This window comes from Manihot esculenta, chromosome 2, assembly GCF_001659605.2.
Source record: "Manihot esculenta cultivar AM560-2 chromosome 2, M.esculenta_v8, whole genome shotgun sequence".
Lineage (NCBI taxonomy): Eukaryota > Viridiplantae > Streptophyta > Magnoliopsida > Malpighiales > Euphorbiaceae > Manihot > Manihot esculenta.
Genome location: NC_035162.2, coordinates 3169439 through 3236323, shown reverse-complemented (window position 1 = coordinate 3236323; position 66885 = coordinate 3169439). Strand labels below are relative to the sequence as shown.

At 34.2% G+C, this 66885-nt stretch overlaps 7 protein-coding genes across 18 annotated transcripts; 4 read left to right on the top strand and 3 right to left on the bottom strand.

Annotated features, from left to right (window-relative positions):
* Positions 1-4815: 4815 nt before the first annotated feature.
* LOC110609620 (chaperone protein dnaJ 13) lies at positions 4816-17372 on the top strand. 3 transcript variants are annotated; one of them, XM_021749328.2, is made up of 14 exons: positions 4819-5133; positions 5388-5813; positions 7232-7518; positions 7830-8027; positions 8106-8220; positions 8555-8641; positions 9584-9672; positions 10653-10737; positions 11659-11712; positions 14942-15022; positions 16016-16093; positions 16402-16641; positions 16983-17090; positions 17179-17372. In XM_021749328.2, the coding sequence occupies exons 2-14, from the start codon at positions 5670-5672 to the stop codon at positions 17233-17235; spliced, it is 1623 nt and encodes a 540-aa protein (XP_021605020.1). In that variant the 5' UTR covers positions 4819-5133; positions 5388-5669; the 3' UTR covers positions 17236-17372. The 3 variants fall into 3 exon arrangements, with proteins under 3 accessions (XP_043809896.1, XP_021605022.1, XP_021605020.1); XM_043953961.1 differs by lacking the exons at positions 16983-17090; positions 17179-17372 and adding an exon at positions 16779-16958 and having other exon boundaries at positions 4816-5133; XM_021749330.2 differs by lacking the exon at positions 5388-5813 and having other exon boundaries at positions 4818-5133.
* Positions 17373-18169: 797 nt separating this feature from the next.
* LOC110609950 (bifunctional adenosine 5'-phosphosulfate phosphorylase/adenylylsulfatase HINT4) lies at positions 18170-25497 on the top strand. 9 transcript variants are annotated; one of them, XM_043953959.1, is made up of 7 exons: positions 18171-18453; positions 18554-18650; positions 19365-19448; positions 19556-19622; positions 20566-20643; positions 21060-21114; positions 24372-25497. In XM_043953959.1, exons 1-6 carry the CDS (start codon positions 18334-18336, stop codon positions 21073-21075), a joined length of 462 nt encoding a protein of 153 aa, XP_043809894.1. In that variant the 5' UTR covers positions 18171-18333; the 3' UTR covers positions 21076-21114; positions 24372-25497. The 9 variants fall into 9 exon arrangements, with proteins under 9 accessions (XP_043809895.1, XP_043809894.1, XP_043809892.1 ...); XM_043953957.1 differs by having other exon boundaries at positions 24367-25496; XM_043953958.1 differs by having other exon boundaries at positions 24390-25495.
* Positions 25498-28928: 3431 nt separating this feature from the next.
* On the top strand, positions 28929-30875 carry LOC110609801 (probable aspartyl protease At4g16563). Its single transcript, XM_021749617.2, has one exon. It carries the CDS (start codon positions 29159-29161, stop codon positions 30641-30643), a length of 1485 nt encoding a protein of 494 aa, XP_021605309.1. The 5' UTR covers positions 28929-29158; the 3' UTR covers positions 30644-30875.
* An 8892-nt stretch (positions 30876-39767) lies between these two features.
* LOC110610193 (vesicle-associated protein 1-2) lies at positions 39768-44299 on the top strand. The gene is made up of 8 exons (XM_043954236.1): positions 39768-40006; positions 40094-40164; positions 40538-40619; positions 40708-40823; positions 40919-41083; positions 41180-41230; positions 42216-42293; positions 43941-44299. The coding sequence occupies exons 1-8, from the start codon at positions 39955-39957 to the stop codon at positions 44049-44051; spliced, it is 726 nt and encodes a 241-aa protein (XP_043810171.1). The 5' UTR covers positions 39768-39954; the 3' UTR covers positions 44052-44299.
* Positions 44300-47819: 3520 nt separating this feature from the next.
* LOC110603554 lies at positions 47820-50199 on the bottom strand. The gene is made up of 3 exons (XM_021741314.2): positions 48669-50199; positions 48442-48523; positions 47820-48250 (listed from the first exon to the last, which is right to left on the bottom strand). The coding sequence occupies exons 1-3, from the start codon at positions 48723-48725 to the stop codon at positions 48060-48062; spliced, it is 330 nt and encodes a 109-aa protein (XP_021597006.2). The 5' UTR covers positions 48726-50199; the 3' UTR covers positions 47820-48059.
* A 135-nt stretch (positions 50200-50334) lies between these two features.
* On the bottom strand, positions 50335-55497 carry LOC110606783. Of its 2 annotated transcripts, XM_043954368.1 has the most exons (16): positions 55273-55496; positions 54922-55114; positions 54754-54805; positions 54615-54654; positions 54285-54332; positions 53907-54019; positions 53752-53817; positions 53516-53658; positions 53133-53193; positions 52986-53044; positions 52673-52777; positions 51988-52063; positions 51446-51558; positions 51096-51155; positions 50765-51008; positions 50335-50646 (listed from the first exon to the last, which is right to left on the bottom strand). In XM_043954368.1, exons 1-15 carry the CDS (start codon positions 55358-55360, stop codon positions 50900-50902), a joined length of 1326 nt encoding a protein of 441 aa, XP_043810303.1. In that variant the 5' UTR covers positions 55361-55496; the 3' UTR covers positions 50335-50646; positions 50765-50899. The 2 variants fall into 2 exon arrangements, with proteins under 2 accessions (XP_043810303.1, XP_043810304.1); XM_043954369.1 differs by lacking the exon at positions 52673-52777 and having other exon boundaries at positions 55273-55497.
* Positions 55498-61445: 5948 nt separating this feature from the next.
* LOC110608471 lies at positions 61446-61937 on the bottom strand. The gene has a single exon (XM_021747708.2). The coding sequence runs from the start codon at positions 61800-61802 to the stop codon at positions 61629-61631; it is 174 nt and encodes a 57-aa protein (XP_021603400.1). The 5' UTR covers positions 61803-61937; the 3' UTR covers positions 61446-61628.
* Between the last annotated feature and the right edge of the window lie 4948 nt (positions 61938-66885).

Below are 66885 nucleotides of genomic sequence, written 5' to 3'. Positions count from 1 at the left end.
TAGGTGGCCTGGTCGAAGACCTTCGGCAGCCTAATGTGCCCCCTAAACTCATGCATGTTCGGCGGCCGAACTTGACTTTCGGCGGCCGAACCTTGGCTCATTCAAACAAGACTTTCGGAGGCCAAAGGCGCTCCCGAAGCCTTTCCATGTTCGGCGGCCGAACTTCACTTTCGGCGGCCGAACCTGGCACTTGCCTCCTTGGTCTTTTTCCTTTCAAAACTAAATTCATTTCCATTTAAAACCATGAAATCAGTAAAGACTTTTGAGAAAACACATTTTACCCCTTCTAGAGAGATCCAACACCCTAGATTCCGCCGGAAGGCAGGAATCCCGATGCCGGAATCTAGCCGGGTATTACAGTGTGGATCTAACTTGAATGTTGAAAGAATTTTACTAGAACATTCTTGGTATACTTTTAATTTTTTTTCATATTTTATAGACGCATTCCTCAAAATCGAGTATGAAATGACCCATTTGAATTCTTAAAGGTATTCACTGCTCATCGAACCAATAACCGTTCATTAATTTGTCCAATAAATCAAACTACAGATAGATGTTTGCATTTGGTAACCCTACTAGATATCAAACCATAACTCAATATATATCACTCGATAAAATGACATTTTTACCCTTTGAATTTGTTTTTTTAAAAAATGTCCAAAAAATTAGTTAGTTTAACTGATGATATATTGTATTATATTATTATATAATTATTTATACTACTTTAATGTTTATTACTTTTATCTCGTTCGTAAAAATTAATATAATACAAATATGTACATCTTAAATTTTTTAAATTTGATTATATTGGGATTGGGTTGTAGATAATTTTAGTATATATGAAATTACATATAAAAAGGTTATAATTTTAAGTAAATTTGCTGTTAATATATATTTTCAGGCAATCACTTTCAATTTTCATGATTCTATATCATTTTCATAATCATTATAAGGTAAGTAATAAAGGTAGGATGCAACCACTCTTTTAGAATATCTATAGTTCGTACGCACGTAATTAACTCTTAATTAAGTACACTTCAATTTATTATCACCGACCCATATTAGCTCTTAATTAAAATAATAATATTAATATGGATCAACATTATCTCTTTTGCTGTTAAAAAAATACATAATTAAATTCTAATATTTGGAAAGTGACAAACACTCTCTACGAGTTGGTTTATAATAATAAAAAAAAAATCAAAATACAATTAATTATGCATGAATTCAAGTCACAAGCTAAGGATATACGAGCTTGTTCTGAAATCGGCCGGAGCTCGATCGCAAGAGTTGTATAAAATGAAGAGCACGACCTCAGATTTGATATTGTTGATGAGTATAAGTACAAGTGGAAGTATTATTTAAATCCTCGTCGGTTGATGTGAATTAAAAAGGGTTTTGAGAAGGGAGGGTGCATGATAGCATGACTATAATATTAAAGAAAGAAGAACATGAAAGCTACTATTGAGTAAAAAATAATTTGGAACTTTACTCAACTGGGCAGATCTCATGCCATTTGTCCGAAACCATTAGAATTTAGATAGATTTCTTTCTATCTGTGACGTATGCGAACTTGCAGGCTAGTCATATACGAGAAACCACGGATTAATGGTGTTATCTGGGGCTGTAGACAAATAGGACCGTTATTGCCATTTTTATTATTTTTATTATTGCCAATCATCTGAAGCATCATTTATTATTTCTGAATATCCACGTAGATATCAGATATTTATGTAAAATAGTATTAATTATTATTTTTTATATATAATTTTACTAATTTTTAAATAATTTAATATTAATATATAAAAAAAATATTTTAAATAAATTAGATAATAGTGTACTCCGCATAAATGTATTTATTTGGAAGGACGTACATTAAAAATAGATAACCAAAAAGTGAATATATATATATAAATAACTTTAATTTTAAAATTTGGTTGACTTTAATTAATTTAAATGAAAATTTTAATTAATGATATAAATATATATAATAATAAATAAAATTAAAACTTTAATTAAGGAGTATGAGGGAAAGGGGAAGCTTCCTTGAGGAGGTGAAAGTAGTTGTACGAGAGACTACGGCAGGGGAACCTTCACTAGTTGCTTCAATTTTTGTAAGTAGCTGGCCTTATATAAGTAAGACAATATAATTGACTATTCTTAATTTGAGTGCATCTTCTTCTCTCCGTGTGGAGATATAAGCGCGTATATTCCTTTTTCCTTCTTTTCAGCAAAGGAAGAACGCTTCTCACGTTGACTCATCCTTCTGTATTTCTTCAAAGGAATTGGTATTTATCACATCAAGTGGATGCACCTCAAATATCTTCCGCCACTACATTATATAACAATTCAATGTACGATGCGTATTATAAAAATAGGAATAAATATTTTAAATTGAAATTTAAGAGATATTAAATTCAATCTTTTATTTATATAAAAAAATATAGATCATGGTGAAATTATAAAATATAAAAAAAAGTTATGTTTATACAATGATGACTATTGAGTCTTACCTATCCTGAATAAGACCAGATTAAAAATAATAATATAGACTCTAAATTTATGGAACCCTTTTGGCCGATCGATTCAGCATTTTAAATTTAGATTTCGACACACGAGATAGGCCGAGTTGATTGCGAGCCCAAATCCAATGAGAAATAATTCAATCTAGTAATGTGACGTGTGGAAGGATAGCAGGGCCAATCACCTCGCAACTCTGTCCGCATGCGCGCCGAGAGAAATTAAATGGCCGCCGTTATGAAGAGAGACTCCGACATGGCCATATATGCAGTGATAGAAATATGTGGCACTGTAATAGAGAAATCGTTAGAGATCACTAGTAGATAAAAAAAAAAAGAAATAAAAGGGTGAAATATCTTTATCTCCCTCTAAACTTATACTCACTTGAGAAATTTTATTTTTTAAATTTTAAAATATCATATAAAATTATATAATATTATTATATTAAATTTATAATAATTAGATATAGATAAGTTTTTTTTTTTTTTTTTTCGGATTATTTGGAGGTGAAAAAGAAACTGACCTAACAGCCAATTCTGGGTTGGTCGTGCCTCGTGGACCAGCCGAGTAGCTGCCAAAAGTTGGAGCCATTTGCAGGAGAAATTTCTGAAAAGTTCCGCGCTCCTCGCTCTCTGATTTTTTCAGAAGGTAGGTGAATCGTGTGGATGCTTTAATTCAACCCCCAATTATAATCAACCACCTTTTCCTCCATACCATTACCATGCTTGCCATGAATGGCATTGCTTCAGACATCAAGAATTGGTCAAAGGAAATGACACCACTTCATTACTATTATCATTATTATTTAAATTTTGTAATTGAAAAAAAAAAAAGCAGACGTATTATATATAATTATTGGATTTTAACTTTCGCTGTTAGAGTTTTATATTTGCTAAAAATTTAATTTCAACTATGCTGAATTGTTTTCAAATTTATTTTATTTAAAATTTTGAAAAATAATCTAAAATTAAGAAGTCCAATTTATTGATTTTCTTTATTTTAAGTTAAATTTAATTTAAATTGATTCAATTTAAAAAACAAAAATAAATTACATTTAATATACCCAGTAAATACATGTGTTTTTTTTTTTTTAGTTTTCTTTTTCCATCCGATGGAATTAGAAAACAACTGTTCAGGATTTTAAATCTGGTCCAAGGCGAAGATGGATAAGGAAGGATGGATGAGTCAAGTTAGGCTTTAGACAAGTGCAGACGCGGATGCCTTATCCAGCCTAGAGGAAGCGATAGGCCTACCTCCTTGTGTCGTAGCATAGCAGCTTCCAATCCTTCATATAAAGTTTTATTTTTTTGAAACTAATCCTTCATATAAAGTATTAAAACCCATAATTTATTTTTTTAATGAAAAACAATTTAATTTTTAAAATTTAATTGTATTAATAAAATAATTATTTTATTAAAATTTATTATTAAACTATAATAATTTAATATTTCAATTATCACTTTTTTATAATAATTTAATACTTTTAATTTTAATAATTTATAACATTTTGATAATATATTTAAATATTTATAATAATTTAGTTATATATTTTTAATATTTATAACAATTTAATTTTTTAATCATAAATTGTATTTTTTAAATTATGATTGATTAATACAGAATGATTATTTTATTAATAAAATAAAAATTTAATAATTAAATTTTTAATTATTAAAAAAGTTGGGACTGAATCGTAAATTTTGATAAATTTCGGAGATTTTACTGTAAATTATCCTAAAGTATAAACCTGTCGTCTCGATGCTAATGGGCCAATCGGGCTTCCTCTTCAATTGCCCAGGCTTGGCTTACCGGAGGAGTTGCCTCTTCCATCAACTCGGCTAATTGATGCTTGCTGTGGCTTCTCCCACTTTATTAGTATGAATTCTACCCTCCAACCGTTATCTCCCATAAAGAATTTCCCAATTGTTTGATTCAATTATTTTTTTCATTAATTCTCTTATTTATAATGAAAAAATTAAATTTTTTTAACTTAATAAAACATATTTTAGTAATATTAAAATTATATATAATTTTATAAAAATTCATTTAGTGTTTTTAAGTTTAAAATAAAGAGTTTACTTGTGTTTGATTGAGTCCCTAATATGGACTCTTCTGCATGAGGGATTTAGTTTTATGATATATTCTCACGTGGGCTTGGATTTGGGCTTAAGTGTTTATGTATCAAACATTTTGCGTCGGGCTTTCAGCCTTCTAATCAAATGAACATCTACATCCAACAAAATTAGAGAATAAAAAGATCTAATAATCACTTTGTTCGCTTTTCCATGGAGAAAGACGATATAAACAAAACAACCAAAAAAAAGAGAGAAAAGTTTCGTAAATTCATAAGTTCGATTCCTTAACTTCAATGACCTTTACAGAGAAAACATGGAGAGAGCATGGAAGCTATCCTCGTCGGACTGGGTAGCTGCAGGAGACCTTGTTGCCTGAGTTACCCTCTGGCAAACCAACCGCAAAGCTCTTCCCCATCTATGGCCAAATGGCTGGTGTTGGTTACTATCATCGAAGGTGATTTGACCCAGTTGAAAAAGGAAGTGTCTAGATGAATATATCACATCAGAATAAGCTCGGCGAACCAGCCCTAGACTGCAGGTGAGTTTTTTCTTACATGTAATCATTAATGACTAGAACATCCTTATTTATAATTATTATATATAATTTTAAAATATAATTATTTAATATTTATATTTTTAAATAAAAATAGTTAGTTGAATTAAATCACATTTATTGAATAGTAATTTTCTTTTTAATTAAATATTATATTTCTTTGTATAAAACAAAGCTGACCGGAAAATGATCTTCATTCTGGGCCGAGTTATCTATTCTTATAGACTACAATTTCCCAGGCCTAAAATTAGGGTGGAAAAGGAAGCCCAATATTTGTCCTCCAGACAGCATACGACGTGACATCTCAGTATTGGAGAATCAAGACACGAGCGTGTGATTTTAGCTTTGCCCCGGAGAATCGGCGCTCTAAACAATCAAAAACCCCTAAAACCCCTTGTTTTCACTCTCATTTCATAGCTTATTCTCTATCTGCCCAATTTCAGAAAACGAACTTGTCTCACTGAATCAATAGCACCAAAGTAGCAACCACAATCTTTATTATTTAGAATTGGTTTCGAGAGATGAAGGAAGAAGAGGCAGGGCCGCCTAAGAGAGAGCTTTACGCGGTGCTGCAAGTGTCGCCCGAGGCAACCGATGAAGAAATCAGAAAAGCTTATCGTCATTGGGCCCAAGTCTACCATCCTGACAAATACCAAGACCTCCATGTATGCCCCTAATATATTAGATATACATGAAGTCAAGTTTGATGAATTGTAATTTTGATTTTTATGGGTTTTTTAGTTTTATTTATTAGGTGATGTAATTGTTTGTGTTTGTTAGCAGTGATAGAAATGCAGGGTGTAATTAACTTGTGGTATTTGAGTTATTGCAGGTTTAATTTTTTTGCTTAACTTGAATTGAATTTCTGTTGCTTTAAGCTGAGAAGCTTAATTTAAAGCCTGGAAACGCTCATCAAATGCACGAGGTACTTAAAGAACCTCGCAAAATGTAGAGAGAGTTGAAGAGAGTGGAATGTTTCTTTGACCCAATTATTTCTGTACTAATTACTTTGACTTGCCCATCACGGGCTCATGGCTACACCACTGAGTACTCACCTGTAAATTCGCGTGGCTCCTGTGTGATCATTAACAATCAGGTTTATGTGTTTACATGTGCCCATGTATTCAGCATTATTCGATGAAGTCATTTATGGATACATATGATCGTACTGAGATTGGTTAGCCTTAGTCGTATGTAGTCTTTAGGAAATTGCTATAAACATTTTTTTCATGTTTTGGGTTAATTCAAGACGTGCTGTTTGTAGAAAATTTGCCTGTTAGTCCAATGTAGACTTTAGAAAAATGCTCTTTATTTCATTTTTTTTCCCTTCACTGTGCAAGGATTGCATATGTAACCACTATTTCTCTACAATGCAGTATGTGATCTATCTCATTTTCTTTCTAACTTTGTACTTTTAACTGCAAATGCAACTCATACATAGTGCAGGTTCTACTGTTTCATCAAAATTTCTTTAAAAAGCCCTTATAAGTCTGTTTATTTAATATTTATGATACCAAAAATATTAATCTGGTTACATCCAGCTTCAGTTGATTTTCAAATTTTCAAAATAATATCTTATTTGTTCAAGAGAGATCATGGTATTAATGACTACATTCCCTGGTAGCCAATAACAATTACTAGAATAGCCCAGGTGGAAAGAAAAATCTTGTTTCCTTTCCTTCCTTCCATCAATCCAAGCAGTTGATGCCTTCTTAAACATCATTTTTTTCTTATGGTTTAGTAATTGCAGATGTTCTTCTATGCTAATATTTAAGAGACTTGCTTGGAACCAAGTAGTGTACAGTTATTCACATCTCTCCCTATATGTTCCATGGGGCGATTTTGACTTTGTTAAAGTGGTCACTCCTCCCCCCCACCCCCTCTCTCCTAGAAATTGCACCTGTCAATTGACTTTGCAATGAAGTGGTAGAATTATGTTTCTTTCAGACCTGTCCATGTAGCTCTTTGATGTTCCATATTGGTTCCTAAAATGCATTTATGGTTTTCCTTGATTTCTGTTATGGTTCTAAGCCCAAAAATTTGCCTCTTTGTTTGCTTCCTCCTTTTTGGGCACTTGTATCAGATGAAGGAAATAGCTACACAGAACTTTCAACGGATATGTGAAGCATATGAAATATTATCGGATGAGAATAAAAGGCAAATATATGACATATATGGTATGGAAGGATTAACTTCGGGTTTGGAACTCGGTCCAAAACTTAACAAACCAGAGGAGTTAAAGGAAGAACTTGAAAGATTACGACGGAAGAAAGAACAGGAAAAGATGGAAGCACATTTCCAGCCATCTGGTACAATATTGGCCAACTTATCCTTGCCTCAGTTTCTGGATGGTGATGGCATAATGAGAGGGTACCATACTTCTTCCCCCTCTTTTAAGTTAAGCTTCATTTTATCAGAACTTCCTGAATGATTGATGCAGTGATGATTGATATCTCTTTGCAATTTTACACACACTTTCAACATGTGCATAGAACTTGACTGCTTATGACTTATGAGCATGAGATATGAAAATGAAAAGAGTTGATAACCTTTCAATCATCGTGATTTTAGATTCTTAGTTCTTACTTTCCTGAAGGATTTTATTGCATTCATTTTGTTCTGATGTATACTGTTCCTTTTCATTTTTCAAATGAAACTCATCCTTGTCATTTCTATTTCAGAATGGCAATGTCTAGTGAAATCCATTCCCAAATATCAAAACAAAATACTATTGCTATTGGAGGAAATTTGGAAGTTCAAGAAAATTCTGGTGGTTCAGCTGCTAGTGCTGTGCTAAGGCATCAGCTTTCTTCAGTTTCATCTGTAGAATTTATGGCCTCAGCTGGTTTACGAGCACTTATTGGAGTACAAACTACACGGTAGGGCATGTGATTTATAAAGTCACTGTTACTTTCTAGCACATTTATTGTCATATTAATTTGTCCCCTGTTTTCCAGTCACTTGTCTTTACACTCAACAGCAACAATTGCCATTGCGAAGTCTTTGGGAGATGGTTCAATCAATCTTTCCAATACATGGACCCGGCAACTATCTGAAACAGCAAATGGAAATGTATGCCATTTTTATTTTTATTTTTTATTTAAGTGGGTTCATTGTATGTATTTCCCTTTTTTGGTTTTTCTGTTGTTATTTAGCATGTCCATATGATCCATCGTTTACACTTCTGATGAGTAAAAAATTCGTCACTTGATCCCAACTTTTCATGCAAGCAATTCTATTTATGCAGAGTGGCACATTTATTAAATGTAGCATAGCTCTCCCTTGATTAATATGCAAATTCCTGCATAATAAATATTTGAGTTTGTGAACATTTTTTCTAAGTTACTTGTTTGTAACATCTAGCAGCTGTTCATTTGTTGTTTGTTTGTCACCTTCTTTTTCCCAGATACAGCTTTTGTTAGGTCCAGAGTCATCTATAACCGTTGGATGGCAAAAGAAGGATGAAAAGATGTCTGCGGCTGGAGAGTTGAAGGTATACTTTTTCTTTTTCCGAAATTTAAAATTAGGTCTTTATAATCTCTCTTTACTTGTCTCTGCTTCTTCTTTTCAAGGCTGATTTATTATTAATTTGTAAGGAATTTGATTTAATGAAGATGAACGTTGAGTCTTCTTTAGATTCAATTTTTTTTTTGTATGCAATATGATTTTAATGTGGTTCAAGTTGCAATTTGTTAACATCATCTAATTCAATGATGTTTGCTTGGTATTGCATCGATTATCTTCTGCTTGGTGTTGCATTGAGTATCTTCTTCCTAGTGTGAGTACTTTATTCATAGTTAATTTTCTCAGGAGGAAGAAGAGATATGAATTTGAGTTTTTAATAATATCTTATTAGTTTTGTGGGTCCTATTAGAAGAGAATTAAAGGAACCTGTTGAAATCGGTTGAATTAACCAGAACAGAAATTAGAAGAACATATTTGATATAAATTAAATTGTGATTGGCCTATTTGATCCCAAATTTTGTTTAAAGGCTTAAGTGACTATTTGGAAATAGTAAAAGGGCCAAAATATTCTTGTCCCCTATAAGATAATATCTGGACCACCCCAAGTGGGTTTTTGCCTAAGTTTGGAAGCCGTATCTTGCATGCATTAACTAATATTTTAAGTAGGTAAATTTTTTTTGTTTGACAGACTTGAGTACATCCACAAATTTTCATTCTTTCAACTTGATCGGTAAATGAAATATGATTTTATTAGCATTTAAGCTCCATGTTTTCTTGCAGTTGTCCACAGTCAATTGATTGACTTTCTAATTTTTCTTTGGTCTTTCTTTTCTTTAGTAACTGCATATTTCCGTTTATTCACTTCAGGATAGCTATTTTAAATTTTTCTAATTTTTAGAAGCTTTATTTAAAAGATGCTTCTCTACTATTCTCCTTATCCCTCCTCTTTGCATGTCTTTAATTACCACAGATTGGTACAAGTTCTTTCGGAGCATCAGCTCATTACACTCATCGCTTTTCCTCAGTGTCTCATGGTCGTATTGCAGGCAGATTTGGCAGGTATTTGCTGGAAGACTATATGGATAAACGTTCTTTGGAACTAATATTATGGGATGAGTTTCATATGTTGTCCTTATTTTTTGGGGTTGTATGAACATTGTTCTTGAACTTAAAGATGTAGCTTAAAGCCCTTTTCCTTAATAATACCCTCCTGACTTCCAATAGTTGGTCGAAGTAATAATCTGATGTTGATGTTTCAATGTGGCACTAATTCCTCTCTTCTCTATCTCCTCTGACATTGACGTTAATCATACTTTTGCATGTTCTATGTTACATTATGAAGTTTAGGGACAATGTTGTTGCAATCCCTAAAGTTTAAGGACATCATCTGAAATTTATCCAATATTGTTGGCAGATTATCTTATTTCAAATTATTAGTTTGCCACGTTCTCATTTGTTTTATTTTGTAAATACACTTAGTGATATCATGTCTGACATGATGGATTATGAATTAGATATGAACGTATAATGTTGTAAACCATGATAAAAAAAATTGTTAGAAAAGAAGTAACACTTGTACATAAGAGTTAGTTGATAAAGCTTCCTGAGCAATGTATTTAGATGAAATGGCAAGGAAAGATTACTATGGCTTGTGTAATCAGCCATCCAGTATTAACTATTAAAATAAGAAACTGATAAAAAATGCTTTGCTTTAAGCATTTGGCTTTAGCTTGCTTAATCCTCATCTTTTTGTATTTATTTTAAGTTATGTAAATGACTTTAGGTCAAATTGCCTCAGTGCCTTGCATGGATGGCCTTGTATACAATTAGAAAGTAAGAAAAAAGGGGTTCAAATTGGTCTTGACTTGTTCACTTGGTTATGCCATGAAAGCAAATAGTTATTTTCACATCATGAGTTTTTTTTTTTTTTTTTTTTTTTTTTCGTGGGGGGTGGGGGATATGGCTGGTAGCTTTCCTGGAGAAATTCCAATCAAGACTGCCAGAGTTATCTCTTATAATTTTGGATATTGTTGTTGCAGCACTGCTCTGGAGATTGAAGTTGGTGGTGGAAGAAAAATATCCAACTTCGGCACTGTCAGAACGCTGTATACCATTGGAATTCAGGTATCAGGAATGGAATTGCGTATCATGCTTCTACATTATGTAGATATTCCGTTTAATTTGTTAAGTGATGAGGTGGTTTCTTGGCTTCTTGTAAGCTTCTGCTTTTGCAGCTTTTTGAAAAGTGTCTCAAGTACTATAAAGGGCACCATGTTATCAATCATATGTAATTGCTTAGTTTAGGATATACCTTATCCTTGAAGCTGTGATCTTGGATTCTAGGTTCTTTCTTGTTAACTGCCAAATAAAATTAAAAGAAATGGTATTCTGGTTTAAAATTTTGGTTTTTTGAGAAACTTGCATGAACTGTTAAGGACCTGTCTCAACTTTACCCATTCACGTAAATGTGCGTGGTATTGCGTGTTATCATTTCTTTGTAAATGCTTTCTTCTATCCTACTTAGAGAAGATTAGGAATACCAGAGCATGAGTGCTAAGTAATATTTATTTAAATGCTTCAGACTAAAGGTAAGCTTTGATGACACAGACACCATTGACACCAAGTAGGTCAGTGGCATCTTTTGGCAAAATAACTTTAACTTTCAAAGTTTAACAGAATGTTTATTAAAGAAAATATTAATGCTTGAAGTATATGAGGGCCCAAAACAGTCCATAATGCATAACTAATTTGACGATGACTTTTTGCAGTTATGATTCTTAAGGATTGAATACAATGGCCCACATGGTCTCTTGCTTTAGCCTTGTAGAGAAAAAGAGGAAGAATAGTAAAAATGTTCGTAGCATCTGTGAAGTAGCTAAATCATTCCTTGCTTTGCTGAACACTTTCTAGCATCCAACAAATGAATGACCATCTTAAGCATAATCCAAGAAAGTCACGTAGTTAAATTTTATTTTTTTGATTTGACTTTCAGGTTGTTACTGTTCTATATGTATATGAAAATCTTACTCTTTACTTTTGTTGCAGGGTATCTTTTGGAAATTTGAATTTCATCGTGGTAGGCAAAAGTTTATTATTCCTGTGAGCAAATCTTGTCCTTTCTCTTGCTTCAACTTGGTGTATGGAATTTTGCTCGTAATTTTTTTTTCATGGCCTGTGCATTGCCTGCAATACGATTTTTAGATGGGAAGTCTTGCTTGGTAAAACTTTTACAGATTGAAGAAAGGAAATCATCTACTTAGATATGATAATTTAAGCATGGGGGTGGCTGTAGTTAACCAATTACTTGAATTTGGTGGATGGCTCTGCTCCTTCCTGTAATGCAAGTGTAACGATCCGGAAACCGGACCGCTTCCGGCGCTAGGATCCAGATCGGCTTAAGGCCGCCGGGACCCGTAGCAAGCCTAGCATACATCCTATCATCTGGTCAAATCCCATACATGATTAAAACATTAACATAAAAACTTAAACATCTGATGTATATACCGAGCTTGACCTGTATGCTACATAACTGTAAACATAAAAGAACCCCATACTAGAGCCCTCATCAAATGCTCTAACTGGGTCAGCATTACATACATCAAGCTTGGATCATATCCGATGAACTGAAACCTAAACATAAAACCTCCACTAGAGTCCTCATCAAATACTCTAGCGTGGTAAACATCACATGCCACAAGTTTGGTTCAAACTCTACTCAACACTAAAACATAACATACATCATGTACTAAAAATGGATTAACCAAGTCTTAGGGCCAAGCACGATACTAATCCATAACATAACATAACTCTACTTTACGTTACATTATCTTACAATACATTATATCAGTTTACATTACATGTCCACTCTAATATGCTAATTTATTACATAAGCTTAACATTACCCTTGACGTCTTCCTGGACTACCTTGACCTGCAAACCTGGGGGTTAGGGGAAAGGGGTGAGCTAAAAAGCCTAGTGAGCAGAACAGAAAAAACCAATAATAAATCATATGCTTTTATGGAATGCGTCACAACACAAACATTTCACATCACGGATGGACATGACCACCAAAACTCCCTCTGTCTGTAACATATCATGGTGCCCGGCCCTCAAAGGAGCTCCTCAGGACTTCTGTAACATAACATAGTGCCCGGCCCTTCGGGCTCCTCAGGACTTCATTATTGCCCGGCCCTTCGGGCTCCTCAGGACTTCACTAACATAACATATCTAGGGCTATTGGGGTCGCCTTGGTCCATCCACATCAACAGCAAATTATGCAATGCAACATCTTCGTGAAAACTAATGCAACAGCCTAATACATATACATGGTATTTATGATGCGTGAGCATGCTTAAAACATTTGAGTTAGTTCTACTCACCTCTGGCAGACGCTGGACTGACTCTGCAACAGCTAATACTGTTGGCCTCCTCGATCCCTCGGGTCCGATCCTACACAGGTGGACTCGAATGAGGTGCCAAACACACTCTAAACAACTCATAAACTACTCCCCAAAACCCCCCTAAAACATCCCTAAAACATGCATAGAAAACAACCAAGAAAGGGCTGGACAGGGCACTTTCGGCGGCACTTTCGGCGGCCGAATGTCCCTTCCAGAGCCGAAAGCCATGCAGGTTCGGGGGCACTTTCGGCGGCCGAAAGTCCTTCCAGAGCCGAAAGTCTGGCAGGTTCGGCGGCCGAAGCCTCTCACAGATCCGAAAGTCCTGGCCTTCGGGGGCACGTTAGGCGGCCAAAGCTGCCTCCCATGCAAGTTCGGCGGCCGAACCTGGTTCCCTCCGAACAGCAGGTCCGAATCTGTCACAAGCAAAACCAACCTCCAAACCACCCAAAACCTCACATGCTCTCTCCCATGCATACACACTCCCACATGCATAAAGGGGCATAAACTAACTTAAACCCTAACACAAACATCACATAAACATACATTGGGCATAAAACTCACATAAACCTCAACATGCACATCTACCCATACTCAAGCATATAACTTCCTTAAAACTTACTTAAAACTTTATTAAACATAAAGGAAAGCAAGGATCTACACTTACCTCTCGAAGATCGAGGGTTGATGCAATCCCTAACTTGGAGATGGGAGAAAACAACTCCTTGGGTCTCCAAGCTCCCAAAACTTGATTTAAGCTTTAAAACTTCAAAACCCAAAAGGAAACTCATAAAAACGTGAAGGATTTGAAGAAAGAACGTGAAATCTACCAAAGGAGGACATGAACACACCTGAGCTCGAGAATGGGGAGAAAACTCGTCCATTTTCGGTCTGAGGGCCTTTTATAGGTGGCCGGTCAACCACCTTCGGCGGCCTAAGCTGTCTCCACAGCTCCACCACCTTCGGCAGCCTAACGTGCCTCCTAAACTATCCCATGTTCGGCGGCCGAACCTGGTTTCTTCCCTCAAAGCCTTCGGAGGCCTAAAGCGCTCCCGAAACAGCCCCATGTTCGGCGGCCGAACCTGGGTCCTTCCTCCTTGGCCTATTCTTTTCAAAACTCCATTGCTTTTTTCATTAAAACCATAAAATCAAGTGAAAACATTTTAGAAACACATTTTATCCCTTTAGAAGACTCTGGCATCTTCAGAATTCTAGATTCCAACGGAGATTCCGCCGGAAGGTAGGGATTCCGATGCCGGAATCTAGCTGGGTATTACAGCAAGTATCTTAAACAAATTTTCTAAACTTTCTATAACTGAAAAATAATTAGTAAATGGAACTTTGGCAATAGAATCATTGTTTTTGACAATTTTTTGACAGTCCAACATTTGAGAAGGCCTTTGTTGATTATGATAACTCTTTTTTTCTTTTTTTTGGATTCAGATGTTTTTAAGAATAATAAAGATAGAATTTTCACCATTTTTGGGTTTGTGAATTTGCAGATCTTTGTATTTAAGAATTTAGTTCATATTGTTTGGATGTTGCTCATGGAGTAGACTTGTATATTATATATATGCACACTCATAATAATCTATTCCACCTGGCATTGAAATGATAAGGATTTAACTGCAAAGTTCTCCTATATTTGTCGTTCTCACAGCAATGTAGCTTTTTTAATGTTGTCGAATCAAGAAAATTTGTGATGTAGAAATTTTGATTCAACAGTGGACATGATGTTATGAATAATTTTCCCTCTGTTGAAGATTTTCATGTTTTCTCCTCTCTGCTGTAAATTTTGAACCCTTGCTATTTTTCTTTCTTGGGAGAAGATAAGATAGGACAATCTCTCTTAGTATCACTTTATTCGTGCTATCTATTTCATTTGTTTATGCCTTTCCCATTTTTATTTGCTGACGAATTGTTATGTGCAGATATTGCTTTCAACGCATTTGAATTTGTCTTTTGCAACGGGAGCATTCCTAATTCCTACGTCACTTTACTTTTTACTCAAGGTTATTACTCATGCTGCACCCCTTTTGTTCACTTGTATGCTAGGGGACTTAGTTGTCTGATTGGTGTTTTAACTTCAACTCCATTTCGAAGAACCTTAATACTGTTGCAAGGGTCCATTCCATCTGAATTTGATATGCTTATATGGCTGTTCGCCTGGTGTAATAAAGCCTTAAAGTTCATACATACTAAGTTGAGCCCTGGGTTTCTCTTTTTACTTTCACCTTTCTTTCTTCCCAATTCATCAGGAGCCCTGTAGGATTTGTTTGAGCAACATCCATATTGTGTAACCCTTCTACCTCTCATTCAATCTTTGCTTTAAATCTAGGATCCCTAGTTCAGTTTTCCAAGTTTAAACCATTCAAGTGTCCTGGGGGAGAATACCCTGGTTCTTTTGAACTTCATATTATATACTTAAATTCAACACTTGAATGAAAAGATTTCCTTTTTGTTGTCCATTTTCCTTATTTGGTGTTATTGTATTAACTGAATTTATGCTCAAGTTCTCTATTGCACACTTGATATAATTCCTGGCTTAACAAGCATCATCTACATATTCAGTATAATTAATCATGGCGTTTGGATATAGTAGGCACTTACTGTGACAGGAAGATGTCATTTTCAAGGTACTTGGGTTGCACCTTTTCACATATTAATGTATTATGAAAATATTGTACCATATGGTGGGAAGCTAGATGGACTCAATTTGCATTCAAGTGGCCAAAATTTTATCTTGGCAATTTAGTGTTCATTTAACACTACGTTTCCATACCAGTGAATGGTGATTTTTAGGTCTCATTATAATGGGATTCATGTTTCTAAATCATCTATTTTCTTTTTATGCTTTTGCAAATTTCTGCTGGAGGTCCTGGTCGTCATCTGACTAACAAACCCAACTGTGGGCATGTTTGGTGAAATAGTTGTTCGAGCACTGTTTTGAGTTGTAGAACTTTTGTCTGCATTGTTAATTGTATATCCTTTTGGCATGCATGCAGAAATTTGTTGTCAAACCTTATTACCTTCAAAGGGAAAAGAAGGCGGCTTTAGAGAATAAGGAGAAAACTTCTGCCCAGGTATTGATTACGTATCTTCCCAAAAAATGTTGGTTTATGTTTGCTCCGTTGCAAGACCTGATAACTAATACAATATGCCATCACCAGCTATCTCATTGATTCTTGGAATGTCAGCAATGTGATTATTATTTAATTTTGTCAGAGAAGTAGAATCAATATGCTAGCTGGGCAGGATTTCCAATCTTCACCAAAACGGAGCATTTTAAGTCAAATGTTTTTTGCTGTGTCATATAATTGGGAAGGGTCCTTGCATAAAATTAGCTGGGTTCAATTCAATACTTCCAAAATTCATCTTAATCCTTGTGTAGGTTCGAGAGGCAAGGGCAGCAGCAGAAAAAGCTCAACAGTTATTACAAAATGTGGCCAGTAGGAAAAGAACTAGGCAAGTGGAAAGAAATGGACTTGTTATTACGAAAGCAGTGTATGGAAGTGGCAAAGCTTTGAAGAAAGGGGAAGGATTAAGAGAAGTAAATGATGAATCAGCTTCTGAAGTCATTGATGTTACCGTACCCCTAAATTTCCTGGTTAATGATGTGGGACAATTGAAGGTATGTTTCTTTCAATTCACGTTTTCCTTCTTGTGGCTCTAAACTACGAAGTCGGTCAATCCTGATCAACTTCAAATCAGCTATATACGGATCTCTTATTTTTCTTAATTCTACTTGGTTTACTGCTATATTTATAGAAAAGCCTAATTTTGATGAAGCCGCCTTCATGACTCCATGTAAAAGTTTCAAAATGTCTTTTCCTTTGGGTAGTGTGCAATGTGACTTCTTTTAGTTGATGTAACTGGCGATAAAATTCTATCAGTGATCTTGTTGAAACCGAGTTTGAATAATACCTAATGGAAACATTTATTCGAGTTTTGGGTTTCAACATGTTGATGCAGCTTCACGAGGGCGTAAAGAAGTCGGGCATAATGGGATTCTGTGATCCTTGTCCTGGAGAACCAAAGCAGTTATATGTGGAATACACTTGTGATGGCCAAACATTCGAGGTACTGGAAAACTCTGATCTTTCCCTTTGTGGTTAGAAAGCCTTTAATTAATAGCTTTCTTCATCTTTAATCGGTCAATTTGAAACAGGTGGTGGTCGACGATTATGCAGAGTTGTTAATACCCCAAGGGTCCCATAGAGTCTGAATCTGAGTCATGTTTCTTAGTTACCTCATGCAATTTTTTGGCATGCCTCTTGAGGTCACGTGTCACAAATAAGGGCATCAATGCGACATTATTTTTTCGGGTGTAGCGTATCCTAATAAAGTTTTACTTTTGTTTTACCATAGCACCTCTTGTGATTGATTTTTTTTTTTTCATGAATTTATGTTGACCCAGCTACATTCACCTTTTGCTGGTCGTGGCATGATTTGATTTTTTTTTTTATTCCAATTTTTTAATTTTTTTTATTTTTTTTTTAAAAACTATCAAGTATCAACTAAAACAAAATACAACTGAAACAAAATACATCGTGAAATAGTTATTTCACCTCATCCGTCAAAGAACAAGCAGCTCTAATCAATACACATGTTAGGTCGTTAGTAGATGAGTAATATAATGAACATTAATTTTATTCATGATTTTTAATTAATATTAATCACTTAAAAAAATTATCGCATATGTATAATTTAATAAGCATTTAAATATAATTAAAATTTTACAAGTTCTTAAAAATAATTTATAATTATCAAGCTATTTAATTTTTAACATATTAATAATATAATTTTAAAAAATTGTGGTTGCAAGTTAATTACTAATATTTATTTTAGTTAATTATAAATGTTTTATTTTATATTAAGGGAGTTGGTCTCTAGAATATAAATTAATCAGATTAATCAAAATAATAATAGATATATTATATGATTTAATTGAATTTCATAAAAAATTTGTGAAAAATGAAAAACTTTATTCATAAATAATTATTAATTAATTTTATCATATAGCATGTTAGAAAATCTTATTTTTATAAATGATAGTGCTATAATTTTATTGAAATAAATTAAAATCTTTTTTAACAGTTAAAACTAAATTAAAATTAAATGTTAGAAATGGGAATAAATCTTAAATAAAAATCGTTTGTAACGAGAAGCAATGTGTCCCTGCCGGTTCGTGTGAATGAATCTTTTCCCTGTCCAGGGACAGTAAGCGACTAAAAACTTCTGTTCAATAATTTTCCACATACGCAGTATTTTTTTTTTTTTTTAATTTTTTGAAAGATACGTAGTATTTTAGTTTCTATATTCAATGAAAAAATTCGATCCAATAAACCAACGGTTACAACTAGGGCAGATGGCGGGTGCGGTCTCATCCTGTATCTTCTGTCAGATTGCCCACAATTCCACTTCCACTACTCTTCTTCACTCTGTTCGTCTCTCTCTCTCTAATCTCTGTTTGGGTGCTTGGAAAATTCATAGCAATTAGCTGAGTTGATCAGCTGATTCGTTTGTTTCCTTTACTTTCGCAGCAGCCGACGCATTACATTGGCACCCTAACTAAATTATTTGGACCTCGCAGGATGACAAGGTTGTCGCATTTCAAGATATCAAACCTTCTGCTCTCAGGTTTGTCTAATTAATCACTACTATATTCTTAATTAATTATTTCTTTATTTATTTAATAATGTTTTAGATAAGATCGAGTCAGTTAAATCGGGATTTGACGAACTATCGAAACTCCCAGGATTACACTTCATAATCTAACTGAACTGAGAATCTATTCTTGAAATTTCAATAATGGACGATAAAGTTAATTCAATAGCCAGATGTTTCATAGGTAACTCGCTGGTTGGTTTTCGTAAAAGCACTGGCATATTTGTGTGTGTAGGTCCTTGGCAGAAATGAGATTGACGATGAGATAAACAGATGGTAAATGCAACCTTAAATGGCACTTGTTTCTTTTGTTGCAGTAGGTACTAGTACTTCACTATGTAATAGCTTAAATCTTAAGTACCCATTGTGGCCAACAGCCTATCAAATTTATGTCAATGACATTCAAGCATTGTATTAGCTATTTTGGTTCATCTCTAAACTGCAACCCCATACACCTGCTTTGACACAGAATGGACACTAAAATAGAAATTGATATACGGATAAATGCAGAGGATATTACAAAAGAAGGAAACGTTCACATTTTACACAGACATGGATGGTTAACCCAACACTTATACTGAAGTCAAAGCAGCACAGATTTACACTGCTAATTTGTCTTGTTACCTATCATAAATATTTTTAATTTTCAACCACTTCCTAAAACTGTATTTTGCATTGGTCAACCATGTGGAAGGCATTACTTGGTGATTCCTGTGGAGCACATTTCAACTGTTAGGAATCTCCAGAGTAGAGAAGAAGATTATACTTTAGGTAAAGAAATCTTAAACACATCAGTTCATTTGTTTTGAAGCTTGAACTAGCGAGAGGATTATTATGTTGTTATGACTAATGCGTCATGCTGCCATTTTTTTTTATAGTAAACCACATGCTAAGTGTGGGAAAAATGCTATTACACCGAGACGCTCCTCAATCGAAAGAATACAGGTATCTATTCTTGTGCATAAGACCAGCTTTATAACATTTCATACTACTAATTGAGATAAGCTCTTTTTAGCATCCAAACTTGTACTATACGCACTAGGGCTGTCCACAGTCTGGTTAGGTCCATCTCTATGAGGATTTGATCAAGCAATGGTCTGAATTTTTTTTTTCTTTAAAAAAAATAAGGAAAATTTTGGGTTTAGCCGGAAACCAGACAACACCAGCCTGTCCTGTTTAATCCAAGTGTTGGTCAGTTTGGGTTTGATTGGTTTGCTTCCAGTTAGGAGCGGTCTGGTTTGTGGCTCCTCTGTTAATAGAAATTAGAGTAGTAGTAGGAAGGAAAAATCTTGCATAATCTTGAGATAGATAATCTTTTTATGCATGTAAATGGTTTTAGGTTTGATATCTGAGGGATTTTGTTCGAAAATATGCAGCTCTAGGATAAAGTATTGTTGTTTGTTTCTAATGCTCTCTTCATGTATTATTGATTTTTCCATTTTGTCGTTGGGCTTTTCAACTAAATCCATAGTTGAGATCATAATCAAGAAGTCATAGTCTGAGCAATGAATTTCTGGTTAAGCAGGTGCGTTGGACATGCATATGTTTTTTAATTTGCTCTACCTACTGATGTGTCAAGCTCATGGTTTATGCATTTTCAGCAGACTTGTGCTTTTCTGATCCAATGCTATAGATGATCTTTAGATTTTCTGGTGACTCTTTTATAAACATGTATAAGAAATAAGCAAGTGAATTTCTTTTCCCATTTTGTTGGGCCTGGGTAAGGGGGTGTAGTAATACTCAAGCATAATGTTGCATAATTCCGATATAAATAGACCAGGTGTGCTATGAGCTGTCCACATCTTTTACTTGTTTCTTCAGCCTTTCTGCGCATAAATTGTTCCTAACAGCAAGTTTATTCGGAAAATTTATCCTGCTCATTGGACAGATTTGGCTTTCACCAGCCTCCACTGAATAGCGTTGACCATTTACATCTCCATTGTCTGGCATTACCTTTCCAGCCCACGTAAGCTATCTTTTCCTTGGCAAGTATCATATGCTTAAACAATTGTTTTGATTTTCATAGATTAAAACTGGAAAGATTTTAATTCATAAGGAGCTTCAACAGATGGAAACATATAAAATACCTGTCTTTGGGACCACTTGGGTTTATTGAAGCTGAGAAATTGCTGGAGAAGATAAAGCCCACATAACCAATTACTGCTTAGATGTGATTGCATCCTATTCGCTTTGTTTTGTTTTATTCAGATAAAAATGTAATTGATGTTGTTGGCTTCTTACTTTGAATATTGTCAAGCAAAGTTGATGTCTTTCCTTACTTGTATAAATCTCAAACATTATTTAACAAGCACATCTTATTTGATTGTCTTTTTGCCCCTGCTGGTAATTTTTTTCCCTGCTGCATGTGAATTATATATGCAGGGTGTGGATCCAATAATATCGTAATCTACCCTCTTCATTGGTACTCCTGCTTCAGGTAATAATGCTTGATGCAGTTAAATCTTATAGTCCACATGATGAATGCTAAGAAACCATTGCTTAAGAAAGGCTCAACCGTTCTTTTTGTTAGTTAAATAATACTCCACTAAGCTTCTTAAAAAACAGAATTTTGTTCCTTTTGAGTTGTCTAATCACAGTTATAGCATAATTTACAAAATCCATGTGCATGCCTCATTGTTCATGATGGGTAGGCTCTCATGTCCTAGCATTCATGGTGGGAGGAAGTATAGCCCCCATTGACGCTCCATGGTTTTGGTGAAAACGGTGTCATTTACTTATTCCTTCCTGTCTTGCATTCCCGTTTTCCCAATGCGTCCGCTCCTTGCTTATGTGTTTGCAAAGGTTCTTATTGTCCAACCAAAACGGCATGATGAAGAAATCTGGTTTTTTACTGGCTTGGGCTTTTCCTTAATGCACTTTCCCTCCTTCCAGTATGCTGCTGTATCTGTTTTCACTTGATGAAAATTAAATTGGCATGGCTGTGGCGGTGTTGCCTTATAGTGCAGTAGATGATGTTGCATGCTGTTGCAGTTATGTATTGCGTTCTGCCTAGGCGTGAAATTACTTAATTAAAAAAAAATGCAGTACTGGGGCATTTGCTAGTGGTTAATTCCACATTAGCATGCAACACATCTGTTTGTGCCTTCTAACTGCCCACTATGTCCACTGCTTCTTCCTCTAGGTGCCCAAACAAATAACTCCCTCAGAATACCACTTTTGAGATTTGAGTCTTCTAAATATCAGCCATATCTAATCAACGAAATAAAAGTCATTTAGATGTCATCTAAATGTGATGTTTATTGATTGGATCTGTCATATTATTCTTTCATCTTATATGAGAATTCTCTGGCGTTATCTTATGGCATTTAGTAAATGGAATTGTCTGCTGTAAAAGTGAAGTTGTGGTGCTTATTAGTATTTGCAAATAAATTTTATTTTTAGGGCTATTTGCGTTCTTTGAATGCCTAATGGTCAGAATTTAGACAAGTACTTTATAGCCGATACGAACGTCCAAGTCCTGCCCCTAGCCACCCTTCTTCCATTTTTATTTGGTGCTTAGCTACATTTAGACCTAGGAGCTATTGGTCTCTTGCTGTCCACCGTACTATCTGCTATGAAATGACCCAAATGCTTTAGAACTAGACTTAACCATTTGATGGATTTCTCTTCTTGAATTCTGTATCCTTTATTCACCACTAAATTTTGATCCTTGTGTACTTGCGTGATGTTACAATGTCATCCTGCTTTTTCTATTTAGATTGACATATACCTGAAGATTTGTTCCAAAATATTTAGAAAAACAAACAAAATCATTCAGCCAGCAGCTTAACTTTTGCTTCATTGGAGTCATCTGCCGAATTGGATGAATCTTTAGAAATATTTACCTTAAAATAAGTTTTTTGATTGGATGGAGATGGTATTAGGCGTGACAAAATTGAGATCAATCGCCTAAAGATGACTTTTCTTTAGTCTTAAAATGCTTTCTATTCATTTCCGATTATACCGACAAATATTTATGGAAATTGATGTGAATAACTTGTATGTATCATCTCTATGGAATAGTTGTAAATGCTAGTATGGGAGGCCTTCATAACCAAAATAATACAATCTGCTCATACGCATCATGTGCGTGTAGATTGAAGACAGCTTGCAAGTCCTTTTGAGGTGTTACTGTTCACATCTTGATATCATCTCTTGTATTACTACTTTCTTAGTAATCATAAGGGCGAAGTGGTCCACTGTTGGCTTGTGCAGTGCTGCATATAGAGCCAGGGGTAGCCAACTAAAAGGGAGAGTAAATAAGAGAAGACTTGAATGCTCACACGTGCATGCATATAATAATGACTTATTTATTGCAGTATCACGACACTTTCTTTGTTTCTTTGGTCTACTTCAGGGACCTTTCAAAGGTATATGCTGAGTTGTCCTGTATGCGCAATCTTTTTTTCATCTTATCATGGAAGCATGGATTTGAGTGATCTGGTGGCTCTTGATTTTACCATAAAATTCCCTTGAGATGTAGTTTTTCTACGCTGCTAGAATCCAAAAGTTAGAGAACTGTAAACCATAGTTTAAAAGAGCGGAAAAGAGCATCGGTATATACAAAATGGGCAGGGAGAGAAAACAAAATTATGGAAGAAATGCTTTTCATTGAAGCATAACGATGGACAGTTTCAGACTATGAGAAATGTTTTGGACAATTACTTTTCAATTGTCCAACACTTTTTATAGTATTGATAGAAAAATATAATAATTAAATATTAATTAAAAAGAAAGGAAATATAATCAACCAATAAAATAGAGTGTTGACAATCACTAAATTTGGTCTGCACAATTATTGGTCGTGTATTGAATTTTGAAGCAATATCCCTGTTTTAAATCCTAGAATCATGGCCATGGAGTCTAGTTTAGTCTACGAGGCAGAATGTGACAAACTCTGGTGCTTGAAGACAGATTTACCAATATACGTACACACTTTTTGGAGAGTGTTATATTCATAGCAAATCCCCCAACATCTTATGCTAAAGCTGTAAGTTTACTGTTGTGTTGGCCAACCAGAAAAAGCATTTAGGCAGATGATTGAGTGCTAGCCGCTGTGAACGAAAAAGATGAGCATAAACATCATTAGCATAAACTACTGGGGAAACAGGACAATTATTTGTGAAGGGGGGAAAACATTATTATATGAGATATTTGATTGTTTGGTAAGTATGTACAGCTGGCTCTGGATGGGCATATCTTTTCTTCCTTTAAGTATGGCAGCCATGAAGTGCATGAAAAACTGAAGCATGGTTGATGAGTAAGACGTCATTTTCAAGTATGGTTTATATGTGGTTGTCTTGTGGGTTCACAAGCACAGCTGTATAGTATGTATTTTAAGGAATTATAATGACTGCTCTTATGGAAAAAAGTGATCGAGTACTTGTTTGTTTTGGTTTAACATCTATTCTTCTTTACGTCCTGCCCGTGATAACTTTTCTTTGTTCATCAGTGTGAGAAAGCGTGTGAATCTTGATGTTTGCTCCTACTTTTGAAAATTTTTAAACATGATTGGATTGGAACTTATTAATTCTTTGGATGTTATTAATATCTTTTAAAATAAATAATAAAAATTTATGGAATTCGCAGTTTACTATTTTAATGTTATAGTATCTCTTAATCCGGTGGGAACCTCCGGGTCTTTCATTTGTTGTTAGAAATTTGATTCTTTTTTACTAGTATTTTTGAGGGTAGAAATTTAATATTTTGAAGACAAATGACGCGGCAGTCTGTTATGGTGAGGATGAAAGTTTACCAGTTGAAGAATAAATTGGGTTGCTGGTCGGAAGTTATGGACCCTGTTTTTATTTTCTATTGGTGACAACTGCGGGCTCACGAGAATCTAACTCGAATCCGAAGTTAAAGTGATGGGACCTAATGGGGGATGCTTGGGTCCACGGAGACCTGCCACTTTGGCATGACATACACGTCTTTGCTGGTTCCATAAGAACTTGGATGTTACTGCTTAAAAAATTTATGAATCTATTATTTTCTTAAAAAAGATTTAAATGTCACTTGAAAAGAGTAAATTTGGATGTCTATATCTATTTAGCTGATGGTCAGTTTTGACATTACCATTAGAGCTGCCATAAAAATAAATAATAAAGCTGTTTGTGCTAAACTGTTTCTTCAACTTTCTTTTTTCTGAAATCAACTGTTTTTCCAACATTCAAAATGATGGTTAATGTTAAACATCAATGTCAAACAGGCACTAAGCGTTGCTGCCCTTACTATCCATTGCTGGATTAGGCTATGATGGGCTATATTTTGAGCATTCAGAAATTGTGTAACCAACCATATTTTCTTAAGTAAAATGCAGTTACAATAAATTATTATCAATGTTTCCATTGAAACTAACTGAGAATCGACTTAATTGTAGTCAAAAGTGGAGATAGGAGCTCAATATCTTTTTTTTATCGAGAAGGGTTTATATGATCACATGTATTGTGGGAAATTTTCATATGCATGGAAGTGTATTGGAAAGAAGTTTAATTTTAATGATAATGACATGTGAAAGCTTAAGAAGTAAACTCTCTCATTGGACTTGAGCTTTAGATAAGAATTTAACTGTGCTGGATTCCTGTCTCATTAATCTTATCCAGTTGGGTCCTTAGGGCGTACATGTATAGAAATATGTTAAGATACGCTCGAGTTTCACCAACACGTGCGTGGAAATATTCAAATGAAGGACATGTTCAAAATGGAAGGGTACAATACAAATATTAGGTGTGTGGATTCGATGGACCATTCTACACGCTAGCATTGTTGCGTGGGTTTTGGGAGAAAACAATTTTGGGAGGTTTACCTCTGAGGGACCCATGTTTTTAACCTTGAAGAGATGCAAACAAAAATTCCAACGCTCCTTCTTGTCCCTGTTGTACCAACCAAATCCTCTCTGTACAATTACAATTACAATTACGACACCATTCAATTCTTCTGCAATGAATTAATCCCACTTTAGCTCAAACATAACAGAGAAAAAAAAAAAAAAAAAAAGGTGAGAGTAGTCATCATCAAATTTGTCGATTGTTTAACCTCAACATCATCGTACTTTTTACCTAAATTCGCTCTGTCCAATCTGATAATCTAAGATTCAGTCAGAATAGAGTTTACAATGGTTGAATTCAAAACTTGAATGAGAGAAAGGTCATTTCTTCCCTTTATCCCTTTTCTTTTGTCCGTCAGCGACACTTAACGATTTCTCAGCTACAGTGTCACATGTCTCTGTCATAGGGGTCTATACGTACGAAAGTATCAGAAGCATTCTCTACGCCAGGCGGCTATTTAATTTTTTCCGGCGCACGTCCAGACAGGACTGCGAAATGACTGGACCTGTCATCCTTTCTCCTGTCATATAGGGGTCCATACGTACGAAAGCGTCAGACGCCCTCTCTACGCCAGGCAGCCATTTAATTCTCCCCGGCGGGCATCCAAACAGGGCTGCGAAGTGACTGGGCCTGTCGTCCTTTCTCCTATTACGTTTCAGGACCGAGTTTGGTGTAAAAAGACTGAGGCCCACGAGAGACCCGACCTCAAGGCTGGGCAGTCTAGGCCGGCTCATTGAAGAGGCCCCATAACCTTTGGATCAGAATCGCTATCATGGGCTAGGCCTTAAACCGGGGTGGTGAAACTCAGTGGTCATCATAATTCTTCTACAATATTATCATCAATAACTCACCTTTTAAGAATTTTATTTTTTATACTTTTCATTTAACATAAATTAAGTTTATAAAAAAATTTTAATAATTTTTTTAAATTTATGTATGATTTTATTTTATATATGGTGAAAATATTTTAAATTAAAAAATTTTAAATTCTTTTATTTTAAATAAGAGTATCGTAAGAAATTAAATTAAAATTTTATAAAATTCGTAATTTTAAACGAATTGATAAAATACACAGTAAATAAATTCACTTATAGTAAAAGCAAATTGATTTCTCAAAAAGTAAAATTATCCCTAATTTATAAGAAATAATAATATTCGCAATATAATTTTAAGTGTAGCAAATAAAAAAAAATATTAGTAGCTTTCATTAAACTTAAATAAGAAAATGGAACTTATCAAACCTCACCTGAAAATTATAAAAATACAATTATAATTACTCCAACTAAAAAATACCAAAATTTAAAGAGTTTAAATTCTATATATAATATTAACTTGTAAACTTTACATAGAAAGAGAAAATACCTGTATTGTCCTCTAAGTATCTCCTTCTCCTTTAAGTTTATCTTACAGTCACTACACATATATGCAATTAATGTTCTAAGTTGTGTACATGACCCATTAGCATTCAATATTTAATTACAGCACAGACTATGATTTCCGTCAAATAAATATCTATTGGATGCAAATTTTCAAAGGTTGACATGGCTACTTGTCTAATTAGTTAATTAATTATGTAATATAGAACTATTTAGATTCTGTTATGAATTTTAATTAATATCGTTGTTTAATATAAAATAAAAGAAATGAAAAATTAAAAAATTAAAAAAATTTTAATATTAAAAATTTTATTGAAATTTCTTAAAAATTAAAAAATGAGTTTCTAAGAGTTAGAAGAAAGACTATTTATAATATAAATAAAACTATAATAAGTAAAATTATAAAAATAATTAAAATATTTAAAAAATTAATTAAAATATAAAATTAATCCATAAATAATAGAATTTTAATATCAAATTTTGTGATAGGATTATAAACTCTCGTCACACTTTTAAAAATTATATTTCTTAAAATTTTTTTTAAAAAATTATCATAGATCTCTATTAGATATCTGCATTAAAATTTAGATTGATCTGAATCTGTATACAGTATAAAACAAATTGTTTCATATATTATTGAGTATAATTTCACTTGAATGAAATTGAGACACGTGTCAACCAGTTGCAACATGAGGACCCAAAAGGGAAACATTAATGGTATACTTAGTACTAGGCTTTTAAAATGTTGTTGTAATTTGGAGGCAGCTTTGCCTTTGCGTTAGAGATTGACTCCACTTTTACATATATTTTTTATTTACATATTTCTCATGCACCAACCCCTTTTATAATTTTACATTATTAATTAGGTAATGATAATAGACAGGCCCTTCTCTTCCTTTATTAAAAAAAATTATGAACTAAAGCTGCAATTTAGGTGAATAATATTTTTCCTTAAAAAAACTCAAATTTTATATTAATGATTAAATTGTTTGAATAAAGTAATCATAATTTTTTTAGAAAAAATAGTAATTGATATTTTTTTATTTAATATATATTCAGTGAGTTAGGTATTATGGATAGATTTCATAATGAGAAATATTCTCTTCTTTTCTCATTATAAAAATAATATTTTTATTTTAAAAAACAAGAAATTAAGGACATTTTAAATTACAAAAATTAATATTTTTTATTATAACAGTTAAAATATAATATAAATTATAAAAAACAGTCGAAACGTCTGCAGTTCAAATCGATAAAATTGCCCAAACTGAATTAATTTAAAAATTTAATTTTGGTTATTTCGGTTCGATTCAGTTTTGATTAGAAAAAATAAAAAATTCGAATCTAATCGATTAGGGATAATAATATATATTTTTTAAATAATATACAGAAATTAAATTATATTAAATTAAAATATTTTAATTAAATTTTAAAATATTAAAAATATAGCGTAAAAAATAAAAAATTTATTAAAAATTAAAATCAATCAAATCGAACTGAATCAAATCGATTCAGTTTGATTCAATTTATAACCAAAATTATTTCGATTCAATTTTTATAAATACTAAAATTTTAATTTTTAATTTATTCGATTCAGTTTAATTTTAAACCGAATGCTGAGTCCGAACTAGCGCTAAAAAACTACCACAATCCAGTAAGATAACATTTGGTAAATAAACTTTAACTATTAGATTAACAATTCTGTTACTTTATCAATATATAAATTCAAATGAAAGGTTATGCAATTTACACCGTAAAAACGTAATAATAATATTTAAAAAAAGCAAAAAATGACGCTCAAAAGCATTTAACATTATATAGATTAATTGCAAATAAAATGTTTAATGCAACTGAATAACACTTCACATGAATCAAATTCTTACCAACTTGGAGAATGTAATAAGAGAATTTACCACAAAACTTCCACTTCCACCCATTCATTCAATCGAGTAATACTTAATCAAAGTATTATTATAATTATATTAATTTAATACGTCGCCCTAATTATGAGGAAAATAGCGATTGTTAACGCGGACGATGCTTTATAAAGCACTTTGCTTGAAGTAGAAGAAGTCACTGCAACACCAGATACTACCAGGCAGCCACCTTCACAGATATCTCCACGTTTACATAAACTTTTATCTCCAATGATTATTGCTTCCTTACATAAACCTCCTCCCCTACCACCAACCTAATCTTTACTCGCATTTCATCAGAAATTTCTTCTCAATCCCCACCCTTATAACCCTCCTCCTACCCCTGCCTCAGGCATACTCCCATGGCCACTTCTTGTTCTTTCTTGCTCTGTTTTATGCTCTGTTTTCTACACATCTCTCTTTCTATCTCTGAGATTCTTTTTCTCCCTCTCACTCACTCCCTCTCCAATACCCACTTCACCTCCCCCCACCACCTCCTCAAATCCACCTCCACCCGCTCTGCCAACCGCTTCCAAAACCATCACCGCCGTCTCCAAAATCACCACCATCACCAAGTCTCTCTTCCTCTCTCTCCAGGTAGTGATTACACTCTGTCCTTCACTCTTGGCTCTCACCCTCCTCAACGTGTCTCTCTTTATCTCGATACCGGCAGCGACCTTGTTTGGTTCCCTTGTCAGCCCTTTGAATGCATTCTTTGTGAAGGCAAAGCAGAAAACACCAGTACTTCTGCTCTGCCTCCTAAACTTTCTTCTACAGCTAGAACAGTTCATTGTAAATCATCTGCATGTTCTTCGGCCCACTCCAACCTCCCCACTTCAAACCTTTGCGCTATTGCAAACTGTCCTTTAGAGTCCATCGAAACTTCCGATTGCCGATCATTTACTTGTCCTCCATTCTATTACGCATACGGTGATGGCAGTCTCATTGCACGACTTTACCGTGACTCCGTAACACTTCCACTCGCAACTCCATCTTTAGTACTCCATAATTTCACCTTCGGCTGCGCCCACACTGCTCTCGCTGAGCCAGTTGGGGTTGCTGGGTTCGGCCGTGGCGTACTCTCCTTGCCCGCTCAGCTCGCTTCCTTCTCTCCACAACTTGGGAACCAGTTCTCATACTGTTTGGTGTCTCACTCATTCGATTCAGACCGAGTCCGCCGCCCGAGTCCACTTATTCTTGGCCGTTCAGACGAGAAGGAGAAACGGGTAAATAACAATGATTATCCTCAATTTGTTTACACTCCTATGCTCGATAATCCAAAACACCCATATTTTTACTGTGTTGGGCTCGATGGAATTTCAATTGGCAAAAGGAAAATTCCGGCGCCGCCATTTTTGAAAATGGTCGATAGAGAGGGAAGCGGGGGGTTGGTAGTGGATTCAGGAACAACTTTCACTATGTTGCCGACGAGTTTGTATAACTCGGTGGTGACGGAGTTTGACAACCGAGTTGGGCGAATCTACGAGCGAGCCAAAGAAATTGAGGACAATACTGGTCTTGGCCCTTGTTACTATTATGACAGTGTAGTGAATGTCCCAAGTTTGATCTTGCATTTTGTTGGGAATGAATCGAGTATAGTGCTGCCTAGGAAGAACTACTTTTATGAATTTTTGGACGGTGGAGATGGCGTGAGGAAGAAGAGGAAGGTTGGGTGTATGATGTTGATGAACGGTGGAGATGAGGCGGAGCTGAGCGGTGGGCCCGGGGCAACTTTGGGGAACTACCAGCAGCAGGGGTTTGAGGTGGTGTATGATTTGGAAAAAGGAAGGGTTGGATTTGCAAGGAGGAAATGCGCATCTTTGTGGGAAAGCTTGAACCAGGGCTAACGTGTGCTGGCGTTGACTTCCGGTTTTGAAGTTGAAATCTACGGGGGTTTGACCGCACGTGCGGCTTATGTAAGTAAAGCTGGGTCTATGGTAATAAGGTGGGCTTAGGGTGATGTTATCTTGTGGATAAGGACCATAAAAGGTTATTTGCACTTTCTTTTTGGCTTTTGACATATTTCACTAATAATGTATATGGAAATGTTCATAACAACAATGTGGAATTTTAGAAGGCAAAAAGTGAAGTGCGAAGTAATAGCTATGTATAAAAAAAAACGTGTAAATTTGGAAAAATGTTTTTTTTTTTTGAATCAATTTGGAAAAATGTTTATATAAATAGATTTTTTTTGAAATTGTTTTTATATTCGGTTTAAATTAAAAAATTTATTGAATTGAATTTTCAAATTGAGTTTGATTTTTAATTTTTAATTTATTTTAATTTAATTTTTTATTTATTTCAATTTAATTTGATTAATTATTTTTTTAGTGAAACTATTTTTATTAGTAAAGATTATATAATTTTCATATTAAAATTTATTATTATATTTTTTATTTATTTTGATTTAATTTAATTAATTATTTTTTTAACGAAAATATTTTTATTTGTGAAGATTATATAATTCTCAGATTAAAATTTGTTATTATACAGAAATATAATATTATAAACGATAGAAAGTGAGTGATTGTCGATTGATCGTAAACATGATGGATGCTTGCATGGAATTGCATAATTCTCTTAAATTTTAGTTTGTGCATATGTATTGGTGGATTTTTTTTTTTGTTAGAATGATAGTCCCAGTCATATTTTTAAGTAATTATTTAATATTTATTATTTTATTAATTCAAAAGTATTATAATTAATAATTAATAGTTGAACAATTATTTAAAAAATAATGTTATTAACATTTTTATTTTTCTCAATAAATAATAGTCATGAATTAATGGATTGCACCATGTAGGTGTTTTTAAAACGGGTCCCATTTTTTAGATATTTAACTTGACTTTTGTCAGTAGGGCAGTGATATGTAGTCTTTCCTATTCTGATTAAAAAGAGATTTGTATTCCTATGCAATTTTTTTTTTTTGGGAGAAGAAAGAGAATCGGTCGGAGTCATTAAATTTGAGAATTAATTTTTGTAAATATATATTTCAAATAATAAAAATTTGTTTATTTTTAATATTAATAAAAATAAATAACTTTAAACAGAACTTGATTGTTATAGCATATAGTCTATGACGTTCTCTATTATATTTTTCAATTATTAAATTATAACGTAAGCAAAAAAGTTTACATTTAACTGAAATATACTATATCTAATAATATATTAAATATTAAATAAATATATATATCTTTAGATGTGCGTAAAAATAATTGATATTTCTCATATTATGAAAATATTTTTTAAAATGTTTTAAACCATATATATGCCACTGATTAAGTTATTATAGTCATATTTAAATATACATTTTTAAAATAAAGTATTTAATTTTAATAATATAATATATTAAAATAATCAATAAAAATTATTATTCAAATAATAGTTTAAAATTAAAAGGAAATAAGAAAATAAGATTTTCTTTCTTTTTTTTTTTTTTGCGTTGCTTTCTATTAATCCATCCACAGATTATATCTCCAAGCACAAAATTTTGGCAAATGTAGGTTATCCTGGTGTCAAAATCCAGCTGAGCTGGCTCTGGGTCAACTCACTTATATGCAATGCGAACCAGCTGTACTCCATCACCGTTGAAATGTGAACCGGCTGCTACGCCTACCCGTGCTTTCTCGTTTTGCTCCCCACCTAAACTCACAAGCTTTTTAATATTCTTACAATTAAGCTAAAATATTTAAATAATTATAATGTAGGCGAGTCCCCCGGAATAAGGACCGAAGAGTAATAACAGGAGACTCGGAGGGGGAGAAATCTGAAAATATGAAAGTTGCTGCCAAAGGAGCATACATATAAAAAAGAAGAATCCAGTACCCAATGGCCAATGCGCATTAGGTGAAGGTGGTGGGGCTTTTTTGAACCGTCGAACTGGGCCTAACTATTCAGTAAAATGTGGTCGACTGGCTGTGCGTCGTCACGTGGGACCCAGATGTCCGCGTGGCTAAAAACGACAAAACGCCGCCAAGAGCTTATTTTGTTTTTGTATGAAGATAATGACGTAAGACTTATTCTCGATTTCTCAAGTGCTGAGATGGTAGAGAAGTGGGTGTCACTGTGAGTCTGGACACAGCTGGCTCGCTGTTTCTATTCTATGGAGTTTCTAGATACTTCTCCACGTCTCTGCATTGTGGGTCCCACATATTGCCTGTGGGCCACACTCTCCCAATGTCATTGGAATTTAGAAATTGCGCTACTCCACTTTTTTTTTTTTTTTTGGAAAATTAAAAACAAATGACTGCATCTTTGCTCATCTTATTTTCCCAACTTTAAAAATGAAATTAAAATCTATAGTGCAAGGAAATTTTTTACAATATGTTCTTTATAAAAATTTAAAAAATTATGCCATGTTTAGGATGAAATACAAATGCTGAATGATTGGTCAGCATTTGGGGATGGGTCGTCTTCAAAATGATTAATATGTCAAACTCTAATCCATTTGAAAATTGAAATGATTGAATGGTTTTTCTTCAAAAATTCGAACCTTTTTCTCCATTAGTTGCTGATTGGTCATTTCGTGAGTGGATGGACGGTTCTAATTAAAACGACAAAACTTGAATGAGCAAGCTAGTTTTGTCGTCTTAATCTGTTGGCCATTAGCACCTCCATTGTTTTTATGTGACAAAGATTTGACCACCTTTCGTCAAAACCAGACAAATAGGTCACCTCTCCTCTTTTAAGTGGAGGCTCCTACACCACATTTGAATTTTAAATGTGTTCTGTATGGTTTCTTGAAAAACTAATAAATATGGTTTATTTCAGCAAATATACAACTTATATAAAAAAGCAAATGGAGAATCTGGGCATTCATTTAGCCTGCAAATTCATAAGGAATTTCATTAAAAAGTGACCATTTTAATTGTTTGAAATAATTCAATAAATTTAGTAATTTTTTTAAAAAAATTTCAATAAAAATAAATTAAATATATCCAATATTTACAGTATCATGGTTAGCTATTCGCATATTAAATGTACCTGCTATTTTTTTTTTGCCAATATCAGGGATGTAGTGATCCAGCAGCAACCTCAATTCATATAATTATGATACTATGTAATAGTTAAAATACTGTGAAGGAGGCAACATGTCATGTTTTTTATTTTTTTTAATAAACATGTCATGTTATTTAGTTAAGAGAGGAATTATGACCATAAGCCATGCAAGTAGCACATCAATCTCACCAATAATTTTGTAGTTAGGGAGTGCTTCGTGATGGGCTTTAATTATTTTTTGTTTTATTCAACTTGGTTGGGATACCGTGCAGCCTAGCTCATATATTGGTATCGGTCAATTGGGAAAAAAATTATTAAGTTTATTATTTTGTTATTATTAGAATCATACATTACGTTAGATTTAAAAGTTTCACTTTATTTTATCAAAATATTTTTTTTTAAATTAAAAAAATTGATTTTTTTAATTTTAAATATGAAAATTATTAGAAAATAAATAATTTAAATCAAATTATTAATATCAAATAGCGTGTACGATAATTAATTAAGTTTGAGGAGTGTGCAAAAGCAAAAAAAAAAATGTTACCCTCATGGATATATGGGTTGATAGACATGGCAGGCCAAATATACACTGAAATGATCGGGATGGTAGACTTAATACATTACTCCAAGCAACTACCATTGATAAATTTGTCAAGTATCACGTATCTCAACAAGAGAAGACATTGAATATTTGAGAATCTCTGCATGTTCAATTGCAGCTAGGAGGCATATTGCATCTACAGTAAGTATTTTGGATGTGAATGGAGTTGGTGAGCATCATCTACAGTAAGTATTTTAAAAGTCTGCATTTTCAATTTCAGGCGGTAGAATAGAACTACCAAAATAACCAGCTATAGATGCAAAGGTCGCCTGCCTGTGTGCATATGTATATCATCGCACTACTCTGACGTGCAGGTTTATGCTTCTGATATTGCATGGATTTTCATATATACTGCCTCTTGCCTTCGCTAAGTTTTGCTATTTGATTTCACATTAATTTCCCAAGTTTTTTGGAAGGAAACTGTTCGTGTTCTGATTATGGGGTTGCTTATTTACTGATAAAGGACCCTGGAACAACCCTGATGCTTTTAAATATTCCTTAGCATGCATATGAAAAGACCTAAACTATTTGCAGCTTACAGGCAATTTCTGCGACTGAAAAAGTATACAATAATGGAAAACAATGGTGTGACTTCACAGGAGGCAACGGTAAAGAATATGATGCTTAACCTCGTTTCCTGCACATTGTTGATGGGTTGATTTTAAGAGGCATGCTTGAATATTTTCCTCATTATCAATGCTTGATAATTTGGCTTTTTCTACCTGGGAAATTTGTGCCCAATATCAAGGACTACAAGTCTCACACCTAATTAACTTGTAGACGTTATACGACACGTAAACTAGCAACGATTGAAAGATTGCTGTTGCTGCATCTTATTTTGTGCTTCACTAAAGTTTATTACCGTGCTGCACATTGCAGGACAGTGGCCTAAGTAAAGGAGCCAATGCTACCTCCACAAGAGGAGAAGATGTAGAATGTAAGGCTCAGAAAATCCAGGCACTGGAAGCAGCGCTTAGAAACACCAACTTTGTAGGTAAAGTTCACAAACATCACTAGTTATAAATCCACTGCAAAATTCTGATGCTTATGACCTTCGCATGCCAATCACTGCAAACAGTTCTTGAGGAAACAAAGAAGCTGAGTATAGCATGATAAAGTGATCATTCTAATTTTTCCCTTAAAAAGGTATTTAAATGATTTTATTTTATTTTTTATTTCCGAAGGTATTTAAAGGACTTGCCCAACAAATAGAAGCTTTTCCTTTTTCGGTAAATATTTATTAATTCGTAAATTGATGAGTGAAATTTACTGTTCCGTTTATGACTATGCATTTTATTGAGCCCGATTGGAGAATAGTTTCAGACTCCTGGAGAGTGCAGGACTAAGTTCGGTTTCATACATAAAATCCATAGATTTTATGGGCCGAAGAGCTGAGAATCTTACAAATAGTGCAATTACGCAAACCCTTTTAATGGGCCGGAGGGTTTGCATATTCTGATCCGATTTTCCTTTTTTCCTTCATATCTCCAGGAAGAAAGTGTCATTCTCCATAAAAAAATGTTGGTTTTTCTCTTTCATATAATTATATTAATAAAAATATTTAATACGAATAGAATCATAGTAAATAAATATTTTAATTCTATACCCTTTTCGAAAGCTTCATGATAAAAATAAATTAAACTAAAAAAAATACAATTAAAAAATAAAGGGGCTCAATCCTACCAATTTAATAACAAATCTGATTATGAAATGTACTCCACAAAAGAAAGCATAGTACATGAGAACTTTTGGCAGTCTGTTTTTACATTAACATTATTGGTGTAACGTAACCATTGTTTAATTAAGTCATCATCAATAAAACAGAATTATGCAGTTAGAGTTTAATAAATCAATATATAGTTCTATTTATAAAAAAAAATTTAGACATCGAATTATCTGTCTCTTCATAAAAATTCACCCACTTTTAAGAGATCAAATTTTCATATAAAATTATCATTAATAGATATAATCTAGTAAATATATATTACACCCGTAAATATGAGATTTCTGATCAATTAACTGCTGAAATTTTCTATCAAGTAGCCGATGACCCACCGAATTTTTAAAAGATTTTATAGTTAACATAATTACTCTTATATTCTAAACAATTTTTTCCATTCGCCCTATTCCTAAATTAATTTGAGCATTGGAGGCATCACCCACTTTATATTCTATTTCGATAAAATTGAACAATTAAAATAGAGCTCTATTTTAATCATATCAATTATTAATTTTTATTTTTAACAAAACATCATAAATTAATTGAGGTTGCTTTGAAAAAAATACTTTAAATAAATCTTTACAAAATTATGAAAGATTTTAATTTATTTAAAATAAGACTTTTAAAGTTAAAAAGAATTGAATTTTTTTATTTTAAGTAAGAAAATTATTAAAAAATAAATTATATAAATTGAATTCTTGTGAAATTTTTTAAATATAAATTTTTATCTACCAAAAGTTTTTTTTTATTATTATTAGTTTTAAATTTTCCTTAGCATGCATATGAAAGACCTAAATTATTTGCAGCGTATATGTAATTTCTGCGACTGAAAAAGTATACAATAATAGAAAACAATGGGGTGATTTTCAGAGGCAATCTTGAATATGATAATTTGGCTCTTTCTACTTGGGAAATTTGTGCCCAATATCAAGGACTACAAGTCTCACACCTAATTAACTTGTAGACGTTATACGACACGTAAACTAGCAATGATTGAAAGATTGCTGTTGCTGCAACTTATTTTGTGCTTCTCTAAAAGTTCATCACCGTGCTGGACATTGCAGGACAGTGGCCTAAGTAAAGGGGCCAATGCTACCTCTACAAGAGGAGAAGGTTTAGAATGTTAGGCTCAGAAGATCCAGACACTGGAAGCGGCACCTAGAAACACCAACTTTGCAGGCAACATTCACACACATCACTCATTATAAATCCCCTGCAAAATTCTGATGCTAGATGACCTTCGCATGCCAGTTGCTAGAAACAAAAAATTTTCTAGCTTTCCCTAGTTAGCCTGATAAAATGATCATTCTAATTTTCCCTTACGAAGGTATTTAAAGGACTTGCGCAATAAATAGAAGCCTGTACCGGCTCGTACAACAGTGGCACATTGATTTTAAGAATGTTCGTTCAGGTCGACTCCTGTGGAAACTGATCAAAGGGCGGATCATGTTGGGATCAGAGGGGAGATGTCACAACAGAGTTTTCACTCATCCTTGTTGGTCTTGTTTTTCTTTTTTGTTTGTAAATATTTATTTATTTATAAATGAATATCATTAAAAATTATATTAATTTATTCAAAGTTATAAACAGTATTTTTTTATTCTAATAAATTAATTTAATATTGTATAGAATGGATGATTTAAAAACAAAAATGATTAAATTTAACAAAAGATGTTTGAAGAATAACACTGATAAGATTAGCATAGGGATGTTTCCAAATGTGTGGTTGGTTGTTGATGAGCATTCAGTATGCAATGATTCATTTGTTTGAATGATGATGTGATACTCTGGAGTGATAATTGAGAAGACATTGTCTCCCCACATTTGACAGAAGATGGCTTTTAGCATAAGCCCAATTATATGATGCTAGTTTGGCAATGAATTGTATCATCATATTGAAATGGTTTTGAGTTGGTGGGGTTTGAAAAGCCACACATTTTTATTGCTAATTAATGTGATCTCCTCTCACCCACACCAACCCTTCCTTTAAATAAATATTTATATTTATTACTTAACCATTAGGCAAACTCATTGGACAGGTACTTAAAGTTTCAGTCCAGCTGTAATGCCTCTCATAAGCTTTATTAATTATTTAATATTTTAATCAATTTATGTTATTTTTATAAATTTAAATTTTATGAAAATAAATTTAATAATTACTATACTGAATGCCTATATTTAACTACACCTATTTGTACATTAGATGTTAACAAAAATATTTTTTTATATACAAATTGTCATTAAAAACCCCATTAAATGGGAGCAAAGCTAACAAATTGCGATCACAACATTTGGCCAAATTTCAATACTTCAATTAAAGTGATTTCATTATATTTAATGAATTTTTAGATTTATTTTATAAGAAAATTTGATGGTGGAGAACTCAATCTAACTCTCTCAAATTAAGTTAAGTGCAATTGGGCCATTAGAGTAGACAAATTTTTTTGAAATTTTTGTTAAAACAAAAATATAATAGAAGGGTATCTTTAAAGTTTTTTTTTTTCTTCTCTTTATAAAGTGTTTTTTTTTTTCATCTTTATTAAATAGGTAGAAAATTAATTGAAAAAAAGAGAAAAAATTAGTGTTGGAAGCAAGAGAGTGTCGTAATGCTATTAAAGAAAAGAGAGATTTATAATTTAGTTTTTGAATATTGCCATTATTAATAAGTTAGTTTCTATATTTTTAGAAACCTATTAAAATGTTCTTATTTTTTTTCTCCATCAACGAAATAGTCATTCCGTCTATTTTTATCGTTAAAAATACAGTAAAAAATTAAATTACCCCATTATTTTCCTCCTCCTCCTTCATTATCTTCTTCATCAATTCTTCCTCTTTCTTCTGCTTCTTCTTCTTATTCTTCTTCTCCTTCTTCTCCTTCTTCTTCTTTTGCTTCTTTTGCTTCTTTCTCTTCTTCTTCTTCTCCTTCTTCTCATTCTTTTTCTTCTTCTTTTTTTTCTTCTTTCTCTCCTCCTCCTCCTCCTCCTCCTTCTCCTCTTCCTTCGGAGGAGGAGGATGAGGAAAGAAAATATAGGGACTATTTCATTGACAAAAAGAAGGACGTTTTAATAGATGTGAGAAAAGATATGAACTATTTCGTTGACAAAAAGAAAAGATAAGAACGTTTTAATAGATTTCTAAAAATATAGGGAGGGACGATTTCGTTGACGGAAAGAAACGATAGGGAGAGATTATTTCGTTGACAGAAAGAAACGATAAGGACGTTTTAATAGATATGAGAAAAGATAAGGACTATTTCATTGACGGAAAGAAACAATAACACGTTTTCTTAGATATGAAAAAAGATAAAAACGTTTTAATAGATTTTTAAAAATGTAAGGACTAACTTGTTAATAATAACAATATCCAAGGACTAAATAAAAGGTTTTATTTGAGGGTAAAATTAAATTTTAAAAATTTTGTCCCTCCTCCTTTATCTAATTTTAATGGAAAAGAGGATGAAAAACTATTTTGCTAACGGAAAGAAAATATAATGACGTTTTAATAGATTTCTAAAAAAAAATTTCTAAAAATATAGGAACTAACTTATTAATAATGACAATATATAGGGATTAAATTGTAAATCTCTCCAAAGAAAATACACAAAACGCAGCGTAAAAACGAAAAAAGACGCCATAATTAATAAATTTCGCAATTCCCAACTCTCTCTCTCTCTCTCTCTCTCGATCTGTCCGCGGTCTATCTATTCTGTTCTTCCAAAACACTTTTCAAAAACAGATTCCACAAGCTCTTATATATTTCCGGATCTTCTCCAAATCTCTTTTCGAAAATAACTTTTTTTTTTTATTTTGTTGTTTTGGAATTTTCCCATTTGTTTCGAGATGAGCACGGGAGAGCTTCTCAGCATCGAACCTCAAGAGCTGAAATTTCCTTGTAAGTTTTTAATGGATCTGTTTCTTTCCCTACGATTTTCTTTTTCTCATCTATGACCTTCTGTTTTTTTTTTTTCCCCTTTATTAGTTGAATTGAAGAAGCAGATCTCTTGTTCTCTTCAATTGTCCAATAAAACTGATAGTTATGTTGCTTTCAAGGTATTTCCTTTCAATTTCTCTACGAATGTTTCGTTTTTCTTCTCTTTCTATTGATCCAAGGATTTTTTTTTCGCCTCTATTTGCATGAGGTTATTTCTCCGTTTGGTTGTTGGCGTAGGGCCAGAGAAAAGGGGGATAAGTTTTCTCACCTCCCCGACTTTTCCATTTTAGATAAAGAGAAACTGAGATAAATGATAACTATTAAATAAAAATCTGGTGTACTTGATCCTAAGGATCACGAAGGGTATATTTCATAAAGACTCATATCTTAAACTGAAAATTTAGATTCTGTTGCTATCAAAGTCAGAGTGCAGATTTGGATTTTCCTTGCGTGCTTTGTGCATTCAAATCGCTATTAATGATTGTTGTTTAGGTCAAGACTACGAATCCAAAGAAGTACTGTGTTCGACCAAATGCTGGGATCGTGTTGCCTCGGTCCACATGTGATGTTATAGGTGCCCGTTTGATGGATTTTGTGGTTTTACTTTGTAGTTGTGACTTATTATGTAATGTTACGAATTTTTAAATTTTGTCCTCATTCAGTTACCATGCAAGCACAAAAGGAGTCTCCCTCTGATATGCAATGCAAGGACAAGTTTTTACTTCAAAGTGTGATAACACATGATGGTGCAACTGCAAAGGATATCAATGCTGAAATGGTAATATCAATTCAAATGATTTTTTTTTTTTGCATGTGAATTTTGAAGGTGCTGGTTTTTGGAGGTTATTACTTATGGGTATTTGGATTATCCAGTTCAATAAGGAGGCGGGGCATCTTGTTGAAGAGTGCAAATTGAGAGTGCTTTATGTTTCTCCGCCTCAACCTCCTTCTCCTGTTCCAGAAGGGTCTGAGGAAGGGTCTTCCCCCAGGGGTTCTGCGTCGGATAATGGAAATGCAAACAGTGCTGAGTTTTCTAATGTGAGTTTTTGAAGTGATCCTTTTTGTTAATATTATTTTAAATTTAACTTTTTGGGCCTCAAGTATTGGTAATATGTACTTTGTTGGTGAATACAGGCTTCGAGAGCATTTGCTGAGCGGCTTGAGTCTCAAGACAAATCTTCAGAGGTGAAATTCATTTAGATTTGCATGGTCAATTTGCATGTTATGGTGGAAAGCTTTCTTTTACATTACATTTTTTACTGAGCTTTTATAATTTTGATTATGCCTGTCTCCACCTTAGTTGTACTTCTTCTCTGTTCTTCAATGTCAAGCAATGGCCCTATATAGTTCCATGGACCAGATTACGAATTGGGAAACTGACTCGAGTAATAGACTAGACAGTAGACATTATACACCTACAATCATTTGGTTTAACTTTGTTACGAGTTACCTATGGTAGATGCCCCTTGCAGGTTGAATTGTTCTTTTCAAATTTATACTCTTAACTGTGATGCCCTAGTATGATTTTGTTATCCATAGATGGTAATGCATTTGTTTCCTACTGTGAATTCAAACTTTAGTGTTCTCTTCAATGTTTACATATTTTCTTTTATTAGTTATTTATTTTGTCTATTACAGTTATTTGCATGCTAAGCATTAAGATAGTTTTTTTAGAAAAAAGGAATTAATTATTTTTCTTTGTATAGTTATGATTGAGATGAAATGTCCCAGTTAGACCTTCTCTCCTTTTCAAGGAAAAGTTTCATCAATTTACATGGTGGAATTATTATCCAGCATGAGCTTCACTATTTTTTGGCATTTCTGATGGTTTCTATCTGGAGTTTTAGATATTTGTTTCCCTTTTGCTGATGTAATGCTACTTAGGTAATATGGATTCCTTTTTCCCTCTTGTAGGTTAGGATCATTTGGAATGTATTGAAATTCAATATTGAATATCTGCAATGGAAGACTCAACATACACCATTATAAAAATATCTTGCCCTGTTTTTAATTATTCCTTACTCTTTGTCTTCCCATCTCCTAATTTCTCACTCACATTTGTTATTGTAACTTGATTTGTGTCAGTGGTGCTATGGTTGGATTTCATCATGTGTTGATCATGTATATGATTTGAATTTGATTACTTCTAATAAATCTTGGTAAATTGTAGGCAAAAGCTCTTATTTCAAAGCTGACTGAGGAAAAAAATAGTGCAATTCAACAGAATACCAAGCTTCGTCAGGAATTGGTGAGCCTATTAATGCACGAAAGAAATTGTGCAGATTATTTTTTATCTATTCTCTTATTGGTTCCAGTTTCTGAATTTTAATTTGCTTTACATGAGTTTTGACCCTTTGATTTCCCCTCCTTTTGTCTGTAATTATTTTATTTTCCTGCTTCTTATCCTGTTAGTTTCTTGTTGACTGGAAATTTTAAGCTAAATGAGAAAAAAGTGAAATATGAGATCAGTTGTTGAGAATGAAAGAGGTTAAGACTCTTTTGAGTCCCGCTTGTTGAAAGTAATAATTAATCAAAATGGAGGCACTTGGCCTCAGTTCTGTAAATATTAGTGGCTGTGTCATGCCTAAATTCAGCAAAAACTACTTTGTGGGATTTTATGCCTGAATGTGGAGGAAAGAACAGGGTGAACCAATAGGTAGAGACCTTGGTAATCACATGCTGGATTCGTCATAAATGGCACTTAGGAAATATAAGGAACGATGTTGTCAGAAGGCCACAGATGGCTGCGGAATGTTTGGCTTGCTACTGCAGCCCATCCAGATCTGTCGACTGCAAAATGTTGATAAAATTTGGATAACCAGTGGGACTGTAAACAAAGAGAAACTTGGGATAAGAGCCGATTGTACCTAAAGTCATCATTCAAAGCCCATTCCTTTGCTAGATAAGATATTATAGGAGCTCCAAATCAAAGCTCTAGGACTAGAACCAGTTTGCTCACCTTTATAATTTGGGCATGCAGTTCCCACTCATGTCACACCAATATCTGCATTAATACTTATTATTGGACAGCCTTTCTGATTTATTTATTATTTTTCCTTACGAAAAGAATTAAGGGAAACACTGTCAGATAAGAGAGGAAACTAATGTGTGGTTCAAAGTTCCTTTCAAGTCACTTGTTAAATAATTTACTTTTTCTGTAAGGATGTAAAGTTATGCCTTGTTTGAGTATATTTCGCAGATTTATAAGCAAGATAATCTATGTAGTTTTTTGTTCCACATTGACATTAGAAAAGCTCTAGTGTGGTCATATGATTACTTCTCTTCCATGCTTCTAATGCCTGCTCTTTTAAACTAATGCATTAAAAGCTTTCTTGATGCATTCCCTTTTGGACAGCTTATAATTGCTTAAAATAACTGTCTTCTTACTTGGTTTCTGCTATAATTCTATGTAAAACTAAGCCTGTTAAAGTACATGTATTACACATTAATGCATTTTTATACTTAGTTGGACGCATCTGTCCCTGTTTCCACAACCTCCAGCTGTTTGTGTTCATTTGCTTCTTTTTACTTCATCATTCCCCTTATGTCATCTTCCTCAACTCTTTCCATCCTCCATCATGCCGTCATTTTGTTCGTATTGAATTAAAGCAGCATTTACCCCTTTGAGCACTTGTTTCCTGATTTCCTAGTTTCAAGTTTGTCCAAAAGTAGTTATTTAGAAGAGGGTGATGAATCTCTTTTCTTCAGAAGTGTTCTTTTTTTGGTATTGATACTGAAGGAAGGCGTCAGTATTAGAAAAATGCATTTGTACTGTGAAATTCCAAGTTGATATTCTTTGTATGAAAAATAGTCCTATGGTTTGATGCACCTATTTTCCGTTCATGTGATTTTCAATTAATGGGAAAGACTCACTTTACGGGATTAATGCTTGCAGGAACTCCTGAAACGTGAAGGCAACAAAAATCGTGCTGGAGTCTCATTTATGTTTGTCATCTTTGTTGGCTTGCTTGGCATAATTTTGGGGTATCTCATGAAGAAGTCATAAGCAACTATAGCTTCTGTTGTCCTTGGCCATAATTTTCCTCTCATTTCCTTTCTGTCACCAATCAAAGAATGGTGATGACAGGAAACTAATGAACGAAGCATGTTGCATTTCTTAGTTAGCTTTATGGGATTAGTGAACTTGTTTAGATCAGGTCATGTGTTTGTAGTGGAGGAGCATTCAAATGACTCCTTTTTATTGACTATTTGACATGCATTCATTTTGTAACTTAATATCGATCTCTTTCTCTCTCTCTCTCTCTTCTCTCTCTCTCTCTCACCTTGAGGCATTCTGGTATCATGATACCAAAGACTTAATAGTCTACACGTCCCCACTGCACTGGCAGTTAGTTTGACAAGAGTTTTCTGTCTTTTCTCTGGAAGGAAAGAAGTTAGTCGGAAGTCCATTGTCATCTCTTCCCCATCTTTCATCGAGTAGTGCACAGCTTTTGGGAGGAAGCGTGTTTTACTGGGCAATAACTCAGGAGATGGTTACCACTGCCTAGTTGCCTAACAATTTCCACACGAACTACTCAACAGATGATTTCGGCCATCATATTTTGTTTGCTTAAGAAATTCGAAAGTCTTGACGTATAAAATGTTGTAATTAATGTTAACATCGTACGTTATTTGTTGAAAAAAGAAAGCCTTGGAAGAACCACGATTATCGTCTGTGAAGGTGTTTACACGTCCAAATCCTGGAGCTGGACCTTTCTGTCCCCTTCTCCCTTATAGATCCGTGTGCCTTGTGGAACTCATCAAACTTCGTCTACTTAAAACCAACAGGCTTGTAAGAAATCCCAACAATGAAGTCTCGATGACCCAAAGATGAGGCATTCGTGATTGCTCGAAGGAGAGTCGCCGCTTTTGCTCCCTTCTCCAGGCTGATCAGCCCTATTCTCTGCGGTTCCTTCTGTTTGTCGGCTCCTTCAGCGCTGAAACCCAGGTCCCCAACTTCGGTGGTGATGATCGCAGCCGCAATACCACTAGTCTCTTCGCATTAATTGATATTTTGACGCTTAAAAAAGCCCTGTTTCATCTGAATTTTCTCATTTAGCTTGAGGTTCCTTGAAATGTGTACCTGCCTATATGAGAATTGAGATTAACGCTGAAATGAACACCGGTGGTTTGAAGGCGGTGATGCCAAAGGTGGAGGAGGAAGAGGTGAAGGATCGTCATTGTTCCACGACCACGAGGTTCAGATTGAGTAAGACAGCTGTCATTTGTAAATTATGTTCTTTGTGCTTTGTTTTATAAAAGTATTTTTCATATTTTTTAATATTTTATATTATGAAAAATATTTTTCCAAATAAATAAAAACAATCATTTTTAAAAAATAGACATTTTTTAGATGTGATTTCTTTTTTCACTTAATGTGGTATTATTTCATTTATCATAATATTTATGTATTTTTGAACTGTTAATCACATAATAATAATTATTTCATCAACCGAGCCACTTTTATGTAAACTGATCATAGTTACTTTTTGTTTAAAAAAAAGGGAAAAAGAACATATACTTTGCTTATGTTTATATATATTTTTATCATTACATTAATTTTCTTAATATTTAAATTAATAAACAAATTTATTTTGTAAAAGAATAAAGCTACGACAAAAACTCCCTATGTGTAAGGGATCTAGAGTTTTCAGAATTAAAACGGTAATTTTCTAATAATGGGAATAAATTAGTATAAATTAATAGAAAGTTAAAAGATCGAAATAATTTATTGTAATTTATTTTCATACATTTATTTTGGGTATATTTTATAAGATATGTTGATGTTTGCTCTCTCATAATTTGTTTTTAAAAGAGAAAATGACTAGTTGACTACTAGTGAAAACACAATTGGTTACCAATAAATTTATCGACGTGATATGTTGTGTTCACTCCTTATAGATCTTCTTCTTATCTATATGAATTATTATAACGAAAGTATTAATGTGATTGTACAATTATTATTTTGCTCTTTTATAAATAAAAGTAGCCCTTTTATAAATTTTCATAATGGGTTTTTTTTCTTGCTAACTGTTGTGAGGCCTGTGCTTAGTTTTGTTGTGGGCTTACATAATCCTAACTAACAAAATTACTTATTGATGATGCAAGATCTAGCAGGGCGTTCAAATATAGACATCTGGGCAGTGGCTCGAATCCATGGTTGATTCCATTAGATCCTTCCACTTTTGATATTGAGAAAATGGACCTGTAAGATAGAAAAGATCGTTAGTAGTCCACTGGAAATGTCCTCGGTGAAGACCCTCTGATACTCAAGTTAGATCAAATATTATCTGAGATTCGTTAACATAAAGAGAAAATAACATAGTAAAGCATCTTCAAATAATCTCTGGAAGGCCTCTATTTTGAGGATTTTCTGTGAGTATATGAAAGGGAGATTAGCTCCTTTGAGCCTTAGTTCCTAAAGAGAGAAAGCCTCTGTCCAAAGAGGTTTGTCCGTAGGAGTATCAGAAGGATAGAGAATCTCATTTTTTAATTGCTTTTTCTCCGAGGGAAGTGAATCTCAAGGAGAGTGAGAGAGGAGAGAGATATTCCTCTAAGAGAGATGGATCCCCTTGGTGAGGTTGGTTCAGGGATATTTGTATTGCAATTCCATGTTTTATATTCCATCAAATTGTATGGTGGTATGATGCGGTAGGTATGTCAGACGGTTGGTAGACGACTAATCAATAGAGCCATTGAGTCCGTACTCTTTGGCAGGCGTGTCAAGCGGCAAGATAGCCTTTCTACACACACATTTAATGACTCAAAGAGAGTTAGGGGGCCGGCCATCACAGGGGAGGTCGGTGTCTTCCCTGATTTTATCAAATTTATGCTCGGTTTATTCAACCTGTGCAAAGTTAGGTTTCTTCCAGTTATTGAGGTCGATTGTTCTTGTGTTCAAAAGTTTTATTTGTGGTATGAATTTTGAAGTGATCAGTTTAATCATTCTAGATATTGAAGAGGTCGGTTCTCTTTGATTTTTTATATCTAATTGGATTGTAAAAACTGTCCTGATCATAGAAGACCTTATATGTAAGGTGTTATCACTTGCGATTATAGATTATTAAGTGATTTATTATGCTGACTTGATTTAAATGCGTTCAAATTAAGTGTTGTACAAACTCAAATGAATGTCTAAAATCTAGAACCGTAAAACAATGCAACATCAATTTACTCTTTTATAATACACTTTTATTATCGAATTCTAATATATATAATTTAGCTCAAGTGTTTGAGAATAAAAATACTTCAATAATAGATTATGATAAAATTTATATAAATTTTAATAATGATTATATAAAATTATAGTATGTATTCTAAATTTTTTTTAAAATCTAACCGTGACATTGCCTACTCAATCACTTTTTGTCAGGCAGAACGTTGGAATTTTTTTTCAAATTACTGGATAATATATATATTCACCACTAACATATATTTAGATTTTTTTAATCACATTTATTAATATTTAAAACAAAATAAAACTCAATTTGAAACGTTCGAAATTAAGTGTGACAACTAAATTAAGACTCAATTTGAAACATTCAAAATTAGGTGTGACACATTTGGCCACTAAATTATAACGCTATTGGCGCATATATTTGGACTTATATTCATTTCTTCGTTTAATTTGGTAGTGTTTATCCAAATTGAAAACATCTAAATTTTAAGAAAAACTCACTAGTTTTTTTTTTGGTTGATAGGTTGGGAGTCGTGAAATCCAACTGTGCCGAGTTTAACTCTTGGTGCCATTTCCCAGCCCACAATTCATTGTAAAGAGCATGAAGCAATTTTATTTCAACCCACTTTAAACCCATTCCTGCCAACCCTTTCTAATCTCTCGTGCAGCAGTCGGCACCCTCCTCAACAATTCCCCAGCCTTTTTGGAGTTTTTCTCATTTTTATTAACAAATAATGATTGATTAAAAGAAAAAGATTAAATAAATTAAAATCTGATTTTTTTTTTTTGTATAAATTTCATGACAAATGAATAGGTAAAAGGAGTGAAGTCACACACTTAATCAGCAACTTGTTTCCTGAAGCAAGAGGCTACAAATGATCCCAACAGCAATCTTAGTGGATGACAATTACCACGCTCTTTGTTCATTTCGCTTTTAGAATAATCATCCTCCTGCTTCTGTTGGTTTCCGAAGTCCCCCTTTACAATAACTTGTTTCCTTTTCACATCCACTGTATATTCTCTTAATCCTGCAAATTTTATGTTGCTCAATTAAACAAATTAATTTTTAAATTAGAAATTCTTTTATCAGTTTTAAATTCTACGGAGTCCATTTTAATTATTAGTGAAAACGAATTTAAAGGAAAAAACAAAATTACAGTTCTATGCTCATGGTCAATGGCGATAAAAAAAGAAGAAATGATAGGATTGAACTCCAAACCAGTCATCTTTGCGATAACTTGGGAAACTCTCTGTCGGCATCTTGCACATCCTATGCTTCCAGACATCACAATAACCTGAAACTATAAACAAAGCAAGCATCGCAGACATGAAGATCGTAAGTCTTCAAATTCAAATCTGATCAACTTGCAATCAAACATCAATATTAATGATTACGAAACAGAATATAAATGCAACGGAAAGCTTAATTAAGATGTAATAACATACAGAAGGCAGCGTCAGATCCTCAAAATGCATGAGAGTGTTGTTAGCTAATGTGACCATTGCAGCATCTCATGAACTAAGCTCTCTTGCTCCTGTGATGATTGCCAACTCTTGTCTGGTTCTATTTTCTGCAAAAAGATGTTCTAATTTTATATCCACAACCAAACTCCATTAAGTTTTTAGCTTATTATAATAAACTCTACCTCACCTTAATGTGACAGATATCTAAGTATCAATAAAACTAATTATTTAAGAATTAAAAAATAATCATAATTCAACTTAATGCTCGTCAGCATCTTTGTTTTGAATAATATTAATTTTAATTCTCCTTTTGCAGGTTAACTACTAATTATTGCAACTTGTACTCCCAAATCTTTGGCTTGTTAGTGTTTCTTTGCTACACTTTGCACGTTAAGACCGTAGCTTTTGACGATTGTGGGTTCCATGTTCTAATCAACTCTTACCTGGAGATCAGATAAGATGGGAAGTGGAACAAGAATTAGAAAAATTTGTTGGTCTAACAGCCAGTGGAACAAGCATGGATAAATTCATACATTAGTAGATGAGACAGTGCTCATTAATAAAAAAAAAAAAAAACTTAAATTATTTAAGCATTGAAGGAATATTTATAGTTGTTAAACCTGGGCAGAGGGAGCAAACTGACCAGGTCAGGTCACCAATTCACCTAATTTAGGATATCCAACTGAAACTTTTCAAATGCATGCGTGCTTTGGTATTTATGGAAATACTTGCAAGCTACATATATCAAAAGTCAGATTATTATCTCGTAATCTCGTTATGACCTTGTCTTCAAATGAGCTGTGTAGGGATAATCTTCGCACTTGTTGATGTGAAATTAAAGATCCCAAGTCGGTTAACTATATTTCTTGGATGGTGAACTTGTCCACGTCAATAAGGAGCAGTTTCCTTATTAAATCGGGAGTCTATTAGTCTGTTTGACAGTGAATTTGAAAGTAATTAAAATAAATTTTAAAAAAGCACATTTTAAATGCTATTGAAAAAAACAATTTGGAAAAAATTGTTTTATTATTTTAATATTTGATCAAATTATGTTAAAAATAATTTTAAATTATTTTTTAATATTAATAAAATCCCAATTCCATAACCCAGTTGGAGCCATCATCCAATATTTGGCTTTTTTATTAAAGGAACCCTACAAGGCAAAATCTGACGCGCTTTTGGCTTAATGGGTGACGACAGTTTAAGCAATCCGCTTATTTCGTCCCTTTTGCAGCACGACAGAGCACCTTGTCACGACGAATTCACACTCTGGAATGTTTAATGCCTCAGGACTTTTTCAACTATAATCCCTGTCAATGAATCACTTGAGTGATTCAAACACAGTAGGCTTATGCGCCGTTCATGCAAAAGTTAGCACAAAATTTTTCAGATTTGCTCGTGTGGTTCGGGAAATTAGAAATGCATATGCCAAGTTGCAACTATGAGGCAAGCCAGGTCAAATGGAATCACATGGATTCTGATTCACCAGCCATGATGATCAATTGAACATCAGCTGAGTTATGCACTCATATAATGCAATTAAATATATAACAAATTTTAAAAAATTTTAGAAATTAGAATAAACCCTTTCTTAAACCCACAGTATTGAGCGTGTCTAGGGACTTTAAAAGATTAAAACAAAGGCAGGAAAATAAATAATAAAGTTCAATCTAAATCGTAATTATTATTTTAGCAATTCTTCCCAATGGAAACTAGAACCAACATTGCATTTGCTGCAATGTGAACCCACACAAGTATACACAAACAAAATTCTACTCTGTGATCGGTGTGGAGATAGAAGAAAGACATATCTCATCCATACATTGCATCTTCTAGTGCTGTATCCGTTTGTCCAGATAACAGCTGATTTTACAGTTGGAATGATCAACATGTGAAGAAAGCAAACATTCAGCATCTACGCGAAACTGCAAGCCTCGAAAAGCTGGGGGCACATTGATACCTGTCAGTTAAGAAAATAATAAGAAACACTTGGAACTTTCAGACCCTTTTCCTATTTTATCATTAAAAATGAGCAAACAATATTACTAAGAGCAATATCCAATTAACAGCCACGCCACCTGCATGTTCCAATTTCAGACTTTCTTATACCGCAAATCCACCACACAGCTCAGTATGATTGTAGCAGCAGACATAAATGTGGAAGGCTGGAGGCTATGTATAATGCAAGGTAATAGTTTGCCTTGAGGACCCGATTAGAAAATGAAGTCGTTAAGCTGAAGAATACGTTTGTTTTTCTCAGCATTCTTACTAATGATATATGCTCTATCCTCTACATCAGCGTTCAAGCAATTCATCCTATGCCTGCAGCAACCACCAGCCACAAGCAAAGCAATGTGAGTAGGACAACACAAGAATAAGAAAGTTGGCGGCTAATATCACTAAACGCACCATTCAAAGTGATCTTCACAGCAAACAGAACCCCATATCATTGATAATCCAGCTCCTTTCCTGCAATCAGCAAAGTGGCAAACACAAGTGTGCTTTTAATCAGTAAAAGGACATATATGCTTTTCACTGAGAGATGCTCTATGAAAAAGCATGTGGTCTCAGAACCAGCTGCTGAAACCTTGATTCAGACAGAAACTAAGAACACCCAACAAATATTTCAGGGACCCCACGATTCCCACCAACCCAACATACAAGCACAACACTTTAAGAAGGAGGAATCATTCCAGTAGATATGTGTATGGTTTTCATAAAAATTCTGAACAATGTTCGTGGAAAAATCCATAACATACCAAGTTGCAGTATGCATATCATAGAACTTGTCAAAAGCTTTATCAAAACAGTAATGGCAAGCCAAAAGATCCCTGATGTTAGTCACCTCACATGTTGATTTGCAGCATTTCACCTGCATGGGTTATACAATAACATTATTAAGTGGAAGTATGTTTGTTTCTTTCTTAATTCTTCGTTAATGAGGAAGAAAGAAAAACCCATTGACACTCTGTGTCCAAATGTAGCATCACAAGACTGCAGTTAAATGATACATGCAGAATTTAGATTTTGCACTAATCACAGCTACATATTAGAGTCTTCTGCACTGGCAAATACATCACATCAAAGTAATGGTTCTTTGCGAGAATAAAACAAGTCCTTAGTCAGGGTGTTATGTAAAACCATATTAGGTTTCCATACTGCGTGAGCTCAAAAGAAAACTTTAAAAATTATCAAAACCAGCCCAGAATGTCTTGTCTCTAATGATTAAATACTCATCCAGTGTGTAGCAAAGAAATTACAAGTAATATGAACAGCAAAGATAAATTAAGGATAAATTTACCAAACGTTTAAGTTTATGCGAGTAATATTGCTGATGGCATGGATGTGTTCTTATGTGCTCATCCAAATGTCCTGCACTGAAATGGAAGCCAATATAAGCAAAGCCATCAATAACATGAAGCCAAATTAATTTTGCAAGACAAATCAAAGATTTAACTGCTCATCATATAGCATAACAATCATGCTGCCTTCAATCAGGCAGTATAACTCCTATCCTCTCCTGGAATCAACACCCATCACCTTTCCCATTCAATTAACTGCTAAAGCACACAACTAAAATTACTAAATTGTTGTCAAATTAGTTTATGCAATAACACCCTATACTTCAGAGAGTTTTCCATAAATGTTATTGCATATTTCATCTATTACATGGACAATCATGCAAGATTACAATGGAAATACCCTACAGCGCCACAAGCTGAAAATGGTTTCTCAATTGACTTATGGAATTAATTATTGATCATAAATCGCTCAGAAGAATGTAATGATTGTACAGCCTAAATTACTTGACATCCAAAATATATAAATAACCTAGAGCAACTAGGGGGGGGGGGGGAGAGAGAGAGAGAGAGAGAGAGAGGCTGTTGAGACAATGAAAAGCAGAAATGATTGGAGAACAACAGAACCCAATCCCAAATTAAACAAATCTAATTGTAGCTGATAATGAGATATAAGTTGTGATTTACTTGTCACAAAGGACTGCACTACAACGAAGGCATGTTGCCAAACTTAAAGAACTGCGGCATACATTGCAGTTTGCTGCTGACAAAGTTTTACTAATTTGATGACATCTGCAAGGACATAGAGAACCAAGAAGATAATGCAGCGTTATCCATGATTTCTCAAAAGGATTAAACATAAAGATAAATATAAATAAACTTTTCCTCCTTAGTCAAATTATATTCACGCTTCAGTGATCAGCAGAAATTAAGAGCAATCAGGCAGCCTCACATGAGAATAATAGTAGCAAGAAAATGTGGAATAATGTAATGTATAGACCTTCTGTAGAGCCCAAGAAGATCTTTGGGCACTGAATTCTTGTTCTGCTCTTCTGCCACCTACATGCACAGGTAAACGGAATATGCTTAAGTAAAATATATTTTATAATACAGGTGATATTAATATTACTAAAATACGGCAACAAACCTGGTTACATGTTTTCACCAAACAATCTTCAGCAAGGTGACCGGGCCTCTGGCATTTCCAACTACAATGGCACATTCAAAACAGAAAAAGTTACTGCTCTGCACATATTATTCCATGCATTCAAAGCAAGAAGAGTTTTCTGGTCCTGCTAAACCCACACATAAAAAAAGCCTTCTTTCCAAGAAGATTACAAAATCCACTTGGTTTTGCTCTGCGGCAGTTGGGATTCACACCCCAGACTCATCAAGTGCAAAATTAAAAAGGACTTGGTAAGTAGGCATTTGCGATTTTCTTCCATCATAGCATCAACCCTTACATACTGCCATTTTTGAATCTTGAAAAAATCTAGATGTTATCAATCACTGTTATATTAACAAACATACCACTTATAAGTACAGAGATTAGAGCTCTTCTTGGACCAGCAATTGCGGTTATAGTCCCAAGTGTCCTCCCCAAGCTCAGGCATTGATGACACGCATTTAGGTCCAGAATAAGGAATATCTAGCTTTTGGTTGCTTAACTTGTCCTGAAACACAAAATTGAACGGTTAAACAGTTGGGGCAGCAGCAAAAGCAGGGACAAGCTTAACATCAAAACAAAGTACACAATGGAAAAACACCTTAGCAAGTTTAAGACTTCGCAGAAGTTCATCTTTGCATTCTAGACTGCAGATATCATCATCAGTCTATTAAGAAGGATAAGATATATAAAAGTCAGCAAGTAGATGGAGGACTAGGAATGGTTTAAAAGTAAAGCATACAACTATCACCACACCTCATTGCATATATATTCTCCATATTTTCCACATATCACACAAACGGGTTCTTCTGGAGCAGGAAAACGTTGCTCACTTCTCGTCTTGACCTGATCAACTCCATTTGTGTGGCCTAAAGAGGAATAGATGAAGAAATCAGCATAAACAATGACAAGTAATAATCATAAGTTACAACTGCCTGGCCCCTGGCAGAATAGTATTATGAATGCAATTACAACCAGTTTGTCGCTTATTTATTTTGAATTTTCACTGTTTAAAAAAGATTAGGGACCACAGCTAGTTAGCACACTTGAAAATTTTCAATGAGTAATTATAGAGAACATCCGAAATGACAATCATTAAACAAATTGCCATTAAACAGATATCTAGAAACAAACCAGAATGTTGGGGCTCCTCCTCATCAGATTCTGAAGTACTTTCATCACCTGAAGTTTTATGAAGAAAATACGTCAATGATAGATATTCTCAACACCCTCTCCCCAAAAAGTCCCAAGATGAACAACTAGCACTCAGTTCCCATTTCTTTCTGCCCATCAAAACTCCCTAGCACAATGCCTCCCATTCACAGCTTAAATACAAAGAGAGAGAGAAAAAAAAAGGAAAGCAGGAAAACACCGGTGGGGGGAGAGACTAGCATTTCATTTCATTTAGCAGTATATTGAAGTACACATTATATATTAACTGAATGTAATCATAAAGGTACTTACTTCCATAGTTTACCAAATTAAAAACCGAGCTTGAAGTTCCCTGCAGCCACAAATAGCAAGCAGCAGCAATGAGGAACAAAAAATCTTTTAAAAATTAAAAGCTTACATAAATTTCAAATCGCAAAAATTATTGAATTACCAAAACATCAGCAGTTAATGCTTCGTATGGATGAGATGAGCTCACTTCCTTCCTGTTCATGCCACAAACACCCAACATATGAACTCTTTTAACGTCTCAAAATATCAAACGAGGGAAAAAGTTAGAAAATGTAAAATTAAAGTACATGAAATAGAATTCAAGATTTACCTTCTCTTATCAATGTAATCCTGGTGCGTCATCGATCCATCATGCTCTTCGACTCCACCACGCCTATCAAACCGTGGATTTTCCGACGAGCGGCGTTTCTGTCCAGCCTTTTTGCAGCCCCGTCTATCATTCTCTTTATCGAGGTACTGTTGCTCTTGGGTCACAGGGGCACTCCCAGTAGCGACGTTATAAGCTGAAAATTGAGCAAATTATTGATTAGAGGTCAAGAAGCTTCATTGAGATCATAAATTAATCTGTTTTGTTTCGGTTGTCCGGGTTTCTTAGAATCCAAAAAGAAATCAGCTTAAGAAAAATGAAAAAAATGGAATTGAACTGATGTGCTAATAATACCTTGGAGATTTTGAAGAACAGAAGAGAGGCTGAAGTCTTTTTTGTAAGAGATCGAAGGATTCTTGTAGAAATTCGTCCTCGTCCCCATTCTATCTCTGGTATTTTGGTCCGATTACGATTTCACAGTCGAGAGAAAGCTGCTTTTTAGAAAAGAGAAAACGGTGCGTTTGCTCATTACATATGATGCGTTTTCGTAAGGCCGTAAAGGGGAGCCAACCACAAGTGAAGCTCGGCTTATCAATTTTCGAAGAGCTATTATCTAATATAAATCCTATTTTTAATAAAAGATCAACTAATTATTTTTAATTTAAAATTATAATACTGTAATTTTTATACAAATCTTTGAAAAAAGGCAATATACAATTTATCTATATTTTTTTATTTTTAAATTTTTAAATTTTTAAATAAAAAAATATATATATATATATATATTTAAGCGCTTGAAATATAAACCCTGTATTAAAATAAGAAAAATAACTGAAGTGTCTGCTTTGATGCTGGTTGAAGACAAGTTCTGAAAATGACAAAAAGTTGATTTTTTATCGAGTGTGGGAACTTCCGGAGACATTACCATATCTCATATGAAGCTACACTGCACCACCTATTTAACTCATTTGACGCTAGATCTAGCTCACTTTGATTCTTTTAAGCTTTCTTTATTTGTTTTTTTGGATTAACCCAAGCAAAAGGAATCTATTTGCTTGTTGTGATTCTTTAATTCCTCTACACTGTGGCGATCTTGGTTTAGGAGGAGCTTGAGAGCTAGAACGGAAGAGACATCAATGCTGCTTACTTCGACATTTGTTTTCTTTCCCAATAGATTAGGGTTTCAGTTGCTGGGATTATAGGCTTTATTTTATTTATCTTATGTTTTGGGTTAGGGTTTGGAGTAATTTATCATTTTCTCGGTTTATCCAAGTCCTACAATGAAATTTATATTATGGAAAATTAAAAAGACAACCATTAGAATATTTGAGAATTAATGAACCATAATAATAAATCAGTATCAATGGGCTCCATGTGTTAGTATCCTAGAATATTAGAAATAAAAATATAATTATTTAATAATAAAATTTTTTAAAAATAATACAGAAATAAATTAGTGTAAAATATAAGTAATTTAAGGCTGTGTGAAATATCTATAATTTCTTTTAAAATGTTTATTTAGGAGAGTATGTCATTTGACACATATTCATGTTTCCTCTTGCCACAAACCACTTTGTTCCTAAGACTATTTACGCGGAGTGATTAGTTGGTCACCAGCAAGGGCTGGACCCAATTAGCTACCGTAAGCCTATGAAGTTTCTGCGTTATGCTTTCACTAGACCGTCTCCCTATTTACAGGGAAAGTGAGAATTATTGTAACGATTTGTATCGATGATAATATATAATTACTATTTTGTCTCTGGAATAATATAAGTACCATGTTCATGAATTCTCATGTTCATTTTTATCTCTTGTGCCTATTGTGAGACTTTTTATTGAATGTTGTATGTTGGCTTCATTATTTGCTTATATAACCTTGACTAATCAGATTGTCTATGGTCACAGAGTATCAGGTGATTCTTAAGGCTGACTTGACTTGAAGACGTTCAAATCAAGTGTCACACTATCGCAAAAGAGTGTCAAAATGCGGGCTCCTGGTATTTGGTATCAGAGCTCGAACGATCTATAAGCAGTGTGAAAGCATGACGAAATTGGTCATATGTATTGATGCCTTGAGAGGAGAGTTGATGATCTTACTGCATTGTCTAATACATATTCCACTTAAGAGAAGATGGCACTAGAGATTGATTCAGTTTACCAGCGCATGGTGTTGCTAGAAGAGAAGAATGAGTAATTATTAGCTGTGGTAGCCAAATTGTTCAGAAGTGAAGGGGAGCCCATAGTGGTGGAGCCAACCCAAAATTCCTCTTTTGGGAATGACACCCGGTGGGGTGATCTTGAGATAAAAATGAATGAATTTGAGGCAGTGATCTTTTTTAATAAAAGTGAGGCAGTGGCCTCCTTGAATAAAAGTGAGGCAGTGGCCTCCTTGAATAAAAGCGAGGCAGTGGTCTCCTAAGGTAAAAGTGGGGCAGTAACCTTCTTGAATTAAAAGGGAGGCAGTGGCCTCCTGAGATAAATTTGAGGCAGTGGCCTCCTTGAATAAAATTGAGGTAGTGGCCTCCTATGTATTCTGTTAGAGTTGTGCAGTAACATTGAATACGACATGGGGAAGCCTATGGGGATTACTCTGGAAATGAACTAGAGGATCAAATAACAATGACGAGAGTTGTAGGCTACTTCCTACGAGAGGGCCAATGAAGCATCAATGGTGGAAGTTGCTAGCCAATCCTAAAATGGATGCCTATGAGGTAGGCAATGTTGAAAGCCTAGAAAATAAATCTTGGCGCTGTGCAGGTGATGTATTGGAGGTAAATGATTTCCTCTCCATTATAAATTTATTTCCTAGTGCTATTGAAAATTGTTGTTGTGTAGATAGGTTGGAATTTGTATCCATGTGTTGGATCAAAAAGGCTTACTGATATGGGAAGCTGAAAGGGAGATTATGTGGAATGGAATGTATAACTCACACCCACAATATAGTGTAGATGACATGCAAATTCAATTTTACTTTAAGAATGTGGCATTCAATTCTCAAGGGAGTTAGTAAACTCTAATATTGTGTTTGTAAGGAAAGTATACGAGTAAAATTTTCATCCCTCATTGGTAACATAAAGATGTGTTGGGAGCTTATTAGGTTGGATGATTTATAAAGATGGTTGAAATCTAAGACAAAGAATGAGTGTTAAAGAGATGTGAAAAAAGGTGTATATGCTGGTGATAGCTAAGAGTTAGTCAGTTAGGCTAATACTGAGTTGAAGAGAAGTTAAACTCTCAGTATCTCATTATTAACAACCGAGACAAAAGGGTCAAAGCGATAATTGGGGGAGCTACCAAAAGTGTCAAATATGATATAAGGCATGATGTGTGTTAATCAAAACAAGCTGGAGCGAAGGTGACAAAGGAAAAGTTTGTAAACGAAACATTATGAAGGTAAAACCGTTACATATTGTGAAATGCTCTCCACGGAGAAAGCTGCATTAGGCTTCAAATTGCCTATGTAGAAGTGAAAGGACCTTGTGGAGAGCTAGAGGAAAACCAGATAGGGGAGAACATGTAATAGGAATCAAAGAGCTATCCAATATGGATAGTTTATGCATTCTTGTTTTCCAGAGTATGTTATTCGCATGTAAGACTACATTGAGCTACTAATATTGAAAAGGGTGAAGCAGTAGAGGCTTTTACGGATGTTGTAATTATAAATATTCCGATGAGTGATACAAGAGCTATAATGCTAATACAAAAGGGGATGCAAAAAAAAAAAGAGTCGAAATGAGCTTGCGAGAAGATTGAGACATGTAGATAGGAATATCAAGGTAAAGTAATTGAGGCAATTGTAGGTACTAGGGTCGTTGACCAATGTGCAGCGGGTACAATCACATCAAGGCTGAGATTAAGGGTGCAATAAGATAAAACAAGAGAAAATGAGGTAGTTAAACTCAATACATAGAACATTGTGGTAGGTTCTTGAGGTATCCATTCGATTGGGGACTTAGAAAGGTGAAATAGATTTTATAAGAATCCTCTTAATGATTTGAGGTGTCAATAATGATGGATTTTCTCAAAAACAATAAAAGTGATCTCCATTTAAATTGGTGAAGACTCTTGTTAATGGAGAGGGTGTTTGACATGGAGTAAGAAGAGGCTAGTGGTTACCCAACACAAGTGGGTCAAGAGTAAACTTAACATCAATTATCAACATGTAAGGCTAAACATTGATATTGTTAGTTTCTGAGTAAATTTGTTATTTTCCTATTATAATTTCCTTTTGTAAATAACATAAGCTTGATACTTAACTTGTAAACAAAGTTATTTTCTTGTGGTCGACATATCCAATCATACAGTGATATTGGTGCTAAAGTGAATTCCTAATAAAGGAAGAGTTCGGATTACTAACTTTACAGAAGGTAGAAAATGGGTGCTAAAAGAGGAAAAATGATGTTATATGATAACAATCAGATATAAAATTTTCTATCTAACCAAAGCGAACCAAGAAGGAGAATGAGTGCGAAATTCTAGGAGTGAGATTGGTATAAGTATCTCTTGAATTTCTTATAATGTTATTTAAGACTAATTATTTTTGAATATTTTTGTGTTGTGAGAAATTAGGTTCATGGCAGTTTTAAATCATGTTTGTATCCTTAGATCAATAGGAAAGGGAATGCTACTATTCTTCATGCTTAAATCAACTTCTTGAAATTCATAATCAAGTAAAAAAGAATTCAAGAATACCAGCGTAGAAGAGTATGCGAAGAGGTAAGAGGCGATTAAAGATAAAGGAGTGTTGAATGATGTGTGACATTAATAAAGCAATCATAATAGTGGAAAACGTGTTTACTCTTCAAAGAATTAAAATCAACCTTTCAAATTGCAATGGAAAGAAACTCGCATAAATTTGGGGGGACGAAAGATATGAGGATCATCATACCGATTAGAGTTTGATTTCTACTCGGGGCGCTACTTATAGAAAATGTTAAGGGAGTTACAGATGCATCAAGTGTCAATGGAAACTACAATTGTGACGAAACAAAGAAATCATTCAATCAACAACGAAGTAAAAATGGAAGATAATTAGAGAATAACAAAAGGTATGATCTCTAAGCCAGACAATAAGAGTGTGATGTCCAAGGTGATGATTATAGGTGAAGTCCTCGAGATAACTCGGAGTTATAAAAAGAGTAATGCGAAGAAACTCCCAACCTCTAATCTATGTGTGGCTATCTGTAAGTAATAGAATGGAGTATAACATGGTTTTATTAAAAAAATTTTAGATTTTAGTAATGTGTTTTGATAAGGCATAGAATCCATGAGGTCCTGAGACAAAAAGGAGGGTGCCAACAAAGAAGAATATCAAAGGAGGTTGAGGAACATACTTGTAAATCGAGACAATGGTTATGGTATTGCCACTAGCATAACAAAGGAGAGTCTCTTTTATCAATTCATTACTTGCTTTTTGAATAACTTGCTTGAGTAATTATTATCTTATGAGACTAATGACATTTCTTATGAGACTATTACAAGTAAATCATGATGTAATGTGAGGCATGAGTTTATGCCGGTTGATTTGTTATGGTATGATTGGTTCAAACAATAGATATAAATAATGAAGACAGTCAACTCTTAAAGAGTAGGCATGGCGGGACGTGTGAAGGAGGAAACGAGATAAATCAATATCACATCCAGCTAAGCAGTGCGTGTGGAGTGCGTGTAGATGAGATGAGAACATTCTACAGTGGAGATTTCATAGCCTAGTTGTCACTCAAAACCAGCAGTCAACGGACACCTTTTTTGCGTAGAGGATTGAAATACCCACCTCCATTTGCAAAAGATTGCAGACGCCAAAGGGCAGAGCATTTAAGACCAAGTGTCATCCAAGACCAAGTGTTCAATTATACACCAAATTTTGGGGAACAACATACAAGGAAATCTACAATAACAACAACGCTAAGTGTGATAAAGAATTAAGTGTCCAAACAGAAAATTGAAGACCTCTAAGAAGTTTAGTCCAATGTTTAAGGAGGAGATCGTTAGGGTCCTAAAATCTCATATCAAAACTATAATTTTTTAATAATAAAGTTTTTAAGAAATAATATTGGGATGAATTAATATAAAATAGAATTAAGTTAAACGGATCAGAAACGGAAAGACAAGCAGAATAAGTGAAAGGATTGCGTGGAATTCCAGAGGGAACCAAATTCAAGATTTCGGATGAGACCTTTTTAGCGCAGCCATCCAACTGACATCAATCCACAAAATCTATACAGAAGGAACAATTAGCAACTTTAAATAGTTGTGACGGCCAAATTTTCATTCAATCTTTCGACAAAGATGTAAATCTTGCAACTAATTACTGTTCATAATGGAAAGCATATTAAGCTTTTGAAACTTCTACGTTGTCCATGGAAACACAAAACTCGTAAGATCGTTGTTATGCTGAGTTCAAACTTTCCTATTTTGATGATAAAATTAAGGATGTATTATACAGGGGAAAGATTAAGGTGTCGTTTTCCTTAATTTTCCAATCGCTCAAAAACGAAAATCAAAAGTCCAAACATTGAGACAAGAGAGGCAATGAATTCTACATCTTTAATTCCCACTATAATTTTATGTTTTCTGGAATTCCACAGGAAGAAATACAGTGATTTAAAACAAAAACCAGTAAGCGCCCAACAAAAATGGGAAACTTGTAACGATCCCCAAAATCCCTCAAAACAGTAATGCAAGAACCTGGAATCTAAAGCCAAATCAAATCATTCATCATCGTCTCGCTTCTTGGGCTTCCTATAATTTTCCTCCATGTGCTTGGCTATTAAGAGGCCGGTGTTCGTCAGCTTTCTAATGTTTGGAACGTTGTAATTTTGAGCAACGTAGATGCCAAATACCGTTCCTGCAATGAAAGAGAAACCGCTTCTGATAATTCCCATCTCTGAGCCTACAAATAATAAATTGATTTTAAATATCGCCCAAAGATCGAAGGTTATGATCTGGTTGCCGGGTTTAGAGAGTATAAATTGATAAGAATTCTTGCTGTTCACGATTGCGCTGACCCCTTGCCCAAGCTCCGGCGAAAAGCTGCCTATTGGTTAATTGTCAACTGACAGGTTTCGTGGGTCCCTTATCTGGCCCAGTATATGAGATATCAAATCTGGTTAAAATGACGTCGTATTTGCAAAAGAAACACTTAGCGTTCTAAAATTATTTGCTGGCGGCAGTCAATTAGTGGAGAGAGTCGCAAGGGGAAATATGCTTCTTCCTTCGCAAATTGCAATTCTTCCATTAACACGCGACGTCATCCATTATCTCAGGTTCGCCTTCCTCTGCCTCTCTTTCTGTTCTGGTGTATAGTTTTAGTTGATAATCTCTCTCTCTCTTTTTTTTTTTTGACTCAGTAACTACATTGCATTATCATAATTCATCTTTTCGGTATTTTCATTTTCAATTTTGAACCGATCAGCTATAATAGTTCTAAGAGCTGATTTTTCGTTGAATGCATTTGGACCTGATTCTGTACCACGGATTGTGGTTCAAATGCATTTTTTTCCAGATTATTAGTGGGAAAAATCATGAATTTTTTGCTATGCATGTCTTTGGAGCGTATAAAATAAATATTTGGTGCTTGAAGATACTTTGAAGAATCAACTTGGTTTATGTTCTTACTTCACTCCATAATCTCCTTGTGATGGAAAAAGAAGAAGAAGAATCAGCTTTGAGTGCAATAAAGATTGAGAATTTGTAGTCTATAGTCCAATTGGAGCCTCGGAAGAGTATGCTAGCCAACCGTTCATGCTATTGCATGATACGCATGAAGTAGGAATCCTTTATAAATTCAAATAAAGTCTCAAGATGAAACATTCGTCGAAAAAACGCTAGCATCGTTTTTAGGGGAAGTCATAAAAAATTGTCATGTGTTTTGTTGCTTTTTCAAGTTTGGGTTCATGTTTTGTTTCTTGACAATCAATTATGATTTGTTTTTCTCCAATAGCAAGAAGGGGGTAATCAATGATGCTGCAATAGTTTGCATAACTAGTTGAGCTGACGCATTAGAGATTTCTTCCTTTCTTACTAATAGAGCTACACAGGGGGTACCTGTTTGTCAAGAAATAAATTACAATCCCAAATTTGAAAATTCGCTAAATAGCATAATACTTTTTTATACTTTACCCCTTTTAAGTGGTGAGATTCCTGGGGATGTAATGGAAAAGGCAAATACAAAGTGGTTTATTGATATGTTAACTTTTTAGGATCAGGCATTGGTGGAAGTTGATTGAAAGAGCAAACAGAGAACAAGAAGTTAGTAAAGATTCATGGCTCAATAAATGGCTAGGACTAGGATCATTGACAGGGTGGAATCTAATGCTTTAGAATGTGCAGTTAATGGAGCATGAAAATGAGACATATGCTAGGTGCTGAACTCACTTGTTGACTGTTTTATGATTTTGGCAAGGAAAGTTGGAGGTTTTAAGCAATGCAGCCTATGTGATTTTATATTTGAGTTGAGTCTAGGATCTGAACCTTGCTTGCTTACTTCAAGGTTTTTTGTGTTCCTGTCCTTTCTAAGTTCCCTGTAAGCCATGAACTCTTGGCAGTTTATCATTCATTAAGCTCCATGTACCTTTCAACAGCCTTGACAGGAGACTATTCATTCCAACAGCTAGAGACACTGCCTAGAGAGCACTAGTGGTGAAATGAACTTGAATGCCCAAATTAAATTACAGTTAAGAATATTAAATGATTTGAATGTTGATAGAATTCTAACTTCATATGCGTGTTGATAGTGTTTAGGTCCATTCCATAGTCAGCATCATTTTGTGGTTACTTTTTTCCCCTTCCCCCTTAAGAAAGGGATCTGAAAATGTGGATTGCCTCTTGGGATTGACCCATAATTGGTCTTGTATGAAGTTAATCTTACTAAAATACATAAGGAACTCAGAATCCCTTGCAAGTATTATCTTTTATTTTTCTGAAGCAATTCCGTTTGCCAGTATTATGCCCTTCCATCAGCAGAAATTAGTGTAGAAATCATGGATTAATTACATAAAGTGCAATTATCTCCCATCATCAAGGTTAGGCACAAGGCTTGGATCCTTATAATATACTTTAACTTGCAGAAAGGAGAATAAAACAGTAATGCAGGGTGTCTCAGGATTGTGGCTTCAACTATGGCTTTTGTCTGCTTCACTCTTAAATTTTACATTAATAAAGGGTAAAAATCCCTTTAGTTGGTTGAGTTGTGTATTAGGTTGTAAATCTAATATTTTGGAAGCATAGATTTGGTGATTTAGATTTATCTTGATCCAACTACCTTCGATTCTATTAGCAGTAGCGAACAAAGGCATGGTTTTCTCTTGTCCCAGTTCTATTACACATGCTAATTCGATTTCCTTTTGTTGTCTCTTTAGGTCCAATCTAATCCTAGTGACTTGTCAATTTGCTTGAGATTTAAGAGTTATTAACTGAGTGAGCTGAATTCAAATTGCCAGTTTAGGTTTAACAAATAGTTAGCACTATAGTTTAATGTCTCCAATAAGAGCCAGTTTGATGCCAAAGGAGCTTTCTATTTATAAGCTTCCGAGACTGTTGAGTGACAAAGTATGACATGCCTGCAAGTTTTTCTTACTAGTAAATTATGGGGGAAAATTAAATGCAGAAGACATAGCTGAAGTTCTCTTTCCTGCAACTAGAATAGCATATTTACATTATTAAAGGCCCGCCTCAGGCTCTTCTCACGCCTCAGGCTCTTCTCACGCCTCAGGCTCATGGTTCAACAGGCTCCAACCCTAGCGTTTCTACAAGAGAAAAAGCATGCGACACTCGATAGGCCCTCACCTTATGCACCTAGCACCTTATTCTAGGCTCCAAGCTCTACAAAGGCGTGCCTTTTTAGTTCCATCTTCACCAATCATGTATATTGACAAAAAAACACTACTGCTCAAATCCAAAATTTGTCGATCTATCAAACTTCAATATTGACGTACTAAGAAGTTTTAAGAATTAATATAGCTGGTGATAACTAGTCATCAAAATTTCATCGGACCCCCACACCAATAATCACATACCTCCCATATTTCCATTTTCAACATTCATGGTCCTTTTAATCCATTTTCTCATACATTGTTTTTAACATTCTTGTTATAAGTTATAGATAGTAAATATGTTAATATAGGAAGTAAATATTGATAGATGGGTCAATCCCTTAATCTTAGGGATTGTATAATCATAGGCTTGATTTTCCTTTCTGTTTAGATACCGTCTCTCATGTATAAATAGGTTGTAATCTCTATTGTGAAATAACAACAAAATATTATCTTTTTACATGATATCAGAGCCTTTCTCGTAGAGATTTAATTTTTTCTCTCTCTCATCAAGTTTTAAATTTTTTTTTGGAGACTTAGGGCCCTGTTCATTTGGGTTACTCATAAAGGCTAACATTTGGATCCCACCGTCGTTAGAGTCGCCACACCGTCCTCTTGTCAGATCTGAGGTTTGTTTGCCGTTCGGGTGTTGGGTGGAGGTGTTTTAGGTTCTATTCATATTTGGGGGTACTGTTCATCGGCACTGTTCACGGGTACTGTTCACGTGGTACTGTTCATCGGTACTATTCACGCTGGGTACTGTTTTATGATTCTGTGTTTCTTTTGTGGCTATCGTTTTGGGTTGGTTGTCCTTATGGCTGAAGTTAAAACCACCACCGTAACTGATGTGATTCCTATGATGACTAAAATCACGGAACACAAATTGAATGGATCTTCCAATCAGGGAATTTTGATATCTGCAGATGAGTATGCACAATTCATCCAATACCAGGCATCTCTAAAATCCTGTAATTCCTCCTCTATCATTGCAATTGCTGAGTCAGGTAACTCTACTGCATGTCTTGTGTCTTCATCCTCCAAATGGGTTATTGATTCTGGTACTACCGATCATATGTCAGGTAATTCTACCTTTTTGTCCAATCTTGAGTCTCATACATCGCTTTCTTATGTTACTCTTGCTGATGGCACTAAATCTTCTGTCATGGGTTCTGGTCCTGTCAAATTAACCCCTTCTCTTTCTGTATCCTCTGTGTTATGTCTCCCTAAGTTCGTATTTAATTTGCTTTCTGTGAGTAAACTCACTCGTGCATTGAATTGTTGTGTCTCATTCTTTCCTAATCACTGTGTTTTTCATGATCTTTCGACGAAGCAGATTATTGGCAGAGGGAGTAAGTCAGAGGGTCTTTACGTCTTGAATCAGCAACTACCTCGATCTCCTCGATCTCTGGTATGCTCCACGCGTTTAACACCTTTTGATGTTCATTGTCGTTTGGGGCATCATTCTCTCTCGGCTTTGAAGAAGTTATATCCACAGTTTCATTCTGTCTATTCTAGATTGTGAGTCTTGTCAATTTGTCAAACATCATCGTTTACCTACACCGTCTCGAGTCAATAAACGGGCCTCGTCCCCCTTTGAGTTAGTCCATTCAGATGTTTGGGGTCCTTGTCCTATTGTGTCTAAGTCTGGCTTTAAGTATTTTGTTACTTTTGTTGATGATTTCTCTCGTACTACTTGGTTATTTTTAATGAAGAGTCGTTCAGAATTATTTTCTATGTTTTGTGCATTTTATGCTGAAATCCAAACCCAATTCAATACTTGCATCCGTATATTGCAAAGTGATAATGCTCAAGAGTATCTCTCTGGGGAATTTCAATCTTATTTGTTACAAAAAGAGATTCCTCATCAGTCCTCTTGTGTTGCCACTCCTTCACAAAATAGAGTTGCTGAAAGAAAAAATCGACATCTTATTGAAGTAGCCAGAGCCCTCTTATTCCAAATGAAAGTACCTAAATATTTTTGGGCTGATACTATATCCACTGCTTGTTTTTTTATCAATCGCATGCCTTCCTCCATCCTTCATGGTGATATTCTTTATAACATTTTGTTTCCCACTAAATCTTTGTTTCCTATTGAGCCACGTATCTTTGATTGTACTTGTTTTGTTCGTGATGTTTGTCCACAGGTTACTAAATT

Excerpts from the sequence above, each read along its gene's own strand:
- LOC110609620 (XM_021749328.2), top strand. The coding sequence starts at position 5,670 with ATGAAGGAAGAAGAGGCAGGGCCGCCTAAGAGAGAGCTTTACGCGGTG. Across the intron at positions 5,814-7,231 it reads ACAAATACCAAGACCTCCAT|ATGAAGGAAATAGCTACACA; the intron begins GTATGCCCCTAA and ends CACTTGTATCAG. Across the intron at positions 16,094-16,401 it reads AGGAGAAAACTTCTGCCCAG|GTTCGAGAGGCAAGGGCAGC; the intron begins GTATTGATTACG and ends ATCCTTGTGTAG.
- LOC110609950 (XM_043953952.1), top strand. The coding sequence starts at position 18,334 with ATGAAAAAATTCGATCCAATAAACCAACGGTTACAACTAGGGCAGATG. Across the intron at positions 18,454-18,553 it reads CCACTACTCTTCTTCACTCT|CAGCCGACGCATTACATTGG; the intron begins GTTCGTCTCTCT and ends TTACTTTCGCAG. Across the intron at positions 20,644-20,745 it reads GCATTACCTTTCCAGCCCAC|ATGGAAACATATAAAATACC; the intron begins GTAAGCTATCTT and ends GAGCTTCAACAG.
- LOC110609801 (XM_021749617.2), top strand. The coding sequence starts at position 29,159 with ATGGCCACTTCTTGTTCTTTCTTGCTCTGTTTTATGCTCTGTTTTCTA.
- LOC110610193 (XM_043954236.1), top strand. The coding sequence starts at position 39,955 with ATGAGCACGGGAGAGCTTCTCAGCATCGAACCTCAAGAGCTGAAATTT. Across the intron at positions 40,620-40,707 it reads GTCCACATGTGATGTTATAG|TTACCATGCAAGCACAAAAG; the intron begins GTGCCCGTTTGA and ends GTCCTCATTCAG. Across the intron at positions 40,824-40,918 it reads AGGATATCAATGCTGAAATG|TTCAATAAGGAGGCGGGGCA; the intron begins GTAATATCAATT and ends TGGATTATCCAG.
- LOC110603554 (XM_021741314.2), bottom strand. The coding sequence starts at position 48,725 with ATGGTCACATTAGCTAACAACACTCTCATGCATTTTGAGGATCTGACG. Across the intron at positions 48,524-48,668 it reads AGGATCTGACGCTGCCTTCT|TTTCAGGTTATTGTGATGTC; the intron begins GTATGTTATTAC and ends CTTTGTTTATAG. Across the intron at positions 48,251-48,441 it reads AGTTATCGCAAAGATGACTG|GATTAAGAGAATATACAGTG; the intron begins GTTTGGAGTTCA and ends TAAAATTTGCAG.
- LOC110606783 (XM_043954368.1), bottom strand. The coding sequence starts at position 55,360 with ATGGGGACGAGGACGAATTTCTACAAGAATCCTTCGATCTCTTACAAA. Across the intron at positions 55,115-55,272 it reads TGTTCTTCAAAATCTCCAAG|CTTATAACGTCGCTACTGGG; the intron begins GTATTATTAGCA and ends CTCAATTTTCAG. Across the intron at positions 51,156-51,445 it reads GATATGCATACTGCAACTTG|GAAAGGAGCTGGATTATCAA; the intron begins GTATGTTATGGA and ends TGCTGATTGCAG.
- LOC110608471 (XM_021747708.2), bottom strand. The coding sequence starts at position 61,802 with ATGGGAATTATCAGAAGCGGTTTCTCTTTCATTGCAGGAACGGTATTT.